The 72,089-nt window shown below is 36.0% G+C and overlaps 2 protein-coding genes across 3 annotated transcripts; one reads left to right on the top strand and one right to left on the bottom strand.

The window, feature by feature from the left end:
- The first annotated feature begins 11,072 nt into the window (after positions 1 to 11,072).
- Positions 11,073 to 24,843, top strand: LOC121383026 (vesicle-associated membrane protein 4-like). Of its 2 annotated transcripts, none has more exons than XM_041512766.1 (8): positions 11,073 to 11,198; positions 12,465 to 12,581; positions 14,856 to 14,902; positions 15,448 to 15,498; positions 16,716 to 16,816; positions 17,659 to 17,738; positions 18,563 to 18,614; positions 21,546 to 24,843. In XM_041512766.1, exons 2-8 carry the CDS (start codon positions 12,516 to 12,518, stop codon positions 21,575 to 21,577), a joined length of 429 nt encoding a protein of 142 aa, XP_041368700.1. In that variant the 5' UTR covers positions 11,073 to 11,198; positions 12,465 to 12,515; the 3' UTR covers positions 21,578 to 24,843. The 2 variants fall into 2 exon arrangements, with proteins under 2 accessions (XP_041368700.1, XP_041368701.1); XM_041512767.1 differs by having other exon boundaries at positions 11,111 to 11,198; positions 12,446 to 12,581.
- Positions 24,844 to 35,049: 10,206 nt separating this feature from the next.
- On the bottom strand, positions 35,050 to 66,294 carry LOC121384077. Its single transcript, XM_041514299.1, has 17 exons — positions 66,162 to 66,294; positions 63,350 to 63,677; positions 61,835 to 61,892; positions 61,270 to 61,390; positions 60,732 to 60,873; positions 58,762 to 58,895; positions 52,930 to 52,997; positions 51,679 to 51,862; positions 49,373 to 49,449; positions 45,567 to 48,199; positions 44,288 to 44,316; positions 43,435 to 43,491; positions 42,355 to 42,477; positions 41,412 to 41,494; positions 39,969 to 40,096; positions 39,310 to 39,433; positions 35,050 to 35,395 (listed from the first exon to the last, which is right to left on the bottom strand). The coding sequence occupies exons 2-17, from the start codon at positions 63,578 to 63,580 to the stop codon at positions 35,271 to 35,273; spliced, it is 4,317 nt and encodes a 1,438-aa protein (XP_041370233.1). The 5' UTR covers positions 63,581 to 63,677; positions 66,162 to 66,294; the 3' UTR covers positions 35,050 to 35,270.
- Between the last annotated feature and the right edge of the window lie 5,795 nt (positions 66,295 to 72,089).

The following is a 72,089-nucleotide window of genomic DNA, read 5'->3' as shown; positions in this document are numbered from 1 at the left end:
CACACATGTATGTGTGCGTGCGCACCCCCTCCCCCTCACGCGCACACACACACACACACACACACACACATATTTTCTGGCACCTTCCTACATGTATCCGTGAAGTGATTATGTGCTCCATCAAAAAAAAAAAAAATCATTATCAACAGTCAAATTATAGCGCACACCCAAAGCATTCAATATCATTAATCAAAGGATATATAAGGGCATCTCCCCCTGCACATCCATATAATATTCAGTATCAATAAGCACAGAATTGGGCACATCCATATAATATTCAATATCAATAAGCACAGGATTGGGCACATCCATATAATATTCAATATCAATAAGCACAGGATTGGGCACATCCATATAATATTCAATATCAATAAGCACAGGATGGGGCACACCCATATAATATTCAATATCAATAAGTACAGGATGGGGCACCCATATAATATTCAATATCAATAAGCACAGGATGGGGCACACCCATCAAATATTCAGTATCAATAAGCACAGCATGGTGTGCACTTCAAAAATATTCATGCGCGACGTGATTACCTAAAAAGCGTTGCGCATATGGAAACGCTGCCACCATAGAATAGATTTTGTTGTTGTTGTAGTTGTTTTTATTGCATCCATTTTCCATGTCCCATGCCCACACCGCGCCCGTACATATGGAAAACGACCCAAAAGCTATTTGGTATCTCAACATATGGTTATTGGCATAATGCAATACATGGTCTAGATAGTAAGAAAATAATCCTGCAGCCTCTACATAAGATACTTCTACCGTGTGCTAACATTCTGACATTGGGCTAAATACCACCCCAAGGCCGAATTATTTTCCCGTTTTTTTTCTTTGATACTTTCTTTCTCCTTCTTTTTTCTTTTTTCTTGTTTTTTTTATGGGTGAGTGTATTTTGGTAGGGAGAAAGGAGTTGTTTGTTTTTTTGTTGTTGCTGATTTATATAGCAACCATTCATTAACCCCTTTTATTAATTAACCACCTCTGCTCGTCCCTGTGCTTTCAGTAGCTTTTTAAATACATTTTATCATTTATCTACTTAATATGCACAAAATAAAAATAAAAGTAAATAAATAAAATAATTTGAAAAATAAAATAAAAACATTAGGTCCTATATCAAAAATAGCCAGACATTTAACATCAAGTGATATTTTGTCGTCTGCTGGCTACGAATTCACCACTGGCTTGTAATTTAAAGATTCCATGACTAATCTAAATGGTGTATGTATACAAAGAAGTGATAACTAAAAATACCGCCTCTTAAGCAGAATTAGAACAATACAAACACTTGAACACATTACGAATGGAAATACCCACCCACGCAGACGCGACAGGACGCTGTATACTCACTAGGTCTGTTTGAGTTATGTTGAGTAAAGCTACAGCACGCTCCGTGTGTTTGTCGTCACGAATAAAGTCACCTATATGATAATTACGAGTGACTTGTACAGACACCGCCATATGTAACGAGTTGTAATGAACGACGATCGCTGGAAAATGTAACAGCCACACCCACGTTGGTGATGAAAACTGAAGTTTGCTGCCAATTTTTAACACAGTTTTTTTTTTTTTTTTTTAATTGGTTTTAAATTCGGTTTCTTCAGGACCGCCAGAATCGGAGGGGTTAAAAAACCGGAGTATTTAAAAAGAAAAAAAAAGAAAAAGAAAAGAAAGGAAAGGAAGGAAGAAAGGAAGAAAATACCCCCGCCCCCACTCCCAACTTTAAAATAAAAATGCTAATTTAAGTTGGTGTTTTGGGGGTATTTTGTGGAGGTTTTTTGTTGTTGTACAGCTTAATTTTATTATTGTAGGTTTATGTTATTTATAGCATGGATGGTTGTGACTCACTGCATCGTTTAGTTTTATTCCCCTAGTTTTTGTCTGTTTTATATCTTGACACAGTATTATGTTCCGTAGTAGTCTGCATTATGAAGGTGAAACGTTGGGTTTTCTTAAAGGTTCCGTTTCATAGTTATAAATGCTACATTACGCTTCTTTTTTTTTTCTTCTTTTTTTTTTTTACATTTATTTGTGATAAGTAACTACAAATTAATCGATACACACATAACATTTGAATATATAACTCGGGAATATTGAACTGTAATGTGTGGGTGTGGGTGTGTGTAATTTTTGGCATGCTTCCGTCAGATAACTGTTCAAGCACGCCTGTCGAGGGCACAACCTCTGGCTTTGCCAGAGTTCTGTCCATGACAGGATTATAACGTGCTTGCACGCTGTGTGAATAAGTCGCAACCAGTGCGATCAGACCTACATATTCTTTTTGTATTTCTTCATAACAAAGCTTATGAACACGGCGAAGCCATTAAACTAGAGTGGCAGTCCTCCTACAGGAAGGCTGCGAACCTACCAGCCTTATGTCCGATGGCTTAACCACGACACCACCGACGCCCGTTTCCCAAGTCCATAAGATTTTCCATTAAACATGGTGTATGGTCTAACCCTAACGGGGTTTTGGGGTTGTTTTGTTTTTTAAAGATTTCTTGGGGGTTTTTTTGTTTGTTTTTTTAATGTTGTGTCTTTCTTAAATGAGGGGCGGGACCTAGCCCAGTGGTAAAGCGCTCGTTCCATGCACGGTCGGTCTGGGATCGATCCCCGTCGATGGGCCCATTAGGCTATTTCTCATTCCAGCCAGTGCATCACGACGGCTATATCAAAAGCCGTGGTATGTGCTATCCTGTCTGTGGGATGGTGCATATAAAAGATCCCTTGCTGCTAATCGAAAAGAGTAGCCCATGAAGTGGCGACAGCGGTTTTCCTTTCTCAATATCTGTGTGGTCTTTAACCATGTCTGACGCCATATAACCGCAAATAAAATGTGTTGAGTGCGTCGTTAAATAAAACATTTCCTTCATTCCTTCTTAAATGTGACTCTTTCATATTGTCTTCACCATTTGTATTAATAATTTAAGAAATTTTAGACTGATGTTGATCATCACGTACCTGTGACACCCAAGAGCAGATATTTGTATTAATAATTTAAGAAATTTTAGACTGATGTTGATCATCACGTACCTGTGACACCCAAGAGCAGATATTGTTTGTGTGCTGAGGTGCTGTTAAGCATTCATTCACATAGTCGTCGTAAACGAGGGGTGGGGTGGTAAGGGGTCGTGGACGGACACTGCCCGTCCCCCCCCCCCCCAACTCTGAAGCTGGAGGGGTCAGAGAATGGATTGCTTCCCCCACCTCTAGGTGAAAGGCGATCTAAATATGGATGATCTAAATATGGATTTGAATGTTTGAATGAATATTTTCAAAACTCAAACTTGATTGATTTATTGTCTGGTTGATTGTTTGGTTGTTTCTTTGGTTGGTTGGTTGGTTGGTTGGTTAGTTGGTTGGTTGGTTCGTTCGTTCGTTCGTTCGTTCGTTCGTTCGTTCGTTCGTTCGTTCATTCATCCATCCATCCATCCATACACTTTTTTTTTTTTTATTCTTTTTTTTTATTGTCCCCAGGTCATTTTGACGATGCCAGGGTTGGGGTGCCCTGATTCATCGCCTCACAGAATATGAATTAGATTATAAACGCTAAATACTGGAAGTACATACACTTTGTGGTAGTATGCTGATTATAGTAATCGTAATACTTATACAAATAATGTACATGGTGATATATTTAATATTAATGCATATGTACATGTAGATAGTAGTATTATAAATGACTAGTTAATAGAAATATATTTAAATAGGCTGGTTGGTGTAATGGGGACATAAAATAAATATATAAGTTTAGAAAGAAAGAATGTTAAAAAGAGAAGTTATAGTAGGTAATTATAGTGATAAGTGATAATGTCAAAATCTTCCATCAAATTACTTTCTTGACTAAAGAGTCGTTTCCATGGTGCCCAGATTGTATTATACTCTTCATATTTACAGTTTTTAAAAAGAATATATTTTTCTATTTCGTATTTATTTTTTAAAAAGGTTTGAGCAGCTATTATATTTATTTCATTTTTTTCCATTTTTGCCTTGTATATATATATAATATTTAATGTTTATTAACAGCCAGTTTATAAATATGTCTTTTATATCGCCTATTTGTCCAAATAAAATAATTGTTTTATTTAATTTTATTCGAATTCCTTTTTTGTTTAAAATCCAATTTACAACAGCATGCCACAGATCAGTCACTTTATTACAATAGTAAAATAAATGTGTTAATGTTTCTGGTGAACTTCCACAGAACGTACATTCATTAGTATCTATGTATTTAATTTTATGTAAAAAAGTATTAGTTGTTAGTATCTGGTGTATAATTCTGTATTGAAACCATATCAAAGTTGTATCTTTGAGACTTATAAAAGGCACTCTATAATAGTTTCCCCATTCTTTTGAGTCAAACGCAAAACCTTGGTTTCTACATCTTATTTGTGATGTTGGTGTAATAATTTCGTGATTTAATAGTTTATACATGTCTTTAATACCTGTTTGACTTTTAAGAATAATATTACATTTTACCGGAAATACAGGATTAGTTAGCAATGTAAAGTGGCCATTTCTAACGTTGTCTGCTTTATTTATAAATGCCTTAATGCTGTTTATAAGCGATGAATATTCTAAAAAGTGTGAATTTACGTTATATATATTTTTTAATTTCTCAAATGTAAAGAAATTTCCATCTTCATCAAGTAGATCGTTTATAAATATTATTCCCTTTTCTAAATAATTTTTATAACAGAATGGTTTTGTATTTATTGTTATATTGCTGTTGTACCAAATATTTGAGCTTAAAATGTCTTCTATTTTTTCCAAAATTTGTTTTTGTTGAATTAACTCCCAACTGTATAAGACATCTTTCCAAAACATGTTTTTTATTTTCTTTCTTTTTATATTCAAATAATAATCTCCATTTATTACAAGGTCTCTATTGGATAAGTTAGTAGTAGATTCAAACAGTTTAATCCATTTTGAGTTACCTAAAAATAGTCTCCTGAGCCATGAAGCTTTTAAAGCCATCATGAAATTATATATATTTAACATTTGTAATCCACCATCTTTGAATACTTGAGCTAATAAGACTCGTTTTATTTTATCGGGTTTATTTTGCCAAATGAATTTATGAAATAATCTATTCAAATTGTCAACTTCTTTTTTGGATGGGTTTGGTAGTGAAATTAGTAAATATGTAATTTTAGGTATTATTAGTGTTTTTAATACGGTTATTCTTCCTAAGACAGTTAACTTCCTTATTGACCATAGTTTTATCAATAGTTTAATTTCATTAATTTTTATGGGGTAATTCGCTTTAACAATTAATTGTAAATTTACTGTAAACGTTATTCCGAGCATCTTAAATTCTGTTGTATTCCATTCCAATTTCCATCTTGAATGGTGATAAACATCTTTTGAGGGTTTTTTACTGCCTATCCAAATAGCTTTTGATTTTGTATAATTTATTTTTAATCCAGATACTGTGGCATAATATTCTAATATTGTTAAAGTATTAAACAGAGACCCAGGAGTTCCATTCAATATAAAAGTTGTATCGTCTGCGTATTGGGATATTAAATATTGTTCACCATCGATTGTTATTCCATTTATGTTTTCGTTATTTTTTTTATTAATATAGCTAGAATTTCAGCGCAAATAATAAAAATATAAGGAGAAAGTGGATCACCTTGTCTACATCCTCTTTCTAATTTAAATGTCTCTGACAGAAAGCCATTTTGAATCACCCTCGACATTGAATTATTATACAGAGTTTTAATCCAGTTTTTAATTGAGGCTTTGAAATTAAAAATATCTAATGATTTTTCAATAAATGCCCATGATACAGAGTCGAAAGCTTTTTCAAAATCTACCAAAAGCAGGAGACCTGGTATATCGAGGACGTCCGTGTATTGCATGATATCATATATTAATCGAATGTTTTCACCAATATATCTACCTTTAATGAAACCAGTTTGATCATTGCTAATTATTTTATCTAGCACTGTTTTTATTCTATTGGCAATGCAGCCTGAAGCTAGTTTATAAGTACAGTTAAGCAATGTTAAAGGCCTCCAATTTTTTTAAAACTGTTTTGGTTTATTTGGTTTGGGAATACAGGTATTAATACCCAGCTTTTGGACTTCAGACATTTCTTTGACAATATAACTATAATTTATTGATCTAATGATAAAATAATCTAAATCAATTCAAAAGAACTTGAAGAATTCAGCAGTGAATCCATCAGACCCAGGGCTTTTTTCATTTTTCGTATTTTTTAAAAATGATAGCACTTCTGAATATTTTATTTCTCCTTCCAGTGCATTTGCTTCCTCGTTAGTTAGCTTATTATAATTAAGTCCATTTAATTTATCTATAATCTCGTCACTTACTTCACTTGAGGGCGCAGAGTACAGTTTTTTATAAAATGTTTGGGTTTCTAAAAGAATTTGTTTCTGATCTGTTATTTCTACACCATTTTCTAACTCTAGTCTTGATACTAACTTGCTGTAATAATTTCTCGATTCCATATTGCAGAAGTATTTCGTTGGCTTTTCTCCCTCTTCAACCCATTTCGCTCTTGATCTTATATAATGTCCCTTTAATTTTTCTTCTCTTAATTTCTCTAGTTGTAGTTTTTTTTCTTCTATTATATTTATATTAGTCATTTCTTCGTTGCATTCTAATATTCTAATTTCATCACATATTTGTTTTTCTAATTCATTTTGTTTCTTTTTTTCTGTAAGCAGAATATGAAATCGTTTTGCCTCTTATTTCCATTAATAAAGTTTCATAAAAAAGTTGGTCATTTATTACGAATTGTATCGCTTCATTGGGTATTGTAGTTATACTTTCTCTTAAATAGACAGGAACTGCGTATTGCGTTTTAACATTTTCAATTGTATTTTTAATAACTTTTACATATTCTTTGTCTCTTAACAATGCGTTGTTAAATCTCCAAAGTCCACTTCCTTTTTCAACCTCATTTATTTTCAAGTGGGCAACTACACCAGAATGGTCAGATCGGTAACTATTTTCGATTACAATTTTTTGTACGTATGGTATTAAATTATTTGAAAGTAAAAAGAAGTCTAGTCTGGCTTGTTTTGCTGGATTTTTCTTCCTCCATGTATATCGTTTTAAATATGGATAAAATTCTCTAAACGGATCTTTTAAATCTAACATTTCTGCCGTTTCTATAATTATATTACGTGAATTAGGATTATTAATATATTTATAGTGTTTGGTATCTAAATTCTGATTCAGTACTAAATTAAAATCTCCGCAAACTATATATTTATTAGTTTGAAAGTCTTCTAAATTGTTAAAAATATTTTCATAAAATTTAGGATTATCTCTATTTGGTCCGTATAAGGTCGTAAGAATAATTCTCTCTCCTTCTATAGTGATATCTATCAATATGAAGTTGCCCGAATTGTCTTTTTCTATTTTGTGTATTTCGTATTCAAAGTTATTATTAAACATAATGGCTACTCCTCTTGCATTTCCAACGTAAGAATTAAACACACATTTATATCCCCATTGTGTTTTTATATATGGTTCTAGTTCTACTCTGAAGTGGGTATCTTGCAGACAATAAATATTATAATTTTTACATTTTAAGTAATTAAGTACGTTTTGACGTTTTTTAGGATCTCCTAGTCCCTGACAGTTTACCGTCATTATTTTTACACACGCCATCTTAAATGATTAAGTTTACTCTTTTTATAGGTGGAATTTTCTATATTTCGAATTTGGTTATACTGGATCTGATAATTGGCACCATTCCCTATCCAGATAATACTACTACTGTAAGCAAAATTCGAGTATTGGCTATAAAGCTTGACGTGCCTTTGACAAAGATAAATAGGAGTTTGAAAAAATACGTGAAGAACAGATAGAAATGGAAAAGAAGTGTTGAATACAAAAAAATATTAAACAAATCCACACCCTTGCAAACATCGACATGCGTATTGAAACATAGAGAACACAGCAGTGAATTCAAACACACACATTCACACACTACACTAAATACAATAGAAAACAAAGGTATTATCATGGGGAATTAACTCCCCCAACCCCAGAATGTTTGATAGGTTATATAACCAGAAGGATTCCAAACTTAATTTAAACCAAATAAATTAAAATATCAATCGTTCGTCTAACACCCATATTCAGTTGTGCATAAATCCAAGAATGGAATTAAATATCTACATGGACACTAATAATGAATATAACTGAATTTAGGATATACATGCACATATACATACATACATATTACATATATACATAAATATTACAGGGCTTCTAGAAAATGGTAGCCTCACTCGCGTGTTGGCGATTCTCATGGTAGGGTTATTAAGTAATTGCTTAGACCATTGAATTTCCAATGTTGGCTAATGAATTTTGAAAATGATTAATCCCGTCACTAGTGAATATTAAAAAAACAAAACAAACAAACAACCCAACAACAACCCACCAACAACCGTATACACACATACACATATATACACATACATACATATATATACATGTACATACATAAACACATATAAACGTATACCTGTCCACATTATAGGATTAAACGATTTTACTGCACTGATATTTGCGCCACGCTCTCGTACATATCGACTCACAAACGTATCTGGACGCCAACTCACTCAATCAACTGATTGCCTCACACATAGTTGCACGCGCTTGGGTTTGAGCGCGAGTACTCTAACGCCATAATGTTTTTTCATGGAATTTAGCCTAGCATACACTTTTATTTAGTATATAGTTGTTATGCAGTAAACAATAGAGGTTGAAACCAATAAAAGATACCCCTACGAGTTCTGCGATTCTCAGCACACAAAAAAGGGTTTTAATAAAAACATTCATAAAATGGTATACGACACCCCATTCATTCATTCAACTATTCATTTCAACTTATTTTCGTACTTATATTCAATTAAGGTTCAAACACGCTGTCCTGGGAACACACACACACCTCAGCTATCTGTCCAGGACAGTGGGTTAGTTCTTAATGAGAGAGAGGTCGGTGTAGTGGTCTTAAGGCCGTCCCACATTAGCGCAACGCGTCAGCAGCGCATCAACAGCGCGTCAACGTTGTTTTTTTTCGATCGTTCCAAAAGCGATTTTGCTGCTTTCTGCTCTGACGCGCACAAAAAAACCCAGTTTATGATGTCATAATGTTGTAATATTTTAGGTCTCCACAAAAAAAACCAACACACCATTGACGAATATCTTTATTTTACTGAAAAACAATGCCAAAACAAAATATTAACGAAGAAAGGTTGATCATAGAGATGCAGAAACACCCATGCATATACGACATCCAATCGGTTAGTTACAAAGACACGGAAATGGCAGCCAATGCATGGTCAACGATGTCGTGTACCCAAAACTTCCTCTTGCGTTTTTTATCAAGTAATTTCATTATATACAAATACATTAAAACCAATTTACTCGAAATTATTTTGAAATCAGCTGTTTTTAAATCAAATCCGTTTTTCTTTCCTCTTTTCAGCTTTTTTTCCCTCTCTTTTATTTCTGTTTGACACGCTGCGTATATGTGGGCATTATTGACGCTTTACTGCTGACGCGCTGCCGACGCGCTGCTGATGCGTTGCCGACGCGCTGCGCTAGTGTGGGACGGCCTTTACACCTACCCATTGAGTCTGGGTGGGAGCCGGTAACGAGCTGCGAACCCAGTATCTACCAGCCTTATGTCCGATGGCTTAACTACGACACCACCGAGGCCTGTGACATCACATTTCCTTGCAGGTAGATTAAATGTGAGGTAGGCCTACCACACTTTTTATTGGTGTACTGCCTAGGCGTGTTAATACGGTGTTTTTACCACGAACCAATCTGCCAACTAGAGCCCGGGCTACCACTGTGTAGTGATCTTACACCTACCCATTGAGTTGTTAAAACTCGTTCTAGGTGGGAGCCGGTACCGGGCTGCGAACCCTGTATCTACCAGCCTTATGTCCGATGGCTTAACCACGACACGACCGAGGTCAGGTCAAGTCATAGGCTTTAACGTACACATCCAGAACAAGCTGTTCTAGCGCACGCCTATCGTGGGCGCAAGTTCTTGCATAAGCAAGCCAGTGCGTCCAAGACAAGAACGGGGTGGGGGGAGTGGAAGGCGAGACTCTCGCTTACGACTTCAGCACTGAAGACCGGTTGTTGTGGCCTAGATAAACAAGGCGAAAGAGGCGGTGGAAATTTTTGAAAGTTGAAGTAATTGTTTTGAAAGAAAGAAGTGTTTTATTTAACGACGCACTCAACACATTTTATTTACGGTTATATGGCGTCAGACATATGGTTAAGGACCACACAGATTTTGAGAGGAAACCCGCTGTCGCCACTACATGGGCTACTCTTCCGATTGGCAGCAAGGGATCTTTTATTTGCGCTTCCCACAGGCAGGATAGCACAAACCATGGCCTTTGTTGAACCAGTTATGGATCACTAGTCGATGCAAGTGGTTTACACCTACCCATTGAGCCTTGCGGAGCACTCACTCAGGGTTTGGAGTCGGTATCTGGATTAAAAATCCCATGCCTCGACTGAGATCCGAACCCAGTACCTACCAGCCTGTAGACCGATGGCCTGCCACGACGCCATCGAGGCCGGTAAATTGTTTTGCGTTATGTCCAAAACATTTCTGGTGATTAAACGCTAATTTTGAAAGGTTCGGAAGAAAGTTAAAGTCTGTCGGATTTTAAAAATTAATTTTAACATACCAACGCTATACGAACCTAAGGGTAGCCTTAAAGCAGGGCCGTACCCTCGGGGGGGGGGGGGGCAGGGAGGAATTTCATTTTTTTTTTTTTTTACTCCAGAAAATAACATACATAGCTCAGGGTTTAATTTGTATAGTGTTTCATTTGTTTATAAAAAGTAGTGCCCCCCCCCCCCCCTAGTATTTTTATCAGGGTACGGCCCTTCTTAAGGGCTAGGAGGTGGTGTTCAGACCACCGATGCCGGTCAGACCTTTTATCGTGAGGTGTGCAACACGATAAAGGGGAATAATCCAGTAGAAAATGTAACTGTAGTTAAGTTAGGTCCCCTTGTTTCTCTCTTCTTAAATTAAAACAAAAATAAGTACTGTGTCACGTTTCCGTGAATCAACTCGGAACTGAAAAAAAACAACAATGAATGTGACACGGTTTTAGAAGTTGATGATTACCTTAAAATATGCAGTAACAGTATATTGTACTAGGTATGATTAATCGCAGACTATATATCTTAAGTGATAGCAAGACGGTTGATTATGATAATTTTATAATTTATAACACAGGAAGGAAAAACAAATCTGGCTTTCAACCCCTCTTTGCTTTGGTCACTGAATGACTCATTGTTGTTCAACAACTTGTTGTCAATGTCAAGATAGTCACAATGATTATAGTCCAAATTGTTGTTTGAAATTTTAGAAAGAGTTCGACCCGTACCCCTCTATATCAAGGTTCTAAAAACTAACCCTAACCGTAACACTAAAACTAACCATAACCATTCAATCCATTGAAAGAGGGGTATCGCCAATTCTCGAAAAAAGGTAAGAATAAGTTTTATGCACAGTGAAATGTATTATTACAGTTAATTTGCATCCTAGAATCTTAATGAATGCAATGCAAATGCATCCATAAACAGCAACAGGTGCATGACGGAATCAACACAACCAAACACGTCTGCTGGCACTGCCAAATCGGCAAATGAGTAATGACGAATCATTTCCGGATAGCTGCTTTTAGGTCATGTGACTGTCATGTTACTGTTTTCATGGGAAAAGTTGATTTTATGTTGTTGCCATTACTTTGAGAACGTCATAGTATGGTTTTCGATAATGCTTTTAAAATAACGTTTTCTTACCACCTGGTGCAATTTTTGATGGAACAGGGATAACATGCGAGTATGTACTTACCTTTTTATACATTTTATTTCTAAATTGAACAAGGTAAACATTAATGTCATTAAATTGATAGCCTGACACGACTGAGCATGTGCACCAGCCATTTCCTCTTAGTCGTACGGTTTTCTATTAAACGAGGATACGAGTCAAACTCATGCCAAAATTTTTACGACACAGGGGCATCCGAGTGTGTAATATTCACGTGAAACCTAGCACATCTAGAATTTTTTGAAAGTTGACAGTCGAAATTCATTATAAAGTTGCGAACTTGTATTATACTAGCGTTTGCAGCTAGAGAACACAATGTCCACTAAACTTCCACAATTAGCGATAGTGGGAATTTTGATTAGTTTTTAGGAAAATTAAGACTTTAAAAAATAATTATAATAAAATATTTATATTGGGGTGGCAGCTGCTGCCCTAGCTCCAATGGCCCTGCGGCAGTTAGCTTTGGGTTCACCTTGGATTAGTGTCAAGAGAGAGAGAGAATACTAGACATCAGTTGGATACAATCTGTCATGTCAGTTTTAGAACCTGGTGGAAAAATAATGTTTTTTTAGATATTTGATTTATTTTCAGTGAAATATTGAAAACTCATTTGACAGCTGGTATTGAGAACAATTTAACAACATGCCTCCCAAGTTTGCACGGATGCCTGACCGTGCTGACTATGCTTCTTCCAAAGACAATGAAAGAGTAAGTTTGTTCAGTCTTATGACTGTTTAAGAAAATTAACCCCAATGCCATTGGCATGTATACAATGTATTTTAGAATGTAAATTTAGAATCTTTTCACATAATCAGTGTGGTTTGGAGTTGTCACAGAATGCATTAAATTAGACTTTTTTTTTTTTCCATAACAGAACTACCAATATATATATATATATATATATATATATATATATATATAACCACTTCCATTTTAAACATCTGTTTAACTGATGTATTAAATGTTCTGTAAATGTTACATAATATACATGTATAAGTGTATGCATCTCATAATGTAGACAACACAGTTATTCCAGGAAATATTTTAAGAGGGGAATGAAGTTTAATATAAAAGAGAATATAAACTACTCTTGAAGCTCCCCAGGAAAGTATTGCTACATATACATAACTCAGTCACATTCCAGGGCTAGCTCTGACACTCGCCAAATTTGCCAGTTGCAAATTTTGAAAGTAATTGGCGAATTTTATTTTAATTTGGCAAAATAATTTTATGTAAAAATTGACATTTTTTACAAAGTAACTGACGATTCTGCAATTTTTGAAGTTTAATAGACAATTTGGTGAAACATTTTGCTCACCCAGAGCTAGCCCTGCATTCAATATCTAGTGGCATCAAATAGCATATATATACATACTAGTATATATTAATTGGATATTAAGTAATTTAATTATCAGTATCATAAAAATTGATATACCAGTAGTAGCATATCATAGACGTACAATTATACATGTATATTTATTATATTGTGAGGGGTGGGTCATAACCCAGTGGTAAAGTGCACACCTGATGTGCTGTCGGTCTAAGATGAATCCCCATCGGTGGGCCCATTGGGTTATTTCTTGTTCCTGCCAGTGCTTCACAAGTCATATAGCAAATGCTGTGGTATGTACATGTAGTATCGAATATATGGGATGCTGCATATAAAAGATCCCTTGCTGCTAATTGGAAAAAGTAACCCATTGCTTGGCAACAACAGGTTTCCTCTTTCTTTATGTGTGTGGTCCTTAACCATACAATGTATGCCTGACGCCATGTAACCGTAATTTATAAATATGTTGAGTGTATTATTAAATAAAACAATCCTCCCTTCCTTTATTACATTGTTTATCAGAAAATGATATGCATGGATTATAAACAAACATTAAATAAAAGGGAAACCAAGCCTATATGTGTATATTCAGATGAGCTATATTTTGGGAATTCAGGCATTGGAATGAGCAGACTGGCCTCTGTGGCGTCATGGTTAGACCATCTGTCTACAGGCTGGTAGGTACTGGGTTCAGATCCCAGTCGAGGCATGGGATTTTTAATCCAGATACTGACTCCAAACCCTGAGTGAGTGCTTCGCAAGGCTCAATGGGTAGGTGTAAACCACTTGCACATACCAGTGATCCATAACTGGTTCAACAAAGGCCATGGTTTGTGCTATCCTGCCTGTTGGAAGCGCAAATAAAAAATCCCTTGCTGCTAATCGGAAAGAGTAGCCCATGTAGTGGTAACAGCGGGTTTCCTCTCAAAATCTGTGTGGTCCTTAACCATATGTTTGACGCCATATAACTGTAAATAAAATATGTTGAGTGCATTGTTAAATAAAACATTTCTTTCTTTTTGGAATGAGCATGGCACTTGCCTGATAACCCATGTACAGGTTACTATAAATTACAGGCCTGGTACACCATAGGTTTTTTCCTGTCCTGTACGGAGTAGCCGGCTGACGCCGGCACCTGTGCCCATAACAGATGTGTGCTACAACAGCTTGCTCTGAATGTGCATGTTAATCTCTATACCATACCATATTTATCGTACCATACCATAAGTTATTACACATTTATCAAGTTTACAATTCCTATTATCTTTACTTCACAAATACACTGATACATGTACTTTGTTATTAATTTATATCGCTGTTCTTGTTGTACTGATTTGTGTGTGTGTGTGTGTCTAAGTGTGTGTGTCTGTCAGTGTGTGTGTGTGTTGGTGTATGTGTGTCAGTGTGTGTCTGTGTGTGTGTCTGTGTATGTGTGTCAGTATGTCAGTGTGTGTGTGTGTGTGTGTGTGTGTAATTTATAATAAATACAAAAATTTAGGAGTGTTTTTGTTCAAAGCATTCTGTTATGAATAAAGTAACCTGGACAACAATTCTCGACTTATTTTGATGCCTGTGACAAGCTCTTTGGTGACTGTATTATTGTTTAAATTCAAAGTGGATAATATTTCCATGTCTATTTTGTTCATTTCCAGGTAAGTTTGCTAGACGATCATGATTCTGATGAGGACTTTTTTCTCAGGTTTGATATTTTTTATGTTACATTAATTAGGGTTACGAAACACTTTGGGGGCAATTTTGACCATTTTCAGGGCACTTTTTGCATTAAAAACAAAAACAATAATTGAAATCAATATAAATGTAATTAATATTCTTGCTTTAATAAATGAAAAGCAAAATATATAACAGGTATTTTTTATTAATTAATAATAAAAAAAAATTGTATTTTATCAAGGCAATTTTAGAATTAATTATTAAAAAAGGCTTTTTTAATCTCAATTCAGCATGGCACTGATTACGGCAAGATGGCGCTAGACTAGTGAGGCATGGTGCTGCAACAAGCTAGGAAAAATGTTAAGGGTTCATACAGTTTACCAAATGCAAATTAAATTGAATTTGTTAAATATATTTCATTATTACGTTGCCAACATACTAATTAAAAAAAATTCACTTTTTGTTGACATTTTGGATGGCTCGTTGTTAATTTTGCTTCAACATCTGTTTGCCATTTGGAACATTTAAAAATTGCTGCAGTATAAAGTTACCTATCATTTTTATTCTCCACAGAGGACCTTCAGTGAACCCCAGCAAGCTTTGTTCAGACCCAAAACTTGCCAAGTAAGTAATACACTGGTTGGCTTGCAGAGCACAATATTTCACACAAACCGTTGTGTTTGTTTAGAGCTGGTTTAAGGATCCGCGGGGCCTGTAGCACAAATAACAGTGGGTCTCCCCCTTCCCAGGATATATCAGGGAGTGGAGGAAAATGACCTGGGGAAAATAAATGTACACATCACCGCGGGTCCCCCTGAAGCATACGGCTCATAGCATGTGCTACTAGGATAAACCGGTTCTGGTTCTGTTCGCATGTAGGTAACACAACTTTAAATTTATGTGTACTAACAATCGGTTACGGGTGAATCATTACACATTCTGAAATTATAAGTTGCCTACCCTGTAATTTCAAAGCAGTTTTGAGATATTTGATTAGGCCATGCAATATATAGTTCACATAACCGAACAACTGGTTACTTGAGTAAAAATCACATTAACCGACTTCCGGTTACCTACGTTTTTTTAAAAATATTGTCCCCTGGTTTGCCTTTATGAGAGTTTGCTTTGTTTAACGACACCACTAGAGCACACTGATTAATTGATCATTGGCTATTGGATGTCAAACATATGGCTATTCTGACCCATAGTCATCAGAGGAATTCCGCTACATTTTTCCTAATGTAGCAAGGGATCTTTTATATGCACTTTCCCACAGACAGGGAAGCACATACCACGGCCTTTTTCCATGCCGTTATTAAGTAAAAATGTAAGATATAGGCATTAATTTTCTATGGCAACAGCGGCAACTTTTATATTAAGGCTTTTCGTTCAGATCAGGGCAAATCCTGGGTCGGTGCTTATAAAATGTTTAAAATTTGAATTTGAGACGTAAGCAAACTTCAAACATAATTACCTGCTTGTTTGTAAGAACAAGATTTATTAAAACAATGGGTCTAAACTTTACGGTTTTGTACCTTTGGCCTGCGCGTATAAACCGTACCCAAATCTCTAATGTATGACTTGCATTCACTTTGCCATGACGTTTAAAAGTCACAGACTTTATTTGAGTCTTGAGACTAGACTCAAACGGTTTTATAATTACCAGGCCAGAGCTAAGAACTTTAAAAAAGTTCAGACTCAAGATCTTTGCAGGATCTCCAGACTGTAATTATATGACATTTCGTACATGGGTGAGACTTTTTAAAATTTAAAAAGTCTTGAATTTAGACTTTTTTGAGGTTTTGTAAGTAAGTGTCCTGATGTTCTGTTTTTACTTGCAGACTCCAGAACCAGGTGGATGATGTGGTGGATGTGATGAAGAGTAATGTCGGCAAGGTGCTGGAAAGAGGAGAGAAGTTGGAAGATCTGCAGGACAAGTCTGGTATGTTTTTTTAAGTTATTTAAATTAATGAGCTGTTTGCTGTAACATATGTAGACTAAGGTGTATTCACAACTTTTTTTTCTGGTATAATTGTAATTTGCGGGATGGGATGTAGCACAGTAGTAAAGCATTCGCCTGATGTGCAGTCAGTCTGGGATCGAGCCCCATCGGTGGGCCCATTGAGCTATTTCTTGTTCCAGCAAAGACCATGGTATGTACTGTTCTGTCTGTGGGATGGTGCATATAAAAGATCCCTTGCTACTAATGGAAAAATGTAGTGGGTTTTCCTTCTAAAACTATGCATCAGAATTACCAAATGTTTGACATACAATAGCCGATGATTATTAAATCAATGTGACTGAACTAAATCTTGCCCGCTGTGAAGGCTGAAGTTGAGTCAGTTGGGGGCTTGGGTTGTCTCAGCTTATAAACATCAGGTGGGTCAGTGCATATGTTGTTGTCATTAAATATATGTGGAAGGAAGGAAATAGTTTATTTAACGATGCACTCAACACATTTTATTTACGGTTATATGGTGTCGGACATATAGTTAAGGACCACACAGATATTGAGGGAGGAAACCCGCTGTCACCACTTCATGGGCTACTCTTTTCGATTAACAGCAAGGGATGTTTTTTTATGTACCAGCCCATAGACAGGATAGCATATACCATGACCTTTAAATATATGTGGAGAAATGTGAAAGTAAGAGACCCTCTACTGTTGATTTAAGTTACTTTAATTTTTGAAAATTGTTAAACTTTGATCTCGTACTTTTAATCTCTGATGTTATTTTAAGATTTTAATTTTGTTATTAATGCTGTATTATTTGACAATTTTAGACAGTTTAGCAGGAAACTCAGACATGTTTCGTTCCCGAGCAAAGGGTCTTCACAGAACTATGTATTGGAAGAACTGCAGGGTATGTCTTTAATGTATTATATTTTAAAATTAAGCTTAACATAGCTATGACAAATATCAAATAAAAAATCCTGAGGAATGTTTAACAAAGATTTGATGTGCTGTAACTTGGTGATGTTCTGATTCAGTGAGTTAGCTGAGCATCATTTGTTGTGCTCATTTGACCAACTAAAACAAATTTTAGTACTGATTGAATTCCTAAGATTAGATTTCATTCTGCCATTCATAACTAGCTTTTTGTTTTAGCGTTTTGTAACCCTATTCATCCTAAACAGAGAATAAAGCAGTGCACAATATATTATGCGAACCGTTATTTTGTTTGCTTGTTGGTAATGCGACTTCAAATTCATGCGCACCACCATTTGGTTATGTGTTGAATTGTTACCGTCTTAAATTAAAAGTCTGATTCAATAAGTTCTTTGAGCATTGCTTACTGGGCCCACTTAACCAACTAATGTAAGTTTCAAATATGTTTTTTACTTTGTCTTGATAATTTGGTCCAATATTCGTTTGTTTATCACAGCTCCATACACTGTTTTCATTGTCTGACCATATTGTTTATTTTTGTCGTTTTGTAAAAAAAATTAAGGTTTTATTTTTTGGTATTTGACGTTAATATGCTTCATTGTGTCTTTCATTAATTTTTATTAATAATTTTAGAATTTTAAATTGATCTTCATCATATACCTTTTTTTGACCCCCAATAGCCTATGTGAATTATGTGCTGGGGTGTTATTAATGATTGACTGTATTCCTAAAAGTTGATTTTATTCCATCACTCGGAACCGATGAATCCAATATTTATGTAACTTATTGTTTTCACAGATGAAGCTCATACTTGCCCTGATTGTCGTCATCTTACTAGCAGTAATCATCAGTAAGTATGTCAGTTTTAACCTTTCATATCATCAGTAAGTATATCAGTTTTAACCCTCTGTATCATCAGTAAGTATATCAGTTTTAACTCTCTGTATCAGTAAGTTTAATAGTTTTAACTGTATCATCAGTAAGTATATCAGTTTTAACCCTCTGTATCAGTAAGTTTAATAGTTTTAACTCTGTATCATCAGTAAGTATATCAGTTTTAACCTTTCGTAGCATCAGTAAGTATGTCAGTTTTAACCCTCTGTATGATCAGTAAATATGTCAGTTTTAACCCTCTGTATCGTCAGTAAGTATGTCAGTTTTAACCCTCCGTATCATCAGTAAGTATGTCAGTTTTAACCCTCCGTATCATCAGTAAGTATGTCAGTTTTAACCCTCCATATCATCAGTAAGTATGTCAGTTTTAACCCTCCGTATGATCAGTAAGTATGTCAGTTTTAACCCTCCGTATGATCGTATCATCAGTAAGTATGTCAGTTTTAACCCTCTGTATCATCAGTAAGTACGCCTGTTTTAACCCTCTGTATCATCAGTAAGTATGTCAGTTTTAACCCTCCATATCATCAGTAAGTATGTCAGTTTTAACCCTCCGTATCATCAGTAAGTATGTCAGTTTTAACCCTCTGCATGATCAGTAAGTATGTCTGTTTTAACCCTCCGTATCATCAGTAAGTATGTCTGTTTTCACCCTCTGTATCATCAGTAAGTATGTCTGTTTTAACCCTCTGTATCATCAGTAAGTATGTCTGTTTTAACCCTCCGTATCATCAGTAAGTATGTCTGTTTTCACCCTCTGTATCATCAGTAAGTATGTCTGTTTTAACCCTCTGTATCATCAGTAAGTATGTCTGTTTTAACCCTCTGTATCATCAGTAAGTATGTCAGTGTTTTGGTGTATTGCAAAAACTTACATGACCAGAACCACGTCAGGTTTACAAAAAGTAATATTCGAAATAATAAAATGTAAGTACCTCTACCGTATACGCAAATATTTTCGCAATCATTTTACATTTTCGCGAGGAATTATTTTCGCGACTGTGTCCCCCGATAATAAAATCAAAATTACCCATATTTCCTTTGTCAAAGTCTATTCAATGACGATTTCACGCACACACTTGGACATGTTATCGATGGAACATGCACATGTGATACAGAAAATTGAAAAACGCAAATATCATAAGAAATAACTTTTAATTATTGGTGGTACCCACAAACTTCCATTCAGAGTTACAAAGAAAACAAACAAAACTGAGATTACGTAACAACAGACTTGCACCCAACTGTGTGTCACTTCGATCAAATCCGCGTGACCATGCAGGTTTACAGAATCACTTGACCTTGCGGACTTCTGCTTGATTCTGATATGGGTTGGGCATGTAGAGATAAGACTATATATATAGTGCATAATTATAGATAAACATATTGCCATTTTGGGTCTGCTTAAGAAAACAAATACATATGCAATAAATTGGTTAATTATTAACATAAAATATTATATTTATTCCATGAAAACAAAAATTAAACTTCTCTGCCTTAAAAACTATAATTAAAGAAAAGTTGGAAACTGAAAAATGTATCTTATATAAAAATGGTAATTATGAAGATTTCAAGACAGAATGGGAGCAGTGGTATAATTTATTTCAAACATCATAAAAGTTTATTAAATCTATCAAATATTGAGATATATTTATTTCTAAAATACCTTCTTCGCACTTTATACTCCTTCACACACCTTTTCATAATACTTTCTTGTATCAATACTAATTCAATACATAACATCTTCTTTACCTTTTTTTTTTCCTTCTTGGCCCCAGATAATAATAAAAAAAAAAAACACAAAAAAACACCTAACAAAATATCAACAACAACAATATACATAAAGTGTGTGGATTATATCTGTTTGTGTGTATATATTTTGCCATTTATATTTATGTATATAAAACTGTGTATACCGTATGCCATATATTTATAAAAAATTGTGAGACAGTGAGCTCAGGGCACCCAACCCTGACACTGCCATTTTATATTCTGGGGACAATAAAAAAACAGTAACACAAAAAAAAAGAAAAAAGAAAAAAAAGACTATATATTATAAGGGAAATAATATTTTACCAAATCGGAAATAAATTCGCACGTAATTAAATTTGCGGTGCTATCAACGTGTTTGTGATTTTCGTTGTTTATTTTATTCGCGAACATATTTGCGTATACGGTAAGTTAAATTATAATCAAAAACGGCTTTAATAGTGAAAAATATGTCATCGTGTTTAAAAACTAGGGACTGTCCCTTTAAACTATGCAGCATACTTTTTACTATTAGAGCTGATTTTGATAATTGAAATCATACGTTAATTACACTTTATTGTTTAGATTATCAATTTCCTTCCTTCCGAAGTGTTTCTGGTCATCCTGGTGTTTTTAATATCACAAAATGTTTTTTATATATTTATAAATGCATGTACCTCTGAGAAGTAACGGTTATGGAGACAAGCTCTGGTTTATTTTTTAAGGGCATTTGCCGATTTCAATATGACATATTCTTGTTTCACTCTGTTGTAACTTTATGTAAATGTGTTGCAGGTTTGTAGATTAACCAAACTAACTTAGTGTCCATTTTCATGGGTTGAAACTAGAGTCTGCGGTTTTAATATGGTGCAAAAATCAGTCAACATTTCCAAACTGAACTCACTGTTGGTGTAGAATGAACATACACGTTGTAAAACTTGATTGTTATGTTAAGATATTTGATGCCTAACAACAGAATGAAGACTGAGATATTTATCAACCTGATGATATATTAAGATGCCCATCAATAGAAAGAACATACACAATTTGTTTGTCACTTTGATAGTAGATTGAATATCTAACAATATACAAGTTTTATGGTTTTGGTTTTAATGAATGTTTGTGTTTTTTCTTTCAGTACCAATTATTATCAAAACACAGCAGAACTAGTCACTGAATGTGACACCAAGGTTATTGGGGTTTGCATACAGACTGGAGTCTGCATGCAAGGAGTTACTATGGTTTTTATATGCTAATATAGTGTCATTGTGACTGCTGTTTAAATCATGTTAATTCTTCAAGTTTTGTGCAGCTATTGGGGAAATTAATGAATATTTGCATATTGATCTTGGTGTTATAAAATTTATATAAAATTTTGTAAATGAATAGTGCTGTTAAATGGAAAACATTATGTACATTTGAATTTATTCAACATAACAAACAAAACAAAAACCTGACTTGTATTAACTGGTCATTTTACTATTCTCCAAAATCGTTGAATGTAAATTGACGTATATTAAGCAGCCATCTGTCTTAAGAAGACATTTCACCATGATTCCCATAACTCAGAATCTGTACTAAGCATGCACCTGTCTTAAGAAACCATTTTGTCATTTACATAGATCAAATGTAATACAAATTAATCTGTATTAAACAGCCACCTGTCTTAAGAGGCCTTTTTATCATTCTCCCAAATCAAATGTAATACAAGGTACCTATTAACTTGTATTAAACAGCCACCTGGTTTAAGAGGCCATTTTATTATTCTCCTAGAGTATTGTTTTTGACCTGTATTAAACAGCCACCTGTATTAAGAGGCCATTTTACTATTCTAGAGTATTGAAAATACATTGACCTGTATTAATCAACCACCTGTTTTGAGAGGCCATTTTATTATTTCTCAAAGACCTAATGTAATACATCTTGACCTGTATTAAACAACCTCTTTATATAAGAGGTCATTTCATCATTTGTCAAAGACATAATTATGTAATTCATCTTGACCTGTATTAAAGAGCCACCTGTTTTAAGATGAAATTTTATTAAGCAGCCACTGTACAAAGATGTTGTTTGCTCTATTGGGTTGAGATGGGAAATACATTTGTAGCTCAATGGTCAAAGCACTTGATGGGTCATAGGATTGATTGACCTTGATGGACTGATTTTTCCCCCACCATCTCAACCAGTGCATAACAACTGGTCCATTAAAGGTCATGGTATGTGCTGTCCCATTCTGGATTTTAAAAATCTCTCACTCATTTCCTGTAGTAGTATTAATGTCGACACCAAATGTTCTTTTTCATTTGTAGACCAAGTGTTGAAATAACTAATGGTTTAAAATGATCTATTATAGTATTAAAAGAAATATTCCTTCACATTCTTTTGGATGGCTGTATAACACATGTTCATCAACATGTCAATAATGTGTGTTTAATACAGGGAAAGTTCTCTAAACCGGACACCCTTGGGACCAAGTAAAACGTCCAGTGTTAAGAGGTATCTGGTTTAAAGAGGTTTTCTTCTGTACAGATATTTAAAGGGGGGGGACAGGGGACAGCAAAACACGTCTTGTTTTGAGCAAAATTTGAGGGAATTCCAGTTTGCAGAGGGTCCGCTTTTGAGGGAATTCCAGTTTGCAGAGGGTCTGGTTTTGAGGGAATTCCAGTTTGCAGGGGGTCCGGTTTTGAGAGCTTCCACTATACATGAATATGTAATAAAAGTTTAGGCTTCTGAAACTTGTGATAATGATAGTCTCATTCACGCATTGCTCGCACAAATCTAGCTTTGCATAACCCATGCTTTATTTGAACATTAAATTTAGGCCATCATCTATAATATGGTCATTGATAGATTACTTAAAAAACATTAAACGGATTAGCTGAATTTGTTTCTGCATAACCCGTAAATGGTTTAACTAGTGAAGTTGCAATGATCGATTATAATCAAACATTTATCGGTTTGGTTTTACCGATCTGAAGATCGATTATAAAAATATTAATTATCGATTGTGTGGGAAACTGTTAAACTGTAATTGTTCCTTCAGTTTAAATAATGGAAATTATTTAAATTGTTAGGGTTTGTGTTTGCTTTCATGTGTACTGTATATAGGCGTCGGAAGATGGCAGCAACTAGGGTGGGGGAGGCACTTATTAAATGCTAGTGCATTTTGTGCATATTGTGGCCCTCCAGTATCAGAGTTGGAGCCCCCCCCCCACCCCCACCCCCCGTTTCCGATGCCTATAAATACAGTAAATAGGTATTAAAAGTAAAATGAGCCATTTGTGGTGTCTGTCTTGGTAAACACGACAATTGGTGCATGGTCCTTATAATTAAAATCTTTGTTGTTTTCATATACAGTGGAGCTCTAAACCGGACACCCTTGGGAGCAAGTAAAACGTCCGGTTTTAAGAGGTATCTGGTTTAGAGAGGCTCTCTTCTGCACAGATATTTAAAAAGGGACCAAGAAAAAACGTCCGGTTTTGTGGGAATTCTGGTTTACAGAGGGTCCGGTTTTGAGAGGTTTCACTGTAATTCTAACCAATTATGTAATTAAAAGTTGATCGGTTGGGGTGTAAATCGATTATATGCGATGATCGATGATCGATGATGGAATTCTGATTCACAACACTACAGTCAGTCCCACAGGAATCGCATTTTTTTCATACTACAAAATTTACTACAAGTTATTTATTTCCGAGCCAATTGATGTGTAAATTGCCCACACAGATTGTATTTCTTTGTTATTTCCAGACACTTTTACTTTTCTTCTTATGTGAAACCAAACTGAAATTAAATACAAAAAACATTTTTATAGAATGATGGGACGAACTATAGGTTTAACGCCAGTTTTCGATGTTCGGAGGCCTGACGTTTAGTGAGTTCACTGTTTGTGGTAGTTGACACTGAAAAGAATCACGGCACCACGTAATGTCGAGCTCAAGCACTACACTGAATTTGTGAGGGGGATGTTTGTAGATGTGGGTGTGGTTTGTGGGAAACGGTGCCTTCAAAAGCCAAATTGTTATGTTTTCTACAAGTTTTAGCCATGGGGTGTGTGAGTATTTCCTCACCTCGCACCCCTGGGGTGTGTGAGTATTTCCTCACCTCGCACCCCTGGGGTGTGTGAGTATTTCCTCACCTCGCACCCCTGGGGTGTGAGTATTTCCTCACCTCGCACCCCTGGGGTGTGTGAGTATTTCCTCACCTCGCACCCCTGGGTATGGGTCTGAATGTGATTATATAGTTTATATTATTCATGAGCATTGTTTAAGTGGGTCATCATTGAAAGAAAACTTTGTTGTAACCTTGCTCAGTGTTTTAGGAGTAGATCAGTCAGAGCAAACAAAATGATTTTTCAAGGTCGCCATGGATGATGTAATTTTGTTGATTCTTTGTAAATATTGTCAATACAAAATTAAAGTGTTATTTATTCTCAATGTTACGTCAGTATTTTTTGTTCTTGCGATTATTATAATAATTTATCCTGCAACCACAATTTCTATTGATAGAATATAATGACTGATAAAGCAAAGTCATATCCATATATTAGCAGGATATCACTTTTGCTGTCACGTACATGTATGTAATGTCACACACATAGCTACATTACAAAATCGCTCATTTGACCTCTAGGTCATCGTACAATGTGACTGAAATAACAGAAATAATAGATTTTCCCCTCAGTTTTTATGGTCTGCAGGATAAAGATAATAACTAGTTAATGACATCAGATATCTGCTTTATCCTGTTCAGGCTGAACGAGAAATTCCACGAGGCTCTGCCTAACAGAATTTCCCATTCTTACCTTCACAGGATAGAGCAAGATATCCGACGTCATCAACTAGTTATTCTCTATTTAATATATGTTCTGTGTTTGTCATATTGTCGGTGGGGAGGTGTTGGGGAGGGATAGAGCTTGATATGCTTGACTGATGCATTTGACCCAGAAGGGAAATCCAAAACCACACCAGTACATAGGTTTGAATGCATCCACGCATCATACTATTCAAAAGACTACACTCTTGTGATGTGATGGATGTTTTTTTAGGTGGGTCAGGTGCAATATTTTTCATTCAGGTTTTTTTTTGTACAACTAGAGTTATCTCACAGATGTTGTGTACATCATATATCTTAAACAATGTTTCATGTAAAAAAAAAACCGGTTGTAATTTATGGGTTTTATAAATATGAAAATATGTATATTGTTTGTATGTAATGTAATAAATAATATTTTAAGCAATATTATCATGTAGTTGTGTGTACCTATATACATGTTGAAATTGGGAGATGACATATTTAAAGAAAACCTGTTACCTATGAGTGTATGTGTGCATACATGCATGTGTTCAGTGCTGCACTAATTGGAAATTAGCATAATCCACCAAGATCCCCGTCGGTGGGTCCAATGGGCTATTTCTCGTTCTGGCCAGTGCACCATGACTGGTATATCAAAGGCAATGGTATGTGCTATCCTGTCTGCGAGATGGTGCATATAATCGAAAAATGTAGGTTTCCTCTCTAAGACTATATGTCAAAATTACCAAATGTTTGACATCCAATAGCCGATGATTAATAATCAATGTGCTCTAGTGGTGGTGTTAAACAAAACAAACTTTAACCCACCAAGGGGACTCGATCCCACAAACCCAAGCACTTACGGCAAGTGCTTTACTAAGTGGTACATCCAGGCCTGCAGTATGTACCATCCTGTCTATGGGAGTGTTTGATTTTTGGTTAGGAGTGAAAACTGTCAGACGGACTTCTTGCATGTATGTATCAACATGTGTCTGTTGAGATAGGGCTGAAAACACACGGGACATGTGATCGTCTTCTCCTGGGTGTGTATCAGCATGTATCTGTCGATGTGGTTCTTACGCTTGAAGGATCGGAACATGTGATAGTCTCTCCTGGGTGTGTATCAGCATGTGTCTGTCGATGTGGTTCTTACGTGCGAAGGATCGGAACACACGGGACACGTGATAGTCTCTCCTGGGTGTGTATCACCATGTGTTTGTCGATGTGGTTCTTACGCGAGAAGGATCGGAATACACGGGACACATGATAGTCTCTCCTGGGTGTGTATCACCATGTGTCTGTCGATGTGGTTCTTACGTGCGAAGGATCGGAACACACGGGACACGTGATAGTCTCTCCTGGGTGTGTATCACCATGTGTTTGTCGATGTGGTTCTTACACGAGTAGGATCGGAATACACGGGACACATGATAGTCTCTCCTGGGTGTGTATCACCATGTGTTTGTCGATGTGGTTCTTACACGAGTAGGATCGGAATACACGGGACACATGATAGTCTCTCCTGGGTGTGTATCACCATGTGTCTGTCGATGTGGTTCTTACGTGCGAAGGATCGGAACACACGGGACACGTGATAGTCTCTCCTGGGTGTGTATCACCATGTGTCTGTCGATGTGGTTCTTACGCGTGAAGGATCGGAATACACGGGACACGTGATAGTCTCTCCTGGGTGTGGATCTCCATGTGTCTGTCGATGTGGTTCTTACGCGCGAAGGATCGGAACACACGGGACACGTGATAGTCTCTCCTGGGTGTGTATCACCATGTGTCTGTCGATGTGGTTCTTACGTGCGAAGGATCGGAACACACGGGACACGTGATAGTCTCTCCTGGGTGTGTATCACCATGTGTCTGTCGATGTGGTTCTTACGCGTGAAGGATCGGAACACACGGAACACGTGATAGTCTCTCCTGGGTGCGAGTCGCATCGGGCTCGGGTGGTGCAAAAACTGCTTCGAGCACAACGCACATGTGAAACATCTCTCAGTGCGAGTCGCAAACAGAACTTGTTCCAATCCAATCACTCTGCTGAATCAAGTGCCAAAACAACAAAGCTCACACTAAATAGTGGTGTTAAAATGGGTCATTGGTAAAAGCCAGCAGGAGAGACCAATGCATTATCTTCAAACATCAATGTTTTTTGGTGATGTTGTTAAACAAAAACAAATTTTTAACTTTTCCCACAGACAGAACCATACATAATATAACCTCTGATACACTAGTCATGGTTTACTGGGGAAAACCCAATGGGTCCGCCCAGGACATTAGATCCTGTTGGGAACCTGTACCCCTTCCTCCTGGTTCCGATGCCTATGCATACATCTACATAAATTGCCTTATTTAATAAGGAATATTTTTACCAGCATTTTTGTTTTGTTTTAAAAGCATATGCGGACATCATCGTCCTACTCACTAGTGTATGCCCTAGTAGTGCTTGGTTTGTACACTTGTGAAAACATTGTTAACAATATTAGCTGAAATTATATAACAGAAACACAGTTGGTTTTAAAAATAGTTTAATATTTAAAAATGTCTAAAATAAATAATATATGTTAAAAACATAATCATGTAATAAAACTTAATTTCCTAGTAGATATCTTTATGTATAATGTTAACGTTTAACAAGCAATAATGTAAAACAACAAATATGAGTTTTGAACAAAATACATACGTTAATTTAAAATGAGATGACAAGATTTATAGAATGTTCCATATTCCGGTCGGTCAGTGCATGAGAAAACCCAAAGTGCCAATTAAAAAAAAAATAAGTCTACCGAAGTGAGAAGTACCAAGCAGGACCCAAGTCCTAAACGGACGAGTAACTATATTTTCTTGAGTGAGTGAGTGAGTGAGTTAGTATTTTTAACATGCCCATATACCACTAAGGTTTCAGGCATATCTGTCACAGGCCAAGTCTCTGGATAGCCAGTGGCTTGATCCAGGGCCGAATACTAAGGGACAATTTAGATTTTTAAACCAAAATTGGGATATTTTCTTGACTAATTATTCCATACAAGTTGGTCTGCTGAAGTTCAAGAAGTCGTAATGTGTGATGCTTCAAAAGAAGAAGAAAACAAGAGTACCGCTGAGGTACGTGATACGCCCATCAGGAGTTTGATGGAAAACCATATCTATATTAATGAATATGTTATGGGTATGATTCAATTGTAATTATATGAAATTGCAATGGGATGGATGAACAGTTTGTTTTGAACCAACCACCATCCCAAGTTGTTCCTACATGTGATTTGATGGTCCTGTATGCATCTGTATGCAAGATAAGATCTGGACAAGGATCTACTGTTATGTGCTATAGACTGTGAAAAGTAAGTCACAGTGACCTAGTAATAGTATATGACAAACCACCATCCCAAGTTATTCCTACATGTGAGGTTTAATGGTCCTGTATGCATCGGTATGCAAGATATGGTCCGGACAAGGATTTACTGTTATGTGCAGTAGACTGTGAAACATAGATCACAGTGACCTAGTAATAGTATGCAACACACCATCCCAAGTTGTTCGTTGAGGTTTGATGGTCCAGTATGCATCTGTATACAAGATATGGTCCAAACAAGGAATTACTGTTATGTGCAGTAGACCGTGAAAAGTAGGTCACAGTGACCTAGAAATAGTACACAACACACCACCATCCCAAGTTGTTCCTACATGTGAAGTTTGATGATCCTGTATGCATCTGTTTGCAAGATATGGTCCTGACAAGAAAAAGTTAACAGACAGACGGACGGATGGACAAACAATGCCATACCATAATATGACCCATAGATAGGCATATAAAAATGAGAGAACTACTATGCCAGTAACAAACAATGAATAACTGTTTAAGATCTTAAATTTTATACTTTCTAAATTCATTTATTCTTTATGAACAAACACCCCCAAAAGAACTATACTTACATTAAATAGAGGATACTCCCCAAGTGTCTTGTTATATCATAATTTATCAGCACGAGTTGATAGAAGTATGAAATCCAACTAAAATCAGGTTTTCCCATGCACTTTTAATTGATACATAATTTTCAGGGATACAAACTCAACAATGAGATCGAGAAGAATAATGCTGTCTTTGAAAATGATCTATATATCACAAGCAATAAAACCATATTAACAACAGTTACTATTTTCTCTTGTAACACTAAAAAGCGTATATCTTAAAATTATTTACCCTAGAAAAACAAAGGAAAGGAATATTTATTTAACAGCACCTCAGCACATTTTTAAAGCATGGTTATTTGGTGTCTTAACTTGGCTAAGAGAAAGAAGCAGCTTGCTCCTACAAACAAAGGAGCAAGGGACCTTTGACATACACGTCCCAGACAAAGGACAGTGCACACATTGTAACACAGCCTTTGTAGTTATGGGGCACTGGTTGAGACACCCCCCCCCCCCCCCCCCCAAAAAAAAAAAAAATAAAATAATAATAAAAAAAATAATCCAGAGAAAAATCGATCCTGTAAACTATTGCATCTCAGGCAAACACTTACACGAGAAATTGTCAAATAAAGTTAAATGTTTCTTTAGTTTAACAACACCACTAGAGCACACTCATTTATTTATTAATCATCGGCTAATGGATGTCATGCATTTGGTAATTCTGACCTATAGTCTTAAGAGAAAAAACCCTGCTAATTTGTTTTCCATTAGTAGCAAGGAATCTTTTATATGCACTTTTCCACAGATAGTACAGCACATACCACAGCCTTTGATATACCAGTCATGGTGCACTGGTTGTAAATGGGGGAAAACCCCAATCAGAGAATTGGACCACTGAGGTAATTCGCTCCTATGACACAAGCACCTTAGGCGAGCACTCTACCAACTGAGCTAAATCTCTCGAGCATCAGAGTGTACTGCTGTAGCAATACATGTCCCCTACCAGATCCAACACATTTTTCACATCTCCTAAGTTCAAGGGCCATAACTCTGTCAATTTGGGGTTTTTTTTTTACAAATCTCTATAAAAGTCAAACTAGATCTGCAACTTTACATAATAAATCTATACACAATTTCAGCTCAAAATAGTGAAGTGTTGTGGGGAAAAAAAATGTATGGAAACCTGTATGTGAGACAGACTGACAGACAGGAAGATGGAGACAAAACCTATAGCCCCCTCTGGATGGACTGGTAGGGGACTGAAAATTGATCTTTTACCACTAGCACCAACTGTGATGGACAATATTGTCAAAAACAACATTTGTTTGCTTTAAACTGACCAACATATTTAACTTTCATCTCTTTCTCCTTCCCCCACCAAGCCATTTCTTTTAGCATAGATTTCCTTCCTTTCTTTTCTATTAATAGTATACAATATTATGTGGTAAAAAAGTAATATTGTTGTTATCAACAAGCACTAAAATGATGAGTTTTGTCACAAGAAAATCACAAATTGTTTAAGTATAGCCTAACAAAAATTTTTCAAACTGCAGCAGTTGTTTAAGGATAGCCTAACAAAAAACATTGAAACTGCAGCAGTTGTTTAAGGATATCCTAACAAAAAACATTCAAACTGCAGCAGTTGTTTAAGGATAGCCTAACAAAAAACATTCAAACTGCAGCAGTTATTTAAGGATAGCCTAACAAAAAACAGTCAAACTGCAGCAGTTATTTAAGGATAGCCTAACAAAAAAACATTCAAACTGCAGCAGTTATTTAAGGATAACCTAACAAAAAACATTCAAACTTCAGCAGTTGTTTAAGGATAACCTAACAAAAAACATTCAAACTGCAGCAGTTATTTAAGGATAGCCTAACAAAAGATGTTCAAACTGCAGCAGTTATTTAAGGATAGCCTAACAAAAAACATTGAAACTGCAGCAGTTGTTTAAGGATATCCTAACAAAAAACATTCAAACTGCAGCAGTTGTTTAAGGATAGCCTAACAAAAAACATTGAAACTGCAGCAGTTATTTAAGGATAGCCCAACAAAAAACATTGAAACTGCAGCAGTTGTTTAAGGATATCCTAACAAAAGATGTTCAAACTGCAGCAGTTATTTAAGGATAGCCTAACAAAAAACATTGAAACTGCAGCAGTTGTTTAAGGATATCCTAACAAAAAACATTCAAACTGCAGCAGTTGTTTAAGGATAGCCTAACAAAAAACATTGAAACTGCAGCAGTTATTTAAGGATAGCCTAACAAAAAACATTGAAACTGCAGCAGTTGTTTAAGGATATCCTAACAAAAAACATTCAAACTGCAGCAGTTGTTTAAGGATAGCCTAACAAAAAACATTGAAACTGCAGCAGTTATTTAAGTATAGCCTAACAAAAAACATTGAAACTGCAGCAGTTGTTTAAGGATAGCCTAACAAAAAACATTCAAACTGCAGCAGTTGTTTAAGGATAGCCTAACAAAAAAACACTGAAACTGCAGCAGTTATTTAAGGATAGCCTAATAAAAAACATTTAAACTGCAGCAGTTATTTAAGGATAGCCTAACAAAATACATTCAAACTTCAGCAGTTGTTTAAGGATAGCCTAACAAAATACATTCAAACTTCAGCAGTTGTTTAAGGATAGCCTAACAAAATACATTCAAACTGCAGCAGTTCGTATTGGAGTCCTACTTCACACTATCAGAGTTGTAAAGCAGGAGTAATATCCAGATATAAAAGTTGCATATCTAGCACCAAAAAAGGTTTTGTAACAGGTACATGTCAAGCGTAGTGGCATAATCCTTAAAAACATAATTAGCATAAACATTTTACACACCTTACAATGTTAAAATTAAACAAACAAGAAAATTAAAAAAAAAAATAATACAAATAAAATTAAGACATGACATGACTGCTACATTTTTCAGCGATTGTGAAAACCTTCAGAGATCTAATACGGTAACTCCAAATTGTCAAATTAACCAAATCACAAGAACATTACATACAAAAATCATTATAAGGTCGTGTTAAAAGACAGAATGTCCGATATAGTGAGACAAACTTGCCATAGTCACAGGTGACACATCACACAGGCATAATGCATAATACCCAATAAGGCACAATACATAACAAGGTAAACTTGTGACAGCTTAACATAGCTAAAGACATTTCTTTGGTTCCAATTTATGCCGGGATCAAATTATGATTTCAATAATGAGGGTTCAAGCTGGACTCCAAAAAATGTTAGTTTGGCAAATTTGGAATGCATTTAAAAAAAAATTATTATCAAATTCAAGTTTCATATAGCTGTTGGGATGTTTGAACCAGACTACTATCCTTACGTGAATATGCACTAGTTTGAGGATAGGTGATGTTGAAAAGAAAAAAAAATCCACTTTTAGAAAAATCTATCTTTTAATGTCAAAGGTCAATTACTTCTCTGTAACATAGCTATGTAATCAGTACACCTCGATCAGTCAGGGGTGTGAATTGGTGAACTGTAAAAAAAAAAGGAAATCTAGAGGGGTCCCGGAAATTCTTGAAATCCTAGGTTAAAATCTGTGCCATGCGACATATTTTGGAGGAAAGGACGATTAAAATGCGAGGAAATGCAATGTTCCATGAGAGGAAAACCATGGATTCGAGGAGAATTCCCACCCCTGATCAGTTGACACATTTATCCTGAGAGGTATTCAAACAGGGCATCAACAAAATTGGCGGTTCATTTACAAACGGTATGCAATATGTGAATTAGCTTTTTAGCAAATAAATAAATAAATTTGCCAAATACAACTTTGATTCACATTTGGTGAACGACAGATTAAACCCTGCATAATTCTTTTATTTATTTGTTTACATTAATGTAAAGTCAATAAATAAAATACAGTTACCTGGATCAAAAAGGAAACGAATATTAAGTCTGGGTATTTTAAACTTTAATATTAAATAAAATAAAATTCTAGTTTATCACATATTTGTTAATGCAAAATATAAAACCTTTATAGTAGAATAGATTAAAAATAAACTATAATAAATTAAAATACTATAAAATCCAATACTGAATTTGTATAACTAACAATATAAAAAAAATTATTACAAAAACATGCTATAAAAATAAGACCATTGCGCTATAATATTTAATAAATATATCAACATGTTAATCATTATACAATTTGCTAATAGTATCACAGACAACTTTATATCTCAAAAGGCAAGCGGAGAAATGTTTGGTTGCTGACACCTCAGCACATTGTAAATTACGGATATCTGTGTCTATGAGAAGACCCTATCAAAGTAGAACAAAATGAAACTTAGATTTAAAAAAAAAATTCACACCATATCATTTTGTAAATGTACAGGCCAAAGAATTTTATTTTGTCTTTAATAATAAAAGAAATGATATCAATTCTGCCTTTGTCTTAACGAAACTGAGATTACTAATTAGTGATTAAGACTGCAAACAAACATGTTTTACATCCATTAGAATATCTGAAGCCATTATGTGGATTGAAAGAAGAAAGTAAAGATATTGTTCTGTATCGTTTACTTAATTTTAAAAAATGTACTCTATTTGTATCCAATACATAAAATGACATTATGTCTTTATTCTTACCGATGACTTAGGATGGATTTTTTAATGTCCACATCGGTCATACAGGCTATTCCTACTCAATAGTGACAAGTGATCTTTCCCATAGACAAGACAGCACATACCATGACTTTTGATATATACTTCCCCTAGAACAATCATTTTATACTGCACAACAAAAGAAATGTAACTATTTTAATACATATATTGTTTCATGATTATGATTAATTTGATTAATAAACTATTCACAAGACCCTGTTAGACAAAATACATATCATCACATTAGAGAAAAAAACCTCATAAAAGAAATTTAGACATAATTAATTAGCTCTAATCGTGATGTTGCCATTTTTTTTTCCTAATAAAAGAATAACTACATAACTGTGATAATATTTTGTTTAAAAAGTTAACCAAACAGTTTTTGTAGTTACAACTGGTACATAGTATTATTTCAAAACATGCATAAACAAATTTATCATTAATTTCTAATCAATATGCTGTATGTTTTAAGATGTGTATGAACATATCTGTCACATATAATCACTACACTGTACTTACAGGCATTTGAAAATAAAAAATTGCATAACCCATTTATGGAAAATGCAAAAATAAATTTAGGTCACCAATTTTTTTTTTACATAACCCATTATGTCCATGTAAATAATGTCATAAATTTAATATGCAAATGATAGATAGGTTACGTAACATTACATTTACAGAAGCAAAGCATGGATAAAACAGTTGTTACCACAGTTTTCAGAGGCTTAATTATATACATGTATATCTGCAGGACTAGCTCTGACACTCGCCAAATTCACCAATTGCAAATTTTGAAAGCAGTTGGCAAATTTTATTTTAGTTTGGCGAAATAATTTCATGTAATAATTAACACTTTTTTGAAAATAACTGACAATTTCTGCAATTTTTTAAGTTGAATAAATAATTTAGTGAATTGTTTTGCTCACCCAGAGTTAGCCCTGATATGAAAATATGTGTCATGTATTTATAATCATTACAGTGAATACCTTTAAGATATACATGTATAACATTAATACTTGTCATGTAGTTATATTCAGTACCCTATATCATTTTAAAACACGTATATATAAGAACATATACAATGTTGTCAGGTTTGTCAGCAGGGTTAGCTCTGGGTGAACTAAAATGGTTTCACCAAATTATTTATTAAACTTCAAAAATTACAGAAACCCAGTTATTTTCTAACAAAATGTCCATGATTACATGAAATTATTTAGCCAAATTAAAACAAAATTCGCCAAATTATTTATTAAATTAAAAAAATTACAGAACCCCAGTTATTTTCTATGTCCAAATTATTTATTAAATTAAAAAAATTACAGAACCCCAGTTATTTTCTAACAAAATGTCCATGATTACATGAAATTATTTAGCCAAATTCAAATAAAATTTTCCAACTGCTTTTAAGAAATGCAACTGGTGAATTTGGCGAGGGCCAGAACTAACCCTGTGTCACGTATTTATAACCATTACATTGTATGTTACAAAACACTTTCATCATGATGTATTTTCCCATCGCAGCATCTACTCTGAAGCTTCCACTGTTTGCGGTGACACGGACATTTTCACCAGGTGTTCCTTGTACTGTGGTGTCAGCAGGTCGGAACTCTTCAAACACTGTGAAACAGCAAACTCACAGGGCTGCAAACCTGTGGTAAAAAACATTGACGAAACATTTATCATAATGTTGACTGTGCACACAACAAATTCAGCTGTATTTTATTACATGCTATAATGTGTACAGTTAAAGTTTGTTTTGTTTAACGATACTACTGGAGCACATTGATTTATAAATCATTGGCTATTTGGTAATTTTCAGATATAGCCTTAGAAATGAAACCCGCTACATTTTTTCCATTAGTAGCAAGGGATCCTGCATAAACACCATCCCACAGACAGGATATCACATACCACAGCCTTCGATATACCAGTCATAGTGCAATGGTTGGAATGAGATATACAGTGTTCGAGATTAACGGTATCCCGATATCCCGGGGATACCAGAATTTAATTTTGGATACCAGACTTCAAGAACCCAGTATCCCACTGGGATGCCATATAATACTAAATTCTCAGGTGGGATACCAGATTTTGAAATGTTAGTATCCATTTGGGATACTGGCCAAGAAATTTAATCTCGAACACTGATATAGCTTAGTGGTCCACTGATGGGGATGGATCCCACACTGACCATGCATCAGACGAGCACTTTACCTCTGGGCTACATGTATGTCCATTCCCATATGTGTACAGGTGCTGGACAAGAACTGGACCCATGCTTATAAAACTTTAAGAATGTAGACTGAAATCTCTAAATTCAACATCTCATAGGCAGGACAGTATATACCACAGCTTTTTGTTACACTAGTTATGGAGCACTGGCTGGACCGAGAACTAGCTCAATAGACCCACTTGGCACAATGAGGATCGATCCTAGACTGACCGCACATCAGATGAGAAAGCTTTACCATTGGACTACGTCCCACCACAAGGTGTAGTCGAGAGACAAATCTTAGGACATCTCACATCTTAGATGGCCATTTCACCACTAAACTAAATCTCATTCCTTTTAAAACTTTAAAATGGCTAGCCACACTTGTCTTGAACAATGTATGTGAGAGCTGGAATACAGACACTGATATTCTAAAAATAAATTATTAGTGAGGCAGCAAACTGGGTAGTATCTTTAAAATACAGACACTTGTAAGATGTTTGCGATATTCTATTTCATACTAAATACTGAGTTTACAGCCATTGTAAGATGTTTGCGATAACAGAGCCTTGTTGGTGACTACTATTTCATACTAAATACTGAGTTTACAGCCATTGTAAGATGTTTGCGATAACAGAGCCTTGTTGGTGACTACTATTTCATACTAAATACTGAGTTTACAGCCATTGTAAGATGTTTGCGATAACAGAGTCTTGATGGTGACTACTATTTCATACTAAATACTGAGTTTACAGCCATTGTAAGATGTTTGCGATAACAGAGCCTTGTTGGCCACTACTATTTCATACTAAATACTGAGTTTACAGCCATTGTAAGATGTTTGCGATAACAGAGCCTTGATGGCGACTACCATTTCATACTAAATACTGAGTTTACAGCCATTGTAAGATGTTTGCGATAACAGAGCCTTGTTGGCCACTACTATTTCATACTAAATACTGAGTTTACAGCCATTGTAAGATGTTTGCGATAACAGAGCCTTGTTGGCTACTATTTCATACTAAATACTGAGTTTACAGCCATTGTAAGATGTTTGCGATAACAGAGCCTTGTTGGCCACTACTATTTCATACTAAATACTGAGTTTGCAGCCATTGTAAGATGTTTGCGATAACAGAGCCTTGTTGGCCACTACTATTTCATACTAAATACTGAGTTTGCAGCCATTGTAAGATGTTTGCGATAACAGAGCCTTGTTGGCCACTACTATTTCATACTAAATACTGAGTTTACAGCCATTGTAAGATGTTTGCGATAACAGAGCCTTGTTGGCCACTACTATTTCATACTAAATACTGAGTTTACAGCCATTGTAAGATGTTTGCGATAACAGAGCCTTGTTGGCGACTACTATTTCATACTAAATACTGAGTTTACAGCCATTGTAAGATGTTTGCGATAACAGAGCCTTGTTGGCGACTACTATTTCATACTAAATACTGAGTTTACAGCCATTGTAAGATGTTTGCGATAACAGAGCCTTGTTGGCCACTACTATTTCATACTAAATACTGAGTTTACAGCCATTGTAAGATGTTTGCGATAACAGAGCCTTGTTGGCAACTACTATTTCATACTAAATACTGAGTTTACAGCCATTGTAAGATGTTTGCGATAACAGAGCCTTGTTGGCCACTACTATTTCATACTAAATACTGAGTTTACAGCCATTGTAAGATGTTTGCGATAACAGAGCCTTGTTGGCCACTACTATTTCATACTAAATACTGAGTTTACAGCCATTGTAAGATGTTTGCGATAACAGAGCCTTGTTGGCGACTACTATTTCATACTAAATACTGAGTTTACAGCCATTGTAAGATGTTTGCGATAACAGAGCCTTGTTGGCGACTACTATTTCATACTAAATACTGAGTTTACAGCCATTGTAAGATGTTTGCGATAACAGAGCCTTGTTGGCGACTACTATTTCATACTAAATACTGAGTTTGCAGCCATTGTAAGATGTTTGCGATAACAGAGCCTTGTTGGCGACTACTATTTCATACTAAATACTGAGTTTACAGCCATTGTAAGATGTTTGCGATAACAGAGCCTTGTTGGCGACTACTATTTCATACTAAATACTGAGTTTACAGCCATTGTAAGATGTTTGCGATAACAGAGCCTTGTTGGCGACTACTATTTCATACTAAATACTGAGTTTACAGCCATTGTAAGATGTTTGCGATAACAGAGCCTTGTTGGCGACTACTATTTCATACTAAATACTGAGTTTACAGCCATTGTAAGATGTTTGCGATAACAGAGCCTTGTTGGCGACTACTATTTCATACTAAATACTGAGTTTGCAGCCATTGTAAGATGTTTGCGATAACAGAGCCTTGTTGGCGACTACTATTTCATACTAAATACTGAGTTTACAGCCATTGTAAGATGTTTGCGATAACAGAGCCTTGTTGGCGACTACTATTTCATACTAAATACTGAGTTTACAGCCATTGTAAGATGTTTGCGATAACAGAGCCTTGTTGGTGACTACTATTTCATACTAAATACTGAGTTTACAGCCATTGTAAGATGTTTGCGATAACAGAGCCTTGTTGGCGACTACTATTTCATACTAAATACTGAGTTTACAGCCATTGTAAGATGTTTGCGATAACAGAGCCTTGTTGGCCACTACTATTTCATACTAAATACTGAGTTTACAGCCATTGTAAGATGTTTGCGATAACAGAGCCTTGTTGGCGACTACTATTTCATACTAAATACTGAGTTTACAGCCATTGTAAGATGTTTGCGATAACAGAGCCTTGATGGTGACTACTATTTCATACTAAATACTGAGTTTGCAGCCATTGTAAGATGTTTGCGATAACAGAGCCTTGTTGGTGACTACTATTTCATACTAAATACTGAGTTTACAGCCATTGTAAGATGTTTGCGATAACAGAGCCTTGTTGGCGACTACTATTTCATACTAAATACTGAGTTTACAGCCATTGTAAGATGTTTGCGATAACACTAACAGAGCCTTGTTGGCCACTACTATTTAATACTAAATACATTTTCTTGTTTAGAATACCAGTGTCTGTATATTATCGTATACTAATGTTTGTAGCACTCAGTTTGTACTTTAATTTGTTATTTCGTGCGTACAAAATTATTGGGAGATAAAATCCGGTCTGGGCTACTACAAGAATTAGTACAACAACAAACACCTTGCAAATACAGACACTGATATTTTATATAAGAAAATCTATTTAATTTGTATGCTACATCATCAAAAAGGCTCTATTGATCTGAAACATTTTACAATGGTTGTAAACTCAGGACTATCCCTTTAAAATGGCTAGCCACACTGACCTTTCTCAGTCCACTTGTCTTGCGCGATGTACGTGAGAGCTGGAACACAGTACTGAGCTACACCCAGAACGTCCGGGTCTCGACAGTTGGACATCCACACCGGAATCATCACATGTTCGTAATGCTGAAACACGTCACACACACAGCCTTAGAAAGGTGTTGGTGTAATGTTTGTTTAATACCGAGTTATCTCCTGGAGATGTTAACATTTGGTTGATGAAATGTTGAGAATTTTACCATGTGGTTTGAAGACAGAAACTTTATTTTTATAATTTGTTTAATAGTCTGAGCCATACTTGAAATATTTAATTCATGACTCATGGGATTACTTGAAAGAGTTAAATCTTGATTATGAGCTAAAGTCATAAGCACAGCATGTTATGTATTGAGGGCTTACAACCAGTTCGGTTTATATGTAGTGTTAGAGAGGAAACCCGCTGCATTTTTTATTAGCAGCAAGGGATCTTTTATATTAAATGTACTTTCCCACAGACAGGATGGTAGATACCTCGGCTTTTTATATATCAGTCGTAGGGCATTAATAGGGATGAAAAAAAAACCTCAATCAGAGAATGTATCCAAGGAGGTTTGATCCTATGACCCATGCACCTCGGACGAGCACTCTACCGACAAAGCTAATTCCCGGCAAGAGAACTTACCTCTGGGTATCCAATACATTTGTCTAGGACCTGCACATCTTTGGGTGTCAGCTGATAGACGCAGCCTTCCACTGAGCTAGACGGGCTGAACTCAATGTTAGGAAAACCACCCGACTCCCTGTCAAAACCTGTAATATACATGTACATGTACAACCAAGAGTGTAATACCGTAATACACAAGTCTGACTCAAATGTGGATTACCACTGTGTGGCGTGTAGTAATATTTTATAGTAATCAATTAACTTTCATTTAACTACATCAAATACAGTGTACATGTATACACAATATTAAGACTTTGGACTAGCTTAAACATATTTTCCTGGATGGACGATTGTCCGCTCTTCCACCTGTCAGATTGGGAACATAAACTAATAGTCGGTGGCGTAATGGTTAAAAATGTGAGGAAATCTCAACTGCTCTGAATCAATAAAGCCTGCTATTCAACAGGGTGCAAATATACAAGGATGTATAAAGTATACATATATCGTCATATTTTATGTTTGCTAGATTTCCAGCAAAGCAGATCACCCATACCCATCAGATTTTAGGATGAGTTTATATCATTGGGGAAACATAAGAAGAACATACTTGAACCCTAAATATGAAAATACATGAAAATGAATTAATGAAAGCTATGGCACTAACTGGAACTGTAAGATTAGGACAACTCCTGACTGCAATAATTTAATCACAGCCAATGGAGACTATTCAATTAAGAAAGTTAAAGTTTTGGGGGTTCTTAACGACACCACTAGAGCAAAATGATTTATTTATCATCTGCTACTGGATGTCCAATATTTGATAATTTTTAACTCAGTGTCTTAGAGAAAATCCACTACATTTTTCTATTAGCAGCGAGATATCTTTTATATGCACTTTCCGACAGACAGGACAGAACATACCACAGCCTTCGATATACCAGTTGTGGTGCACTGAGGTGGGTTGATCCTGCGATGCAATTACCACAGGCAAGCCCTCTACCAACTGAGCTAGATTTGCCGCATTCAATTAAGAAATTAACTTATTTCTGAAATTCTGTTTGAAATATGTCTAGGATCGATCCCTGTCGGTGGGCCTACTGGGCTATTTCTTGCTCTAGCCAGTGCAGACTGGTATATCAAAAGCCATGGTATGTGCTATCCTGTCTGTGGGATGGTGCATACATGTATAAAGGATCCCTTGCTACTAATGGAAAAATGTAGCAATTTCATCTCTATGACTGTCAAAATGACCATATGTTTGACACCCAATAGCCATATATCTAATAAATCAATGTGCTCTAGTGGTGTCGTTAAACCAAAAAAACTTTTTCTTTCACACACTGTATAAATTGTGATGCCATTCACACTAATTTGCATTTGTTCTGTGATATCGACTAATCAAACTGACATCACAGAACCAGCACACCCAAGTCTTCATAATGAAAGAGTATATTTACTTACCTCTCTTGTTGAAGACCAAGCTGAATCCAAACAGGAGTCCCCAGAACTGATTCTCCACTTTTCGGCTGATATAGTTGGAGATTCTGTGATAAAGAAAGAAGGAAGGAAATGGTTTATTTAACGACGCACTCAACACATTTTATTTACGGTTATATGGCGTCGGACATATGGTTAAGGACCACACAGATATTAAGTGAGGAAACCCACTGTTGCCACTTCATGGGCTACTCTTTTTCAATTAGCAGCAAGGGATCTTTTATATGCACCATCCCATAGACAGGATAGCACATACAACGACCTTTGATGTACCAGTCGTGGTGCACTGGCTGGAGCGAGAAATAGCCCAATGGGTCCACTGACAGGGATCGATCCCAAACCGACCACACATCAAGCGAGCGCTTTACCACTGGGCTACTTCCCGCCCCACCTGTAATATAGGATACACCATTTAAATTACACTTTGATAATGCACAGAAAACTTACAATCTCTTAGTAACCACCATGTCAGAGGATAAAGTTATGGATGCTAAAATCTTGCAAATTTTTTTTTTTTTTTTAATACTGCAGCTAAAAACTATAAAGACATTTCTTTTGGTGTTCGTTATGTATGGCAACTGAAAGGATGAAACAAAATAAAGTTAATCATCAGCTATTGTCTTAGAGAGGAAACCTACTACATTTTTTATGTTAGTAGCAATGGATTATTTATATGCACCATCCCACAAATAGAATGACACATACCACGGTCTTTGATATACCAGTTGTGGAGCACTGGCTGGAACAAGAAATAGCCCAATGAGCCCACAGACGAGGATCGATCCTAGACCGACCACAAATCAAGGTAGCGCTGTACCACTGGGCTATGTCCAACCCCGAAATAGAAGAAGAAAATGCCATTGGTTAGAGGTCAGGATAAGTTGTAAAAAAAACTACGTGATCTTACCGGTTGATGTTCATGTCCGTTCCGTAAGAGAAGTAGTACAGACAGCCAGGTGGCGGGCGAGCATTCACTGAGAAGCAGAGCGGTGGGAACGGAGCAGACGGCCTCAGACATTTAACTTTTACCCTGAAGATAAAACAACAAAACTCAGGTTGGATCGGAGAGTCATTTCAATCTTATGTAATTTAATATGATAATAAGTAAAAACAGTATAATATAAAGATAACAATGATATTCAGACCCTAATCTAACCGATGAAAGGAACATTTTCTTCACCGAAAGTCGGCTCAAATCACAGTAACATCTGGACCAATCCGATTTCAAAAACAAAATCACATAACATACAATGTATGTCAAGACAACGACTTGTTTAATATCATAGCTCACTTGGCACCTTGTCGGTTTGTGTTTTTACTTTAGTGCCACACTCTACATCGACGCATGTCACACTGTTTGCAGTGACCAGTCAAGCATTGTTAATTCTCTGTCAAATTCAATGATTCTTTTCAGTAATGGCAGAAAATATTAATTATTACTTTCATTTTAACTTATTGACACAGTATCAACTACTTAATGATATCAGGTGTAAATGAAACATACAACTGTTTTATTTAAATTTTATTACCGGAAGTCTTTTATATAGAAACATTACGATCAGAACCAAATAACTAATTCAGAATTTGTCAGAGTGAATGCGGAACATGGCGAAACGTTACAAAATATACTGATAAATGTTCACTTCATCTATTTTGATCACACTTCTCCCCTTTTTTCTGGGAAGGGAGAAGTCACTTGTCCTACTTTTTCAGTTCTAGATTAGGGCCTGGATGTTTGTGACAAACATATTATTAATGACTAATACTGACATGGGAAAGCAATACTCTGTTAGAGGGTCTGGGGCTATGCTTTTGCTGACTAATTTTGAACTGTAGACATTTTATGGGACATTTCAAACTAGCTTTTCTTTTATTATTTTAAAATAGGTGAATGTTTGTGTGTAGACGAAGGGGCCATGACCCTCAATCTCCTATCTCTGACTAGTAAATATCTGACTAATAACATAAATTAACAACAAATACGTACTTAGCTTTTGAAAGTTTTTTCGTGGTAGCAATGACCTCCAATTCAGGACTAGAACATCTGGAAATATCACATAAAAACAGAATTAAATATTTTGACCACAAAGATTTCAACATTATTAATTTTTTTTTTTTTTTTTAAGGAGAGTTAAAAACCTTATTTCTTGTCATCTTAACCAGTACTAACCCAACACCAATGCCATGATCATTTCCATTGAATCCTGCGGTGCACAAAGTACTCACCCGCTCGCTAAATTCTAAAAGACGAGTTAAAAATGCAGCTACCTTTATGATGGGCAGTCTGTCTTTTTCTGACTGACTAATTATTTGGGGTTTTCTGGAGTGTGTGACAGTGTGTGTGTGTGTGTGTGCGTGTGCATGCGCATGCGCGCTATTATTTAACATCAATATATTGTTCTATAGGCTAACAGACTATTAGAAATTTTGGTGAGTTAGTAAATTTTAGTTGTTTCTGGTCCAGTGGGCTAGTAAAATATTTTTCATTTCTGCACCCCTGATATCAGATGCTAATAAACAGATCCTGTATAACTGTCTACTTCTTAAACAAGAGGACTACAAACTGTTAAATATATGATTAAAAACCATCAAATTAATGATTAATTATTTCCAATATTTTTAATAATCATAACAAATATTCTATTAATAGATGGTCTTCTGAGACTTGTACCTGAATTCACTGACTTGGACTCAGTATGACTTGCCAGTTTCTCACTTACAAACAAGTCTGATAAAACACACATCTGGTTTTAATTAACAGTCTACTGCATATTATAACAATATGCCAATAAACAAATCTTCTGTAATGCATTTGAAAGCATATGTTAATTAAAACATACCCATTTTTTGTGATTGATGCACTATCCATCTGCAAAACAAAACAAAATAGGAATAGAATTTGTGAACGAAAAATAAATAAAAAAAACCCTCATTATTCTATATTAGTTTTAGTTATTAATATTTTATACTACATTAATATAAGCTATTTCTTTGAATAGAGGCAAGTTAATATTTTAAATCTGCAAATAGCAGTATACAGAACGGTACACACAACATACTACCACCAGGAATGAACATTACTTTGTCCACAGTACATGCATTTGTGCTTGTATACAGAGGCCGGTCATCCAAACATTAGTTAGCTTAACCACTTAAACCAGTGGTTAACAGATATTTTCAAAATCAAGAACTGAATCAATACAAATATTAATTGAAACAATAGGGCGGAATTTACAAAGCCTGTGTATATCTTACATGCATGTAACTACATACATTTACAATACATAAATACCTGCGTCTAAGACAAAACAGGCTTTGTGAATTTACCCATAATGTTTAAACTTGATTTACAATAACCAAAGGTACCCATACATAAACTGAATCCAAGGTTTATTTTGTATTTGTGCAAAAATAAGTAACAGGAAAATATTAGACTAACCTTTGGTTAATTTAACTATGCTTTGAACAAATGGACCAAAGACTCTACAAAACAATTCAACAGATCTACCTGACAACAAGATTTCCATCTTGTTCATCAAAATAATACACATCGCCATACAGCGTATGATTTGACACTAGTTGTATAGTTAACAGCTATATTACGTTTTCTTATTTTTAATGCACAGGGGCCTAATTCACAAAGGTCTCTTAGGCTCTGCTACACAACAAAGCATCATCTTTGTGAGTCTTTTAGCATTGCACTGCGAGATCACAAAATTGCGAGAGTTTAGTGAATTAGGCCCCTGGTAGTGACTGGGTTTATGTATCTCACCGCTGCCACCACACCAGTAGAAGATAAAGACAACTTTGGTGAAATGAATTGACAGAACTGTTTCGGCCAACACACTGTGAAGAATGGAAGTGAATGTCAAACCAAAATCTCACATCTCGCTAGATTTGTAACACAAACATAATATAACTGTTAACTATACGACTAGTGTCAACCATATTCAGTATGGCACATATAATTTTAACTGTTTCAACCAGCACACTGTGAAGAATGGAATGACAAACCAAAATCTCACATCTCACGAGATTTGTAACACAAACATAATATAACTTTTAACTATACGACTAGTGTCAATCATATTCCGTACGACACATATAATTTTCACAAACCTTATGTTCAGGCTGAGTCTGACAGGTTTCTTCTAACAGATTCATCTTCTCTTTGTCGGTGACCTCTCCAGTGTGATCCACACCAACAGCTTCCGTCACTGGCTCACTCTCACAGCCACTGTCAATCACCTCTGATAACATCTTCGGGCTGGTTTCACTCGCAGACTTCCTCTCTTCATCCTTCCTTTCCAACTTAAATCTGCCACTGTTGTCCTTTCCAGCTCTGGTCGACTCTGGTGTTTTGCATTTTGGAGTGCTGATTTGTTCGTTTACAACAGAGCCCTCACTGATATTCATGCACATTTTGCGGTAAGACAACAGCAGATTTTCATAATCCTCATCAGATTCTAGATAAAAATCACCGGTATTGGAGGCAGAACCAATCAATGTAGAAGTCTCCTCACAAACTGCGGAGTCGAGATCAGAGTTACCGGACATGTCTGCATCATCTACAGAAGTGGGACTGCTTGGTGTCTTCAGACTTTCTCGTAACTGCTCAGTTGTGGACAGAAGTAGTGCATTTTCGTCTATGTTTCTTCTCAACTCCGACTGAATAATGTCTATCTGGTTCTGAAGTTCATTAAACGACGTGGCATTAGTCTCGCCAGTTGATTTTTCACCTGGGTCCGAAACCTTTGTGTTCTGTCCTTGCAGACGACGTTTCTGAAGAAAGGTTGGACTTGTCGGAGTTAGCCGAGTAAAGTTACTTGTGGCAGACGGATTTGATGATCTTCTGTTTGCATACGATGGAATGGAAGGTGCACTGCTGGGACGAGACTTTCTGAAAGATGTAATGCTTGGACTTGATTTACTGGGACATGCACTGCTCGGCCGAATCCTAGTGGATGATGGACTGTCAGGTTGCGATCTACTGGAACAAGCACTGCTTGGACGCCATCTTCTGGAAGATAAGGGCACACGACAAGACGGGCTGGATGACCTCCTTACTGGAACAGAATTACTGTCTGAAGCCTTAGTTGATGATCCATGTCTACAGTCTAAAATATCTGAAGGGAAGTTCTGTCTGGTGCTTGCTACATAGGCATGTTGAATTCCAGAAGTTGAAGAACAAGCCTGGTTTAATTTGGTGACCTGATCATTGACTTTTACTTTCCTCCTCCTCCTTTTCTTCAAGTGTTTGGAACTCACCTCAGTTGTTGTACTTTGGTCTTGAAGACTTTTATTTTCAGCAGAAGATGGACGGTCAGTTTTGTCAGGCTCGAAAGTCGAAAAAGTTATTTTAAAAGCTGGATGGGACCCAGACTGCTCCATTTCCACGGCAGCTGCTTCTGAAGAATTAGCTGGTGATTCTGCCCCTCGTCCAGATATATTTTCCACCTTCAAATACTTACAAAGATCTGGATACTTCTCCAGAACACCCAGAACAGTAGAGCATTCCGATACACTGTAACTGTTGGTTCTTTCATCAAGCAGTTTGCTCTCAGCAAGTTCTATGACCAATGGTTGCATCTCTCTACGTTGTATCTGAGACAAAATGGATTCCTTTGAGTCTGTCTCAGAATTATTAACTTTAGCCAAAATGGATTCCTTTGAGTTGGTCTCAGAATTATTAACTTTAGACAAAATGGATTCCTTTGAGTTGGTCTCAGAATTATTAACTTTAACCTGACCATCCTCAGATGTGGCTGATGCAGCAGACTTTGACATATTTAATAATGCAGATGTTTCTTTATCAGAGGCTGGCTGATCCAAACTTTCTACATTTCCTTGCATGTCCTGTGAACCTGTATCTGAGAATGGTTGATCCAAACCATCTACATTTCCTTGATTAGTCTGGGATTCTGGAATTGTTGTACTGCTGGAAGCTGACCTAATTCCAGCTCCTTTACCTTCCATATGAACACTAGGACATAATGTTTTTCTGGGAATGTTTTCTTTGTCATCATCTCCATCGTGTGTCCTAGCCGTGCCATACAATCCGTATGGCTTGCAAGATGTGCGTGCTGGTTTTAGCTGAGGTTTCCGAGGATACCCACTGGACAAAACAGTTTCGTCTTGCTCGTCCACAAATCTCACAGACTTGGAGCTGCTAACCCTGTGGACCGAGCTTCCACTGGTTCGTGGTCGCTGGTCTAGGCTTTCCGCACTTTCTAACCGTCCCCCGGATTTAACACTGATGTCCGATTCTGCTGCAATGGTCGACCTTTGAACATCAGAACCTGTGTTAGCTTTGTCAGATTCATCGGCCTCTTCTGTAATAAATATAAATTCTTTGGCTCTTCCACCTCTATTAATGTCTACCTTCTTCTTAACCGGATCAGGCACACCAGGTTCATCATAATCACTTACAGCATTACTATTATTCACCGTCTGGGCTCTTGCCACAACCTCTATTTCCCTGGACGCTGTGTCCTCGAAGGATGGAAAGAGTTTCTGTTGTATGTCATCTACAGCACCAATCAGCTCTTGAGAAGCTTTAGTCAAAGCATCTTCCATCCCAGCCTGATCATCAACCTCTGGTTTGACAGTTTTCTTTGTTACGGTCTCCTCTTGTTTCTTCATATTCATGTCTTCTGATAATCTCGTTTGATCTTCATCCTCTCCTGGGTGTCCTGGTATGGGTTTTGGGGAAGGTGCTGGAGTTTTCATCTCTGGTGTCGGAACACTTGAATCTAGAAAACATAAACTTGTACTTTAATCACTTGTACTTTTATCAATTGTGCCTTGTACAGGTATCTGAGAAAATTGAAAATTTGCATAACCAATTTATGGTTCACACAGAAATATATTCAGATAAGCCATTTCCTGTTTCTGTAATTTGTTATTTCCATGTAAATGACGAGGTCCTAAACTTTATGCTTTATGTACTGTAGCAATTCTCTCATGACATCCTACATAAAAATAAGTTTATAATACAATTTATTACCCCAGCTGACACTCAAAATGGGGAAACTATTTTCCATATTTTCTCAGTGCGAAATAATCTGCATTGGTCTAGCAAACAATACTGTTGGACGATTTGACAAACCAATGACCTTGTCGGTACTAAATATGACGTCATTACGATTTGGCAAACACACAAATTGATGTCATGTAGTTTACAGAGTTTGCATTTACTGCTCTGTTTTTTGGTGTTAAATTTATAAAAATAACTTTTGTTTTTGAAAATTATCTATGAATGTGATTAAATTACAAAGTTATAGCAATACTCGTAACGGTGCGTAAAGTGGTTTACATCATGTCTATACATGTACATGCATGTGTGTCGAAAATAAAGGCTTTTAGAGAAAAAACAGCTCAGGTAATAAATAGAATAACAAACTTGGTACCAATTATTATCAATTTATGTCCCTCATGAAATCATTTTCATTTGTCACTTGCTAAAGCTTGTGACAACTGAACATTATTTCACTCGGGACATAAATTTGATAATAACTGGTAACTCATTTATTATTCTTTATATGAACTGGTAGCACATAGCTGCAGAGTTTGAGTGGGTATTCTCATTGACACTTGAGTATAATACATTTATAAATCTGATGATGAGATATTGTAACAAAAATAATGTGGCTTCTAATATATGGAAATGCTGTTAACGGACTAGAGAAGCACATACAGAGACCTATTTATCACTTGTTCCGTTTTATACAGACATATAACATAATGATTTGGCTAACATAATCTTCCATAAACAATTTCTACTTCGTGAAAATATTTAATATTTTTGAGAATCATTTCTAAACAATGTACTGAAGTGCTGTTAACTAAACAATTCTTCATACTGTGAAGTGCTGTTAACAACATTCCTGCATATTTATAATGAAGAATAAACAGTAAACACATACCTTGATCAAATGAAAGTGGAGATATACTGATGAGTGACAAAGGTCTTTCAATTTGATATACATCATCCTGAGAAGTTCTATAAATAAATAAAAAAATATCATGATAAAATATCTCCAATCAAATTCTGTGAAGTTTAATTCACAACTAAAATGTCGATTAGACAAAAATCTATGTAGCAATCCAGTTTTGTTACAATAATTTCTATTACAAATTTTTCATCAATCTGACTTAATGCTAAGCATTTGAAACTGGAATCTGATACGAGGCTAATAAACTGTTACAAGGTACAATAATTAAGTATTGTTCATATCCTATCAGTTTTAAGGCCCATAAAACTACCAATGCAGCCCTTGCAATTCAGAAAATTGCCAAAAAAACCCACCCCGAAACATGCTATGGAAAACCTGAATACTGATGGCTGCAACATTATAAAAACTTTGTTTCACATTCCTAACCCTAAACATTTAGGTATAAAAAGAACCCAAACCATTACATATTCCATGTGTCTGACATTTTGTAATATCATGTATACTGTAGAAGCAAATGAATAACATATTATTTTACATGTTTAATCAATAGATATTTAACAATACCCATCAACGAATGTGTACTTTCAACCATAAGACATTTAGGATATATTTTGAAAATCGACCACCTAAAATTATACCCTTAATAGTAGCGATATGGGGTATTATCAGCATGTCAATAATTCAATTGGTTTAATCAATAGATATTTATAAATACCCATCAATGAATGTTTACTTTTAACCATAAGACATTTAGGATATATTTTGAAAATCGACCACCTAAAATTATACCCTTAAAAGTAGAGATATGGGGTATTATCAGCATGTCAATAATTCAATTGGTTTAATCAATAGATATTTATAAATACCCATCAATGAATGTTGACTTTTAACCATAAGACATTTAGGATATATTTTGAAAATCGACCACCTAAAATTATACCCTTAAAAGTAGAGATATGGGGTATTATCAGCATGTCAATAATTCAATTGGTTTAATCAATAGATATTTATAAATACCCATCAATGAATGTTTACTTTTAACCATAAGACATTTAGGATATATTTTGAAAATCGACCACCTAAAATTATACCCTTAAAAGTAGAGATATGGGGTATTATCAGCATGTCAATAATTCAATTGGTTTAATCAATAGATATTTATAAATACCCATCAATGAATGTTTACTTTTAACCATAAGACATTTAGGATATATTTTGAAAATCGACCACCTAAAATTATACCCTTAATAGTAGCGATATGGGGTATTATCAGCATGTCAATAATTCAATTGGTTTAATCAATAGATATTTATAAATACCCATCAATGAATGTTTACTTTTAACCATAAGACATTTAGGATATATTTTGAAAATCGACCACCTAAAATTATACCCTTAATAGTAGCGATATGGGGTATTATCAGCATGTCAATAATTCAATTGGTTTAATCAATAGATATTTATAAATACCCATCAATGAATGTTTACTTTTAACCATAAGACATTTAGGATATATTTTGAAAATCGACCACCTAAAATTATACCCTTAATAGTAGCGATATGGGGTATTATCAGCATGTCAATAATTCAATTGGTTTAATCAATAGATATTTATAAATACCCATCAATGAATGTTTACTTTTAACCATAAGACATTTAGGATATATTTTGAAAATCGACCACCTAAAATTATACCCTTAATAGTAGCGATATGGGGTATTATCAGCATGTCAATAATTCAATTGGTTTAATCAATAGATATTTATAAATACCCATCAATGAATGTTTACTTTTAACCATAAGACATTTAGGATATATTTTGAAAATCGACCACCTAAAATTATACCCTTAATAGTAGCAATATGGGGTATTATCAGCATGTCAATAATTCAATTGGTTTAATCAATAGATATTTATAAATACCCATCAATGAATGTTTACTTTTAACCATAAGACATTTAGGATATATTTTGAAAATCGACCACCTAAAATTATACCCTTAATAGTAGCGATATGGGGTATTATCAGCATGTCAATAATTCAATTGGTTTAATCAATAGATATTTATAAATACCCATCAATGAATGTTTACTTTTAACCATAAGACATTTAGGATATATTTTGAAAATCGACCACCTAAAATTATACCCTTAAAAGTAGAGATATGGGGTATTATCGGTATGTGAATAATTCATAAGTTATAACCCATATCACAATAAAAAAATTCCCTTAATACCTATCTCTACCTATGAGCCTGATAAAAACAAAAAACATACACAGAACCCGATCTGCTATACAACAGGTGTGCGTTTTCATCAAAGTTAGGCGACATCAAATGCAACGTATCGCGTAATTCTGGTTCGGTCATACGGCGGGTAATGTTCATGTTGTTTATGTTACAAATCAGTCTCCTCTGACGCTGTAGCGTGCGACTCGGGCTGGCACTGTAACAACGTGTGTCTGTAAGAAAACAAGAAGACATCACTTAAGCAACGTTTAACATTTATTTTACTACATTAATGACAAGGTTGAAAACTGAGTAACAATTTAGAAAAACTAGAAAAAACTTCAGGGGTTTTCTCTTTTCAGAATACTTCACCTGGCCTCAACACAAAGGATAGTAGTCTGGTCTGAACATACCAACAGCCAATTTTAGGCCATCCCATTGGGGAATATGCATTTGTGTTGAGGCCAGGTGAATTAGAAAAGAAATGAGCTCATCAGTATAGTGAAGTGACATTCATTAGCTAAGAGCAAGTACATACACATTTAACAAAGATAGTCTATTGGGTGACAATTAACTTTTTAAAAATGTGTATTTTTTAAATATGATATAATGTACAGTTTAAAGGCATATACACACATGTAATATATTAAATCATGAAAATGTGCAATATTTCTGAATGACCATCTTTGCCATCATGATTTTAAAATTAAGCTTAAAACCTGCTATATACTTTATGGTTCAAGCACAATGTGTTTAACTTGAAGCATTTCTGAAAATTAAGCAATTTTTTTTATTTAAAAGATGTTTAGTTTACAATAACATAGTAGTAATGGGTATTTTTGTGCTTGGAAGAACTGGATCCCATTTTGGTGATTATTTCAGCTGAAGCAGTATTACAGCACTCATAGAATTAGGTCAGATATAATTTCTGAGAAACACCTACATTTGATACAGTCGCTGTTATTAACTCATTGGAAGATTTTTGCCATCCCGTTGGCTGTTGGGATATTTGGACCAGACTAATATTCCTAGGGGAATATGCAATTTGCTGGCGGTCAGGTGAAGGAGAAAAGAAAAAAGAAAACCTAAAACATTATTTTACAATCAGACATTTATCCAGAATGGATCAGTAAATTAGTGAAATTTTAGTCTGAAAATTAGGAACTTTCTGAACCACTTGCTTTTGAGAAAGTTGTATGTTCAGTACTGCAGACTCTAACTGCTTACTATAATCAAGAATTTTCTTAGTTCTGTAAATTATTAAGCATCTGAATAAATCACATAGAAAGACATAATTTACCTGCAACAATTCCTCTACAATACTTCATAGAAGGCCCTTCTTTGTGGACAGGATATAATGGTTTCAACCTGAAACATAAAGGTACAGAATTCTTAACATAATGCAAGATATACATGTAATACATGAAATATATATTAGGTATTATATTCCCCAACATTATGATACATAGAAAATCTGAAATATATAGAAATAATCCACCATATAATGATGCATGTAAGATATCATTTTCAACACAATGCTAATGTAATAACGTAAACATGTACAGGTATAATTTCAAATGAGGCTAAAGTAATATCTGAAACAGACAAAATATAAACTATAATGAAAAACATGATGCTTCATGCCCATATAATACTGGCTATATATACTGAACTTCCCAAAATAGATGAACATGAATAAATAAAGCAAAGAAATAAATCGCACAATCAATATATTGGCACTGATTATGTTATAAAGAATATATATTTCAGTGTTCAAAATAGCAGCCTGCAAAAAGCAAAAAGCAGTTCACTTTTTTGACCCAGAAGATAAAATAGAAATTCACCTGATAACCCCCCCCCCCCAAAAAAAAATCATAGGTAACTTTTTCAAGATGTATGTACGATCATCTCATCTACAATTTCGCTCATAATTCTGTTTTATATTAATTACATAATGCTCTAAAATATATATCAGAGGTCCTAATTCTCCAAACACTGTCCCAAACCCATATTTCTTTTGGCCTGTTATTTAAAAAGAAACAGAAACAGGCCAGATTTTACTTCCTATATACAAGCCCTGTATAAATTTGCAATTTATTTCAGTCATCAAGTTGTAAATAACAAAAGAATCTAGAATTTAAGATGGCAGAAATAATTATAACAATTTGACAAACTTTATTTTAAAATGTGCAGCCAATTCAATCTGTATTAGCCGAACAAGCTACCATACAATAAGGCTAAGGGACGGTCCATAAATATCGATGTGCTTCACAATCCGAACAATGTTCGGAAGGGGGGGGGGGAGGGGGTAAAAGCCATGTTCGGATTGCTTTTCAGGTAAAACATCGGTCCATCGAAGGTCAATGTTTCGTACACATTATATCAATGTTTTTATGTTAGGATTAGGGGAGGGGGGAGGGGGTCAAACCCAATCCTAACATTGTTAGGATTATGAAAACCATTGACATTTATGGACCGTCCCTAAGGCAATGTGCCAATTATCAACTGTAGACAAATTTACTTTACTATGAATGATATTTCATAAAACTCAAATTTAAGTTATATTTAGTGATATGGTGAATGAATGACAGCTTAGACATATTGATTGCTTACCAGTAGTTACACCAGATTACTATACAGCACCAGATATATACACTGAGCGACAAAAGAAATGCAAGTAAACACAAAAACTGTGGAGACATCCCTTTAGTGTAACTTTTCATATATTATATTAATTAAAACAGAAATTCATTTCTTTTTTCAAATGACTGCTAGTCTAAGATTGAAATAACACAAATTGCAACATTTAAATCTTCTTCCATCTATTTCACATCATCGCCTAAGACAACACATTTTATTATTATTTTGCACTTTGCATTTCGTTTGTCGCTTAGTACAGAAATTGAAAGAGCAGAACAGCTGTGCACAAACATCTAACTAATAACTTGTTTAGGTGCACTAATACAACTGGTTCAAAGTTTGTTGTGGGTTTTTTAAACACACCTTTAAGTCCTACTAGTCACAACAAAATCTGTGAAACAAGTGCAACACAACATCAAGAGAAAAAAAAGAAGAGAAAACTACATCGTATCATATTGAATTTAAATTAATTTATGAGATTAATTTTAACTGTGATTTCTGCATAACAACTTTCAATCAATTATTTAATTATTATTATTATTATTAGTCTTGGTTTGAGTCCCTAGTGCTTAATTCACAAAACTCCCGTAACTTGATAATCTTACAATGCAATGCAAAAATACTTGCAAAGACAATGTGATGTTACTTTTAAACACTTTGTAACACCTTTAAATATATCCCCTACCATTCCCTGATTTACAATAGCATAATTCAATTAATTCTGCTGCCATTTCAAATATTTATTTATTTATTTAAAAAGTGCAGGTGCCAACTTTACAAAACACGGCAAACATATTGGTCAAGAACCAAACCAGACGATAAATATACAGGTCCACAGAGCAAACCAGATGATAAACATACCGTCTAACAAGCGCTTCAAATGATGCATTGTGGCTACTTGGAGCTATTATCTGATATATTTGTCTGTTTGAAAAATCAAACTATGTCTTTAAATATAAAAAATATGTGCACTATTATACCAACAATCATTAAACTGAATGCATATGATTTCTATCAACTGAAAATGAAGTTTAGAATTCCAATTCAAGTACTCAAAGTGTTTTCAGTTTATGTCCCACTTGTGAAAAATTTAAATATTCTTCTACTAGTAAAGCTCTCTTTAATAAATTAAAGAAAAATAAAATACTGCTTATAGATGTTTGCAGCTGATGTTTAAACACATTACTATGGGCAAACATTTCAACTATCTGAGCTATCAGTTTAACTTTATGTCTTACCGGGTACTTGTGGTAAATTTAAATACTTTTCTACTAGTAAGGCTCTCTTTAATAAATTTTAAAATGTTCATGAATTCATAAATTAAGAAAACAAAAATCCTGCTTATACGTTTGCAGCGGATGTTAAAACACATTACTATGGGCCAACATTTCAACTATCTGAGCTATTTGTCCAGGCGTAAGAAGTACATTTTAAAGTGTTCATTTATTAAACAAATATTCTTGCTTATATAAGCAGCTAATGCTGAAGCACAATGCTAAGGGCAAACATTTCAGCTATCTTGGCAGCAGTTCATCAAAGTAGTGGCTAATTCACACCAAAACACGGCTCAAAATTGACAGGGGACAAGCTGCAAACGATGTTCAAAATGGACAATATGTTTTCTGATAATCAGTTTCACAAGCAACTTCTATTTTCTATCTTGTTTTTTAAAAATAGTATTCCAGATATATCCAGAATTCCTAATTTTCCTAATCTTTGTTTTACATCTTCTGCACTGCTTGTAAAAGGTTACACTATTAGTCTAATTAAGAGTTTAATTCTGTGATTAATTGTTTACAGATGCTCCTCAATTTCTAGTACTAGTATTTGCTTCCAGATTGACATTCGAGAAGCAAAGATTGCTTCTCATATCACAAAGTGAATTTCAAGCCTTGCCAGTAGAACACATATTCTGGGTTAGAGCATTTGGTTGTGGAATATGAATACATCATCTATGAACCTAAAAACCCACTGACACTATCCACCAGAGCTTCTAGAATTTTTATAAAATCCACTAGCCATGGGATCAGTGATTTAAAAAATGTATTAGCCACGATTAAAAAATCACTAGGCCTACTTTACTTTAAGGTAATACAATTTTACTAAATAATAGTAATAATCACATATGTCACATAAAGAGGGAGATATAGCTCAACACCATTTACATTTGGGGGGGTTGGGGTGAGGGAAAGAAATTCATAAAGAGGGAGATATAGCTCAACACCATTTACATTTGGGGGGGTTGGGGTGAGGGAAAGAAATTCATATTTACAAAACAGACTTACATGTAACTGCAACATTTGACAAAAAATTTCACTAGCCGTCAGACATGGCAGTTGTAGTTAGTTACTAACCCAACACTGAATATCACTAGCCATGGAAGTGGGGCTACCATAATCTAGAATCCCTGCTATCCACATGATGTAACAACCCATAATGCTAGGATCAGACTCCCAACTGCCAGCAACAAGTTGGCCAACTTTTTACTGTCATGACAAAAATGACTGTCCAGCGCTCTTATGACTTCTAAGATGGCCGTTGTGTATCAGATGCAAAAAATGAATCAACATTTGTTTCTAGTCTGAGCGTGCATTGCAACTCAACACAACTCCATCATAAGTTGGGGAAACTACAATGCCACCGTCGATGTGGCCATCCTTTTGCTGCCAGTTGGTAGTCTGAGCTAGCATAACCCAGTTGGTAGTCTGAGCTAGCATAACCCAGTTCGTAGTCTGAGCTAGCATAACCCAGTTGGTAGTCTGAGCTAGCATAACCCAGTTGGTAGTCTGAGCTAGCATAACCCAGTTGGTAGTCTGAGCTAGCATAACCCAGTTGGTAGTCTGAGCTAGCATAACCCAGTTGGTAGTCTGAGCTAGCATAACCCAGTTGGTAGTCTGAGCTAGCATAACCCAGTTGGTAGTCTGAGCTAGCATAACCCAGTTGGTAGTCTGAGCTAGCATAACCCAAGGGTAATTTTGAGAAAAAGAAAAGGACTATTTGTTTAACAACACCTAAGCAGATTATTAAGTTTGGTTATTTGGAAGGAAGAAAATGATTTATTTAACGACGCAATCAACACATTTTATTTACGGTTATATAGCGTCGGACATATGGTTAAGAACCACACAGATATTGAGGGAGGAAACTCGCTGTTGCCATTTCATGGGCTACTCTTTTCGATTAGCAGCAAGGGATCTTTTATATGCATCATCCCACAGACAGGATAGTACATACCATGGCCTTTGTTACACCAGTTGTGGAGCACTGGCTGGAACGAGAAATAGCCAATAGCTTCACCAATGGGCTACGTCCCACCCCTTAGTTATTTGGTGTCTAATGTATATGGTTATTTGGTGTCTAATGTATATGGTTATTTGGTGTCTAATGTATATGGTTATTTGGTGTCTAATGTATATAGTTATTTGGTGTCTAATGTATATGGTTATTTCAACATTTAGAGAACAAGAGTGAAAACCCCAGCTGCAACAACATAGGCTAATCCAACAGCAAATACAGCAAGAAATATTTTATATGCACTTTCCCATAGACAGAACAGTACATACCATGGCCTTTGATGTATCAGTCCGACAACCAATGGCACTCTGCCACTGAACTCAAGGACTCATATTTAATGGTGGCAATGTGGCATATTGTTGCAGTGCTTGTTAGTAACTGGTCATCATATACTCAACTTCTGAAAGTTTTTGTTCTTATGAAAACACGAAACCGTTCACATTCTTCAATGTGTGCTGTTGTGTTGTGTTAAGACATTTGTTGAATACTGCCTTGTTGCCCTGCCTTCTGGTCGTAATGCCCTCAAAAAACAATTCTCCACCGGACAAATGATCTTGCCCTCTAATTTGCCAAATTCGAGGCCTGTAACTCAATCCTGCCATAAACTAATTTTGAGATGATGCACACATGCATTTCTTGCCCAATGGACAGGGTTATCCAGCTTTTGCACGGTGCTAGAAAAATCTGTCTGACCCGAGGGCTAGACAATTTCTACATACGCGTGACATCATAACTCATGCTTTACAACTATTGACATTGACGTCATAACTCATGGTTTTCAGAATTCTGTTTGCCATTTCACGTTGTATCATTGTTTTAAAAATATTTAAACAAATTAATATTTTCAACTTTATATTTATTGGTAAGTTGTTACATTTTTATGTTGTTGCATGAGGTGGACTATACCGGTATTACCCCCACGTATGATTAAATGGGTTTGTAGGTAAAATGTTTCCAAATCATTCTACAATAAACAAACCATCACTTACAAAATTAATGTTTTGTTACTGAAATTACATGAGCAAGAAAAAGAATCAATCACCATTGTGAGGTGTAGATAAGGCAATTCCAATCCTCGGGACAAAACGTTTTCGTCCCTCAGGTTGGAATTGCCTTGTCTACACCTCACAATGGTGATAGATTCTATTAGTACACCCTGTCTGTCAACCATCTGTAAAATAACTCTAAAGTAACTTACTTTCCAACTTGAAGTTTTCCTTTTATTTTCTTTGTCGGTTGGTGCTTTTGTTGAGCCAATATTTTGTTGACCTGCTGCGTGGCAAAGGCAGTCCGCTCCTTCAAGCCTTGAGAAGGTGTAGTCACTCCAACCTGCTGTGATGATGAACGAGAGAATGAAATGAAAGGACTAAACGAACAAACAAATGATCAATGAAACCACAGCATGATAAAATATATCAGCAATTGTATTGGGCGGTAACCAAAGTTGAGCTACCTTGTCAAGGCTAGCTCTGGCACTCACCAAATACGCCAATTGCAATAGGCGAATTTTATTTTAATTTATGTAATAACTGACATTTTTTAGAAAATAACTGTTGATTTCTGCAATTTTTGAAGTTTAATAAACAATTTGGCGAAATGTTTTGCTCACCCAGAGTTAGCCCTGCTTGTCATAAATATAATTTACAATTAACAAACTAAATACTCAGTATAAGCATTTACTGTTGAATATTAGTGTCTGCTCTTAAATAGAGGTCAATAAACCTGCGAGTAATATATAATCTAAGTACTCCAATGTGATAAATACAGTAGAATCTCGTTGGCTCGACCTCGGAAGGGTCAATCACACCACAACGCTTGAACCAAAAACGGAGTCCTGAGTTTTTTGTTCGTTAAACCCTTATATTAACCGATGATGGGTCGAACACGTCCAGGATCGACTATAAGCCTTTGCTCGAACTAAATTATCGGTCCCGTCTGTGTTATTAGCTATATATCCCTCGAACTGGTGATCCATCAAATATCAAATGGAAAACCACCGAAAAGGACCAACTATTGCTGCTTGCGCAGTTGGTTATTACAACCTTCAGATTAATTATTTAGGCGGAACGAGCTATAGATGAATAGGAGAATCGCAACAATAGCCATGCAATCCTTTCTTTACCATACCGGTCATGTTGTGTGTTAAGCGGCTATCAGGTCTTTCAAGTTCAGCTAGTGTTACGTTACCTGTTCGATGAACCGTGATACCAATCAAACAATTAGTGCACAAAATGGCCTCGGCGTGAAGCGTTACTCTGAACATGTCTACAAGACCAGTTTTAAATGAAACAATGGGTGAGTTACTCGGCTGTCATCACTTCAACAACCACACATTTAAATAATACCGACAAGGGCTTCTGCATCACACAATCGGAGTAATTTGTAATAAATCCTTTCACTCTAATATTTTGCTATATAACACCTTGATGAAATTTTTAAGTTTGCAGTTACCTAAATAATATGTATCTAATTCAACTTTCTGACTGATGTTACAGAAATAGCCGATGTTGACCGAGTGGTTCGGTCGAACTACCCGATGGGTTGAACACTTTCTCGAGCACTGATGGGGTTCGAGCCAACGGGATTCAACTGTATTTGTCATTTACTTAGCTACATTCGTCCCCTTCACACAGAGAGGATAGCACATACCATGGCTTTTTATACATCAATAATGGATCTTGTTAAATACTTTATGTCATTGGACATTATGTTATTATGTTTTATATATGATTATGAATATTGATTATTGTCTGATGTCCATCTTGTTTAGGAGAGCACTTATATAAGCTCTGCCTGTTGTGCAATCCTCTTGACTTTTTTCTGATTAATAAAATATTTTAAAACAAAATCATGGATCTGTTTCTTGGAACTGGAAAACTACCTCCCTACCACCCCCGATATACATGTACAAGTGAAGAGTGGTCAGTTTGTTTTTCACAAATATTGCTCACTATGTATGATTAGATACTAGACAGGGCTAGCTCTGGCATTCGCCAAATTTGCCAATTTTTAAAGCAGTTGGCGAATTTTATTTTAGTTTGAAGAAATAATTACATGTAATAATTTTTAGAAAATAACTGACAATTTCTGCAATTTTTTAAGTTTAATAGACAATTTGGTGAATTGTTTTGCTCACCCAAAGCTAGCCCTGATAGATGAGTATGATACCTGTTTGCTGGGTGTCCTGTAGACACAGTGTTTGAATGGCATCTTGACGTGGTAGTTAATCTTACTCGGATACTGTGTGCACGGCCCGCTAGTCATCTTAGTAGGTGATTGTGATTTGGAGGCTCCATGTGATAATGATGGTCTGAAAGAAAGATTGTGTCAACAATACAATAGATAGTAACTCAGTTGAGAGAAAAGGGTTGGAAGTGAGGGAGGGTGGAGGGAAGGAGAGGTAGAGAGAGAGAGAGAGAGAGAGAGAGAGAGAGAGAGAGAGAGAGAGAGAGAGAGAGAGAGAGAGAGAGAGAGAGAGAGAGAGAGAGAGAGAGAGAATGAGAGGGAAGTGAAGAGATAATGAGAGGAAGGAGGAAGAGGAGTGATGATATAGATATAGAGACACAGAGAGAGGAGAAGGGTAGAGAGAGAGACAGCAGGAAAGAAAAAGTAACACAGACAGAGAGAGAGAGAGAGAGAGAGAGAGAGAGAGAGAGAGAGAGAGACAGAGACACAGACAGAGACAGAAAGATACAGACAGACTCACCGTGACTGAAAATTATGTGTAGAGGTTGATGACTGCTTTTTACATAATTTATCAGAATTAATTAATTCCACATCAGGAAGATATTCCTCACTATACACTGGTGTTGTGTTAGTTTTCATCTCTGGAAACACAAAAAAAGCATATTAGATTATTACTCTCTTATAATCTAAATAAAATAAAATTTATCGTCAATCTGCAGTTTTGTTTCCAAAAGCATGTTTTGCATCCAAGAACACTATTTCATTATTATAAGGTTGTATTTTTTAAAAAACTCAATCAATAAAACAGACACACATATATTATTTGCATCACAATCATTAAAATGAGCGCAGCAAAGGCAAAAATATTATATTAAAATTTTAACTTTTACTTTGTACATCATCAAGCAAAGGTGGCTTCCACTCAAGAATGTACCTTTTCATTTTATTATCAAAGTGATTTTTACTGAGCTATTAATCGGTGAACACTATATATATATATATACATACACACATACAATGTGTATATAAGTGACTACAAAAATACATAATTTTAAAGTATTAAAAAGTGCAAATAAAACATATACCCATGCAATATGATTGTTTATTCTTTGGAGTTGAATCGATGGTCAAAAATGCCTCCATCTGTAATAAAAATTTAGTAAACATAACATAAAGACACCTGTAACCAGGGCTTCTAGAATTTTTATAAAATCCAATAGCCGTCGGATCACTGATTTCAAAAATTCACTAGCCCTACTTTATTTTACTAATTAATAGTAATAATGGGATATGTTACCTAAAGAGGGGGATAGAGCTTAAAAACACTAACACTTGGTGGTGGTCGTCGGGCAGGATATATATATATTTACAAAATAGACTGAACTGCAGCATTTTACTTTCTTTTTCACTAGCTGTCGGGCATGGCAGTAGTAGTTATTTACTAGCCCAACATTGAATATCACTAGCCATGGGAGTGGGGCTACCATAATCTAGAATCCCTGCCTGTAAATATACAAACATTGACTCATATCAAGACAAGATTTGAACTTTTCAGGTTGTCAAGTGCTAGGTGAATTTGAGTGTGACTACAACAGTTGGTGATTTTAATTATATGAAAAATTTATTAATGGCAGTCCAACAATAACACCATCACAATGATATTGGGGTAAAAGTATTTTTAAAAAGTAATTTAATTGAAAATTGATCAGCAACTACTATTTAATACATGTGTGTATTTATTACTGAAACTTACATAGCTCACTGTGATGTGATACTGAACAAAATCACAGCACAATCAACCAACGAACATTTAATTTTCAAAATTTTCATTATTAAATTCAAAAGCATTCATGTATGATATGTGAACAAGGTAGTGATGGGAATCGGTTGGGATTCCATCATCGATTATCAGTTATAATCGGTTGGTATCAACCGATCAACTTTCGATTACACAATTGGTTAGCAATTTATGACCATAAGAAGGCTGTGAATTATAAGGATCATGTACCTATTGACGTGTGCACCCTGCAAATGGCTAATTTTACCTTTAGTAACTATTTAATATCTATTTGTCTTTATATACACGAGGGGCGAGACGTAGCTCAGTGGTAAAGCGCTCGCTTAATGTGCAGTCAGTTTGGCATCGATCCCCGTCAGTGGACCCATTGGGCTATTTTTCGCTCCAGCCAGTGCACCACGACTGGTATGTGAAAGGCCGTGGTATGTGCTATCCTGTCTATGGGATGGTGCATATAAAAGATCCCTTGCTGCTAATCGGAATGAGTAGCCTATTGCGTGGCAGCAGCGGGTTTCTTCCCTCAATATCTGTGTTGTCCTTAACCATATAACCGTCAATAAAATGTGTTGAGTGCATCCTTAAATAAACCATTTCCTTCCTTATATACACATAAAAACAAACCCAAACCACTGTATATTGGCATCAATTTTATCATCTAAACTGGAGGCACAGTTACAGTTAACATTGTCCCACACAATCGATTATGGATTTGTATAATCGATCATCACATCGTAAGAGCCAATCCGATCAATTTTCGATTATAATCGATCATTGGAACATCACTAGAACAAGGCAGACTTACCTCAAAGAATTTCTTTGGCCTGGCTCTATTTTTGGATGAGGCGATAGTGGCAGAAGAACACCTCGTATGGTTTACAGATCTCTGTGCTCCCTGGAAACCTTTCTGCTTGATGTTCGCAAGTGCAGAGGTCATGTCCACATTAAGAGTCTGATCTGGATCAAATTCATCGGTCATATTTTCAACCTCCACTGAATGATATTCCTTGTTACTTCTTTTGGGCCGCCTAGACATGGCTTTTTATTTGAGAGCAGCAACAGAAAATCTAAACTTTTACAGTGGCTCCAGATCATTCATGCATTTGTCGATCAGAAGATAAAACTGATGTAAACTGAAATATATGAATAAAATTATGTTAAGAGCAGCAATAGAAAAATTATAAATTTTCCAGAAGAGACCAACCATTCGCTCTCGCTCGGGCAATACAAAAATCGTTTCGTAAAATCAGTACGACACACAAGCTCATTAAATAATCTCTATATATAATCTGTCAAGTTCAAAAGTTTTGATGACCAAGTAGTTTTAAATCCACACAATTTCCTACATCAGTACATGATGATAATGCCATAGATCTGTATTTTGATCAATGCCGTTTTCACTCATGACATCAAACGTACCTGGTGACTAGTACAAATGCTTACAAGAAGAAACTTGACACCCCTATCCAAATCCCAGTCAGCCAGATTTTCCTAGAAGTATTGGGATTTTTGTTGTAGAATTTATACTAGACACTAACAATTATAGTTCAAGCACCTTGTCCTAGTCATCAGACCTGTCAACCCTCCCGGATTCCGCGGGAGTCTCCCGGTATTTGATCAAGTCTCCTTTCACCTGTGCGGGAGACAGTTTCTCCTGTTAAATGACATTTTTGTGAGCATAAAAAAAAATCGATCCTCTTTTGTCAAAATAACACATGGGAAGTAACTCTACCTTTTTTTTCTCATTCGGAAAATGTCGACTACTTTCGGTTTTTGAGAATGTAACAGGCCGAATTGTCCCGACTGTTTAACCTTTGCCGAAGTGAGAATTGTGGGATAGCCTATTTATATTGTTAAAAAAGCACATGGAGTTTATAAAATGACGTGTTATTATAATGTTTGTTGTCATCGTAATGGCTACGAAGCGTTTTGCCGCTAATTCAACAGGCTGTGTATTGACATTCAGTGTTGCCATATAAAAAAACAAAACTATCCAATTTAGTTCTAATACACCTCTGAATTGTAAAATGTCTTCCCACTGGATTACATAATGCAGCTATGACGAATCTGAACTGACTGACTCAGAGTTGACAGCGATACACACGATGCATGTTAAAATCACATGTCACAGCAAGACAACGAAAAGACCAATTAACTGTATAAACATACTTGTGTCAGTTAATTTTGTATGTTTGTGCAGTAAAATGTTGGTTATAAGGGTACTCTTCAAGGAATAATTTTTGTACAATTAAAAAATGTTGTGTTTGACATTGATATAAAGTTACTCACGGAAATGGGTATAATTCCAGTATATTTCACACGATGTCCGTAATGAGGTTTTACTTATGATTAATGAAAATACAATGTTTATTGCATTATTATAATGATTTTAAATAAGTACCATGCCACCGTTCCTCATTATAGTAAAAACTGAATATTAATTTATAAGATTTATATAAATTTGTCTTTGGTACTTAGGTACACTAACCACAAAAGATAATGTAACGCAACCTGTAAGGCTGTAAGTGTAATACCGTAAATGTACTAATTAAATTTTTTATTTCTTGTTGATCTTCTTAACATTTTTGGATAAAATATTTTTATTTTTTTTAAATATGTATTAAATCTTAATAATATTTAAACTTTAAAAAAACTTTTTTTTTTTTTAAATGCCAAGATCTAAGGTTAAGAAGTATATATGACATTATATAGTATTCATATAACTTATTGTAATAATGTTTTTTTTAAATCTTGCAATTTTGGGTTAAATTGTGTGAATTTAAAAATCTCCTGCTTTTTGACAAAATCTCCTGCTTTTTCAACACACACCTCCTGCTTTCTCTTGACTAAAGGTTGACAGGTGAGTCATACACATCAGCTGTAGGGTAGGGGTTAGTGAAAGAAAAAGTCAGAGTAGTGGCCTTACACCTAGGCCTACCTATTGAACTCACTCTAGATGGGAATCTGTTAGCACCTACATATTTAACCGGACCATTACTGGGCATGAGTTCGACCCTTGCCCCCCACCCCCCTTTCAATGGTTAGGGTAGTTTTAGGTATAGGGATAGTCTTTAGGGTCTTTGAAATAGAGGGGGGTATAATATCTGCCCGGTCCCCTCCATTATTATTTTTAGTTAGGGTTGAGGGTTAGGGTTAGGGTTAGGGTTGGGATTATGGCTGGGGTTAGGGCTAGGGTTGGGGTTGGAGTTAAGGTTGGGGAAGGGGGGACCGGGCGGATATTTTTCCTAGAGGGGTACGGGTCAAACTCTTTCACATAACTGTCCATCTACAATAAACTCTCGATCATCATAGGCGGATCGGGGTGTGTGTGTGTGTGTCATGTCACTGCCCCCCCCCCCCCCCCCCACACACAAATAAATTTTCTGGATCCGCCACTGAACATAGCAACCGTTTGGCAATCCATTAGTGTCTTCTCTGGCCTTATGTCACACACACAAAAAACCAACATCACAGGATACCGTTAGTGGACACCAGAACGAAGATACTCGTCGAAACTGAGCACAGACCAAAAAAAAACACCTCTAAATTCTGAGTGACTGTGAGTCTAAAAATTAAATTAAAAGTTGTTGGAACTGTAAAACTAATTAAAAACAAACCATGTGGTGCAAATGTTCAAGTTATCACTAGAACCATTCATGTTTACACAAATAAGCTGATCGCTGGCATGCTATTTGTTCGTCAAATTCATTAGCAACCTTTATAAGCAAAACTTTGCAAAACACGTTCTTTGGGACGCCATATTGTTTACCTTTAAGCACCCTAAGAAACAGATAAATGCGCACAGAAATATAGTTCCAATGTAGGATTACTGTTTTCCATATGTTATGTTGCATATTGAGAAGAAATAACTAACAAAGTTTTATAATGTTATACTATAATGAAATATATTTATTTTTAACATTTTAATATTATGCAACACAATAATCAATACAAATAGTCTCGTTTAGAATAGATCTAGAGAGAAGGTATTTTCTAAACGAGACTAAGAAGCAACCACAAATGTATTATTACGCTTACTTGTTGTTAAGGTTCCAATGTAGCAAATCAATTCCTATTGCCAATAATGCTAACGTTTACTAATAAAACTGACATTAAAGCAGCGTAGTGACACTGTGGAATTAGCAATGCGAACACAATCATCTGTAAATGCACACACAACCATCACTGATCACTGACACTGCCCAATCATTGAGACACTTTATTGATTGATTGATTTCAACTTATTTTCGTGCTTATATCCAATTAAGGTTCAAGCACGCTGTCCTGGGCACACACCTCAGCTATCTGGGCTGTCTGTCCAGGACAGTGGGTTAGTTGTTAGTTTGTTAGTGGTTAGTGAGAGAGAAGAGGGTGTAGTGGCCTTACACCTACCCACTGAGCCCTTAAGAACTCGCTCTGGGTGGGAGCCGGTACCGGGCTGCGAACCCTGTACCGGGCTGCGAACCCTGTACCGGGCTGCGAACCCTGTACCTACCAGCCTGTAGTCCGATGGCTTAACCACTGCGCCACCGAGGCCGGTATTGAGACACTGGCGTAACCAGGGTTTTATATTGGAGGGGTCCAACCCATAATGGGGAAGGTTGAGGCAATCCACACTGTGTATGTATGTATGTATGTATGATTTTATAAAATATAATGCTGTAAAAACAAAAGGTTTGACTGGGACATGAACCCCGCGACAGCCCCCCCCCCCCCCCCCCCCCAGCTACGCCACTGCCTGGAGGTTAGTTATTGTAGCAAATATTTTTGTGTAAATCAAATACGGAAAGGAAACGGTACATATTAAACACACACACGCGCACACACACGCACGCAAACACACATACATACACAAACACACAGGCGCACACACACACGTATCCACACACACACGTGTACACACACACACACACACACACCCCACACACACGTGCAAATACTTTTTCTTAGAACGCTGTTTATGTTTTAGAAGACAAACTTCTTTTCCAAGACAAGAACAATGTTGTGACGTCATACAATTTGAATCATATTTTTAGATCTTGTCCATTCCATTTAGGGGCAGGGTCTTCCAGTTTGGAAAGGCCGGCGCAGACTAGCGTTAAAAAATGCAGCAACGTGCATTAAAAATCGCAGTCCTTCTAAAAACGCATGCCGCTCGTGTGCACCTACATGCGTCGCGTTAGCCTTTACCAGCGATAGGTCAAAGATTTCTTTGCGTATATATATATATATATTTTTTACCATCATGTGACGTGTGTAATCATGCAAAATGTACAAAATGGCAGCAAACATGGCAGCGCACATGGCAGCGTATTTGACGATAATGCGTCACCGTCGCCGTCGTCTTTCATCAGAAGCCAGGAAAACGTGGGTTAGGTCCTGGGTTGGAAGGCTTTGCTGAGCCTTATCCTGGGGCGGTTCAGGTCCCTTCACGTCAGGCCATAGGGTTTTACGTGCACATTCAGAACAAGCTCTTGTAGCGCACGCCAGGTCCCTTCCATATCGCTGTCCCTTTTAAGGGAGCTTCAGCGATGTTAGGGGATGTTCGGTGCGGGGACAAAACTAGCAGCTCCACTATCGGTGGAAAGTGGGTGGGGGACCAAATCTGGCAGATCCACTGCTAGAGGCGATTTGTGGAGACCAATGCCGGCAACTTCTCTATGTACCTGTTGGGAAGATGTCAGTGTGTTACTTTCTAATGTAGAGGATGGCAAATTGAGGCTTGGGTGTAAGCTAAAATTTTACTTCGCGTTCGATTCAAGTTTTGTTTTTGTCGTTTTTGGACAATTAATAATTAATTAATGGTAATTTTTATTCATATTTCTTTTTAAAAAGTCCTCGGGCAAGTAAATTTTGACAAAATTTTCTACCGGAACAACGATGCATTATATAATAAATAAACCATTTCATATTGTTTCCCCCCCCCCCCCCCCCCCCCACAAGAAATAGGGGCCTAGCCTATGTATATAATAGTATATATACATGCATATATAATTTAATTTATATTTTTCATTTAGTGTTGGGTGGGGGTTCTTTCTATTTTGTTTTACAACTGTAGATAAAATATTCAGTTAAAATTTAAAAAAAATTAAAGTGAAAACGTGTACATTCCATAAAATGTCACATTGAAAATAAATTACGATGCCCACCCCCCCCCCCCAAAAAAAAAAAAAAAACCACATATCAATGTAGGTTTACTGTACGAAATTAAATATACCAGTTATTTGTAATTTTTCGGCAATTTCACCCATTGCCGCAGCCTTCAAACCTCACTATACCAGGGCCGTACCCTGACCAAAATCCATGGGGGGGCACTAAATTTTATAAATAATTTTTAACATACTATAAAGATTAAACATTTCTATGCTATTACTGGAGATATATAAAAAAAAAAAAAGGACAAGATTCTCAGGGGGGGGGGGGCAGCTGTCCCCCCTGCCCCCCCGGAGGGTACGGCCCTGTATACTCAGGTGAATTAACCTGGTACAGGCACGTTCTCTCCTGGTAGAGCTCTATCAACATGTCTTCGTTTTCTTGCTCGAGTCCACATGGTGTCGGTGGATGACGCCATTTTGAAACGCTTCGACAGACGATTGGTTCATCTAACAAATCTCAACGCAACGCAGACACAGATTGGCGCACACGGTGCGTTTTCATTTGGATCCGTCAGCGTTCATCCGTTCAATATCAAATATGTTTGATTTCTGAAAATACATCGCAGCGTTAAAAAACGCAACGCAGGATAATCGCACACGTGTGTTTTTACTGCGTTCATCCGATTTTTGCCGGACTGCGATTTTTAACGCACGTCGCTGCATTTTTTATCGCTGTGTGCGCCGGCTTGAATCGTGGTCGTTTACAACCCGCTGCACAGGGAAGCAATCTAATTAAAATTAGCTCCACTATTACATGTGGATCTAAAGACAGCCAGTTGGAGCTCATGTCCACCAATCAAAACCTTACTTGCAGAATCCTGCCAGTGATTTAAAACTAACAACACTGTGTAGTCCCCAATGTCCAGGTAACAGTTCGTCTGTAAATAATAATTTAAATATTGACCAATCACACTTCGCCTTTTATAACGTTATTTGGGAGCATACAAATTCTAAAAATATCGAGCGAGTCTATTTTAGTTGCCGCAGTACAGCGAACCATACCAATACGTACGGGGTGGGTTATCAGTCTTCAATTTTACATTAAAATTTATTTATTTATTTATAAAAAAAACCCTAACTAAATCAGTCTTCAGTTTTACATTACAAATTATTATTTTATAAAATAAAACATGTTTTAAGGCATTCGTAATTCACACGAAACATGTCGTATACCCTCCGGATAATTCGGAATGTTTTCAAATTATTTTTAAATCACTGGCAGGATTCTGCAAGTAAGGTTTTGATTGGTGGACATGAGCTCCAACTGGCTGTCTTTAGATCCACATGTAATAGTGGAGCTAATTTTAATTAGATTGACAGGGAAGGGTCAAAGTATTTATATTTGCAGACATTGTCTACACAAAACATGTCATTGACAACGGGGCAGTTTCCGTTCTACTTTGGAGGGATTTATTTCCGGTTTACTCACTGAAAGACACCCGGATACACGCACGCACGCACGCATACACACATGCAGACAGACCGACACAAACAAACTAAAATATCTTTCTCAGCGGCGTGTTGGATCAAGGTTGACATTGTGTTCTAGTTGACAACCTTCATTACCAAGACAAACAATGATGTGACGTCATGCAATTGTAATAATATGTGCCAGTAAATATCTCATTCCATTAAGAGGCAGGGCCCATATTTTCGAAGCTGTTTTAGCCTACGAAATCGTGAAATCATCGTAAGCTATGACGTCACTATGGCGTGCGCTGTAGTGACGTCACAACCTACGACGGTTTTACGATTTCGTAGCGCTAAGATGGCTTCGAAAATAGGGCCCCAGGTTCTCCCACTTTGCAGTCTTGACTCAGGACCGTACGCTGGATTTTTAATGGGTGGGTGCGAATTGCTCGTGATGGGACCAACAACGGCCGTGGGCAAAGACTCAAATTTCTTTCAGACTAAATCGCAATATGTAAAGATATTCCAGAAATCACACACACACACACACACACACACACACACACACACACACACGCGCGCGCGCGCACACACACACACACACACACACACACACACATATATATATATATAAACACACACAAAACCGAAACTGAGCAATTTATGTTTATTTCACGCGTGTTACATGCTGAACACTATCATTGGAATGTGAGTAGTGTAGTGATGGATTACTAGTGTTTATTTATTTATGTGGGCTGAAAGTTGCAATGAGTCAAATTTAAAAGGATAAAAATCAACATAAAAATAACCACTCAAAACAACAACGATTACGTAACGTTATCTAAATTTAATAGAGAAAAGTGGACCTTTAGTAATTTTTTGCGTACGGGCCTGGTGACCATTTTCAATCTAATTGCTTTTCACACGTGCAACTATTTTTTCTAGACCGCTGTTGATGTGTTAGAAGCCAAACGTCTTTTTTCCAAGACAAGAACAATGGTATGACGCCATACAATTGTAATAACATTTCCGGATATTGTCCACGGAGAAACGAGTGGCGAGGATCTCCCACTTTGGAATCTTGGCCGTTTTCAACCTAATTGCTTTTCTTCTAAAACACGGATGGGTCAAAGTGTAAACACTGTCCACAGGAAACGTGTCATTCCAGAGTGGGACAATTTCCTCTCCAACTTTGGAAACATTTCCGTTGTTTTGACCCCCCCCCCCCCCCCCCCCCCCACACACACACACAAATACATTCACTGAAAGACCCCCAGACACACGAACACATGCAAAAGGCACGCACACACACTGACAAACTAAAGATATCTTTCTCGTTGGCGTGTTCGATCAAGGCTGGCATTATGTTTACCAAGTGACGTCATCATGGCTTCAAGGCATACTGTCACGGATTTAAGGACCTTATTTCTTTAAAAATGGATAATAAATAAAAATTACATTAATTGTTGGAAACCATATCTAGCCATTGCATCTCCTTAACTGAACCATGATGGAGTGAAATCCATGTCAACCCTCTCGGCAATTTTAGTTTTTGAATTATGGACCACTGCCATAATTCAGTTATTTTTACAAAATATCATTAATAAATGGAGTATGGTGGTTATGAAGATGATTGAATAAAGTACATTTAGGGACAAATCAAATTATTTTTGTTCAGGTAATACTTTGTTAGACCATTAAATAGGTCAGTGATCTGTGACAATATGCCTTTCAGTCGATTGTGATATAACACGGTGGAATTAGCAATGCAACAAACATAACCACCTAGTGTAAATACACGTTTCTAAAAAAGGGACCAAAGAACCCACACACAACCAACACTCGCCACTGCCCTTACCCAAATCTGGCGTTTAATTATCGTAGCAAATCTTTGTGTTGTGTACACTAAATACGGAAAGGAAACTGATCTTTCTTTAACGAGACCTTAGCACATATTAAAGAAAGAAATGTTTTATTTAA

This window comes from Gigantopelta aegis, chromosome 10 (assembly GCF_016097555.1).
Source record: "Gigantopelta aegis isolate Gae_Host chromosome 10, Gae_host_genome, whole genome shotgun sequence".
Taxonomy (NCBI): domain Eukaryota; kingdom Metazoa; phylum Mollusca; class Gastropoda; order Neomphalida; family Peltospiridae; genus Gigantopelta; species Gigantopelta aegis.
Note: the sequence above shows the minus strand (reverse complement) of the source record. Positions and strands in the feature narration are given on the sequence as shown.

What these genes read in the sequence shown, in the direction of transcription:
- LOC121383026 (XM_041512766.1), top strand. Translation starts at nt 12,516, where the DNA reads ATGCCTCCCAAGTTTGCACGGATGCCTGACCGTGCTGACTATGCTTCT. An exon ending in CTTCCAAAGACAATGAAAGA is followed by an intron (nt 12,582 to 14,855) that starts GTAAGTTTGTTC and finishes GTTCATTTCCAG; the next exon opens with GTAAGTTTGCTAGACGATCA. An exon ending in CTTACTAGCAGTAATCATCA is followed by an intron (nt 18,615 to 21,545) that starts GTAAGTATGTCA and finishes TTTTTCTTTCAG; the next exon opens with TACCAATTATTATCAAAACA.
- LOC121384077 (XM_041514299.1), bottom strand. Translation starts at nt 63,580, where the DNA reads ATGTCTAGGCGGCCCAAAAGAAGTAACAAGGAATATCATTCAGTGGAG. An exon ending in ACACATAATTTTCAGTCACG is followed by an intron (nt 60,874 to 61,269) that starts GTGAGTCTGTCT and finishes TCTTTCTTTCAG; the next exon opens with ACCATCATTATCACATGGAG. An exon ending in ACAGGACACCCAGCAAACAG is followed by an intron (nt 58,896 to 60,731) that starts GTATCATACTCA and finishes TCATCATCACAG; the next exon opens with CAGGTTGGAGTGACTACACC.